The sequence below is a fragment of the Ovis aries genome, chromosome 8 (assembly GCF_016772045.2).
Source record: "Ovis aries strain OAR_USU_Benz2616 breed Rambouillet chromosome 8, ARS-UI_Ramb_v3.0, whole genome shotgun sequence".
Lineage (NCBI taxonomy): Eukaryota > Metazoa > Chordata > Mammalia > Artiodactyla > Bovidae > Ovis > Ovis aries.
The window spans coordinates 845,429-917,517 of NC_056061.1; the positions used below are offsets into that span (position 1 = coordinate 845,429).

The 72,089-nt window shown below is 38.9% G+C and overlaps 1 pseudogene; it reads right to left on the reverse strand.

The window, feature by feature from the left end:
* Positions 1-23,890: 23,890 nt before the first annotated feature.
* Positions 23,891-43,818, reverse strand: LOC106990493 (low molecular weight phosphotyrosine protein phosphatase-like; annotated as a pseudogene).
* Between the last annotated feature and the right edge of the window lie 28,271 nt (positions 43,819-72,089).

The window sequence follows — 72,089 nt, forward strand, 5'->3', positions numbered from 1 at the left end:
GAGAAGGGTTGCAGGAGCAAGGCTGCTGTGTCTCTAGAGCTTGTTTTCTTCCATGTGATGTTGTCAAGTACCTCAAGACAGGATGTTTTCAAGAGCAGGACTCTGTATTTTTCACCTATGTTTCCCAGAGGTCCTGGAAAAGTTAGATAGCCAATAATTATTTGTTGTCAAAAAGTCTAGCTCAAATAGTTTGAGGATTTTATCTCATATTTATTAGAGATCCAGGAGAAGAAAACGGCAACCCACTCCAATACTCTTGCCTGGAGAATCCCAGGGACAGGGGAGCCTGGTGGGCTGCTGTCCATGGAGTTGCACAGAGTCGGACACGACTGAAGCAACTTAGCATGCATGCATGCATATCAGAGATTTTATGCCGAGATTTTAGATGATCCTCTCCAATTCTTTCCTGTTGCTTTTCCCAGTATTTTATCTTCTTTGTTCTGTGTTAAGTTAGGTTCACCTAAGCTGCTTAAACAAAAAAATTCCAAAATTCAGTGGCTGAAAGACTATGTTTTCTGCTTTCCCATTTTCTTTGGGGTAAGTGCTCCAGACTGGCAGCTGGCTCTTGCTCTGCGCAGGGATTTTGGGAGCCAGGTGAACAGTGGTGTTGCAGTGGCCAACAGTGGTGTTGCAGTGGCCAGCAGTGACATTCAGGATCTCCTAGCAAGAAAAAGGAGGAAGAGGAAAAAGTCTAAGCCAGTGATATGGAATCAAACTATAACCTTTGTTCCAGTCTGCTGACAAACTCTTGGGTCTAATCACAGAACCACACAAAGGGAATGGAGGCTGCCAGCAGCTCCCTCTCAGCTTGGGCAGCCATTTCACAATGGCAAGTTTTAGAGACAAGAAAGGAAGAACTCCATTATCCTTCTCAGTGGGCAGCTAGTAGTCTCTGCAACATCTTTTCCTTCCAGTAATTTGCCATGTTTTTCTTACAGACTTAGTCTCTAGGAAACATTTCAAGGAAAACCTGTCTTTTTTTCTCTAGGCACTGATTTGTATCTTTACAGTTTTGGTGATACTACTTGGGTGAAAGGTATTATATCCTGTTTCAGTTACTCTGACATTTGGGGAATCCATAGCTTATTTCTGAGTTCTTGACATTTGTTAGTTTTACAGTGAAACAACCTTAGATATATGTTGCCAAATTTTAAGAAAACCCTAACATCAGTACTCTAAATCAAAGAATACAAAGTGCTTAACATAATGGAAGATTGCCCTGAGATGAATTTGAAAGCTTTAAGGGTTCTCTGGGTTCATCAGCATAACCAGTCTTTGGTTTGATATATTCCCTGTTCAATTTGTTCTAATATAACTGTGAGGTACTACCTTATTGCTTTTTAGAATTTAGTAAGGAAGAGACTTTTCCAGTTTTGTAATTCTGAATTATAATCTATAAATGGATACTCTTTAATAAGCTTAATGGAAGCTAGAATGTATAACAAATCAACTCTGAGTGCTTGTACAATTGTACTCCAAGAAAATACTGGATATAAGAGAGAGAGAGAGGTCCAACACTGCTATATTTAAAATGGATAACCAAGAAGGACATACTGGGAACTCTGCTCAGTATTATGTAGCAGCCTGGATGGGAAAGGAGTTTGGGGAGAATGGATACATGTGTATGTGCGGCCAAACTCCTTCACTGTCCACATGAAATTATCACAACACTGTTAATCTGCTATGAATCATGAGAGAGAGTCATGTCCATCAGGCCCCTCTGTCTATGGCATTCTCCAGGCAAGAGTACTGGAGTAGATTTTCTTTCCCTTCTCCAAAGGGTTTTCCTGACCCAGAGATTGAAGCTGGGCCTCCTGCACTGCAGGAAAGTTCTTTACTGTCTGAGCCTGGAGGAAAGCCCATGACCTGCTATACTTTAATGTAAAATAAAAAGTTTAAAAAAAAAAGGGTGTTCTGAATTTTAAAAAATTCAAAGGACTTTTCTCTTCCTCTTTATGTTTTCTCTTTTACATTCCTTCCTCTTAACTTTTGAGGATACTGTAGTTCCATTTTTTTTTTTGGGAAAATGATTTCAAGGAGAGCTGGAATGAAAGATCACTTATGTTTTAATGGCTCTGCCTGTCAAAAACTGACTTTTTGTTAATAGGCAATCATGCTGTCTTTTCATACACAGGGGAGTACAAAACACACTTCATGATTAGTATACCTTTGAGTCCATCCGATTTACTGATTGCCAAAGTTAGAGATGCTGACAAGTGTAGACAGAGGTGCCGACTTTTTTCATAAACTTTTTCTTTGAACTATAACGGAAAGCTGTGATATCAGGGTACTAGGGCAAAAAGATTCTTACTTGCTTTTCTTTATAGCTCATTTTTTGACCCAGAACAATTATCTTTTCACTACAGAGTTATAGAAAAAATTACCATGGTAAATAAATCCTCTGTTAATTGCTTAAAGGTCATGACCTGAAAATCAGTGAATTTTAGGCCAGTGCTAGTTTGATACGATCTGTATCCTTGAGCCTAAGAAAGCCTTTACAGAAGCTTGTGTGGGTAGGAAAAGCCCTGCAGGGAAATGATAATAGTAATATGCTGTGCTTAATACTGTATGTCCACTATTGTTTATTCAAGGAAGGTTATAATCCTTATTGACCATTTTCTTTAAGCAAAAGAGTGATGAGACTGACACTTTGGGGAAACCATATAAAATTTCACCACATTTCCTTCGAATGGGGGGAGAAAAGTTTAATAGTTCAAATCTTTAGTTCTTAGGGTTTTCACTTTGAAATTTATTTTTCATTATTTTCATTCCATTAACCCTAGCTGAAATAATTTTTTTCCTCTCCAAACTCTGTATTCAAGACTTTAAAAATATGAACAATGGTGGACTGACAGAGCAACTCTGCTCCCTACTACTTGTGTCTTTATCCTAGAGAAATGTGCAGTGGGATTCTGTGGACTTGATGAGAGAGAAAGGCCAACAGGCAGCTGAGCTATTCTCCCCTCATGGAGGTGCCAAGGAAGGAAGACAAAGGAAGAGCTCTTCACTCAACCTTCGAGGAGAGGGCGCCCTCCTGCCCTTTCGCTGTTTTGGTTCTGTGATAATTTAGTCTCTGGGGTCCCGGGGAATGCGCTTTGCTTTCAGCCTCACATGGGGAGCCACACAGGCTGCCAGCCCACTTGGGGGTTTTGCACAGCGTCATTGCATGTTGGATGCGATAGATGGTGTCCAAAGGCAGAAATGAGCTGATGCATTTTATTATAAGATGTTGCTTTAGAAAGTGTTTATTCCTCATGTTTCTCTGTCAAGACAGTACAGTGTGTGAAAAAGCGGAAAGTTTCAGGGGAAATGGAGAGGATCAACACCTGCCGAATCAGATACTAGGACTGCGTAATCCTGGGAACATTTTCCATGGGGTTTTTCACAGGGTGAGTTCGTGTTCTTGGAAGGGCTAATGGAGAGGGCTCTGTGGTGGTATAATCTGTATGTTTTTATTTTTAGAATTCAAAATGTATTTTATGACTTAAAACTCATATGAATAAAATGCATTATTATGTCATCTTCCTAATCTGGAGAAGATTAAGATTAATCTCCAGATTAAAAAGATGACATAATGAGATTCTTTTTCAAAATATTTATTTATAAAGGGGGAATTGGGCGTCGAGGTATGGATGAGGTAACATTTTTAGCTGTGATGGTTCAAATTGGTTGGTTCCAGCACCTTTCTTGATTGTTCAAAGAAAATGGAAATGGGCTGTGACTTTTCCTTTAAAAGTAAGGTTTCTTTAGTTCTTCAAAACTGTGATGGGAAAAGGCCTGCATTTTGTTTCTGATTGGTGGTGTGACTACCGAGATTAAAGATTCTTTGGTGGGGCAGGAGACAGCGTTGTCGCTGAGATAGATGGAGGGCAGAACTTGCGGGAGAGAAGGGTGCCCCTGGGGACATCACGAAGGGGACCACACCTGGGGAAGGTCCAAGCAAGCTGGAGCTGTCAGGGAGCTTGGCTGGCCAGCTCAGGCGTTAGTGAGGTTTCCATGGACCCTGTGGTTTCCAGCTGGCTTTGGGGCACAGGGACTGTCCCAAGTTGTCAGGTACCAGATGGTAGGATGATGAGTGCTCGTATATAGTGGACCTGAGTGTGAGAGCCTACCAGAAGAGTGTGGGAGTCTGGACTTAAGAGGAGATCCAACCAGTCCATCCTAAAGAAAATTAACCCTGAACATTCATTAGAAGGACTGATGCTGGAACTGAAGCTCCAATACTTTGGCCACCTGATGCGAAGAGCCAATTCATTGAAAAAGACCCCATTCCTGGGAAAGATTGAGGGCAGGAGGAGAAGAGGGTGACCGAGGTTGAGATGTTTGGATGGCATCACCTACACAATGAGTTTCAGCAAACTCCAGGAGACAGTGAAGGACAGGGAAGCCTGGCGTGCTGCATCCATGGGGTCACGAAGAGTCAGAGATGACTGAGCAACTGAAAAACAGCAAGAAAAGGGAGCTTCCTGGCCAGGGCCTCAAATCTCAGGCAAGACAGAGTTAAAACCACCACAGCAAAGCCCCCTAAAACCCCAATGCTATAAGAGAAGATGGACTTCACGTAGCAAAATGGTTTAAATATTTGTGTTAATTAAAAAACAAATAGGTTACATCCAATGTCTAGGTTCTGCCTATGCATACACTGGACTCTTACTAGCACCATATAAATGACCAGGTAAAAATGCCTGGGTGTAGGTGGCAAGAACAAAAAAGAATACCTCAGTTTCACATCTTTGCTTCCTTCTGTCTTTGGGCTTATTTTTATTTTAATTTTCCAGTTTGGAATGGAAGGGAAGGTGGAAGGCTATGTCATGGGAGTGTGTGTGTGTGTGTGTGTGTGTGTGTGTGTGAGGGTAGGTAACTTTGAAATCATCGTATTGCTGCTGAGTTAGAGCCAGAGAGACTCTGTTCTCCTCCAGAACATCCTTTCTCTGATGTGGCTGAGGCGCTGAATTAGCCCTCTAGTTTAGTATGAGGGAGAAATCCCTGAAAACCTAAGGAGTGACCTGCAAGCAAATAGGCTGCATATTTACAATCAGTTGGAAGATAAAATGGGTTTTTCTCCTCTGTTTCGGGGGTCCTGCTTGGGGCTTTAGTTGAGTCTGTTCTTGGACATGTGCACTGGCTCTGGGTGAGACTCAGAGGACAACTGTGTGGTCTGGGGGTGGCAGGAAGAAAGAAAGTGAAATCGCCCAGTCATGTCCAGCTCTTTGTGACCCCATGGTCTGTAGCCTACCAGGATCCTCCATCCATGTGATTTTCCAGGCAAGAGTACTGGAGTGGGTTGCTATTTCCTTCTCCAGGGGATCTTCCCAACCCTGGGATTGAACCCAGGTTTCCTGCATTTCAGGCAGACATTTTACCGCCTGAGCCATCAGGAAAGGCCTGGGGGTAGATAGTTGATTTCCAACAAAGGTTCCGCATGCTCAATCAGACCCATGTACTGCAATTAATAAGAAGGGAGAGCCCAGACAATTACCTCCCAATTGAAGGCAACCATACTTTCTTGGACTGTCACAAAACAGAAAGCAATCTAATGGGGAAGACTTGAACTAGTGTAGTCCTGACTGGTCTTCACCAGCCGGTTAAATCTGATTCTGTAAAGAAAATATGTTCCTGTAAGGGTCCTACAGGGCCTTACCTCTTGAACTCAGGCCCAAACAAGCTGCCTTGCCTGAGGCCAATCCTTGCACTTGGTTAAAGATTCCCCAGGGTCTGTATGAAAGAAAGACTTATTGGACAACTCCAGGTTGACTTCATTCTACTTCTCGAAATGGATTCTCAATTTAGTTCAGGGACTAGATGGTCATTACTCTGAGGTATTTGGTTGGACCTCAGTCATTGACTGAATTATTGTAGGAAATGGCCTTGAGTAGAGCTTCATTCCAAGGGGTATACATAACTTTCAGTAATGACAATTACATTTGTATGTTCCATCCCTTCGAATCTTGAAATTGAAACCAATTTGTAAACAAATAGTAAAAGCAGCATGTTTGGCTTTTTCTCAAACTTACATATGGGGCTTTATTGACTGCCTGAGACTACATTCAGGATCTTTAAAAATTATTTGTTATTCGTACAGATGGACTCTAATAAGTACAATTTATTGTCTAGATACAGAAAACAAAGAAAAATTAGAACAAACTAATGCCCTCTGGAAATGTTTCACAGGAACCACTGAAATCTTTGCCAGAAATTCAGAGTGATGCTAATTGGCATACTTATCCATCTGTGACTTTGAAATAGAACTTCAGCAGTGGAATTCCAGAGAAGTTATTGGAGGATTTTCCTGATTTAAAACTGGAGCAAGGGGAGAAGAATATAAAGAGCAGACATTTCATCGATAGGGAAGCTGGAAGAGAGTTCTGCCCTATGGGGATTCAGTGATAAACTAGATCTGGGTGGAAGACAGGGACTACAAGTGATGTACCCAAACAGTACCACACACTTCCTGTGCACAATTTTATATCCCCTAAGCCTCACTTCACAGTCTAAATGTGACTGTGGTAGCCAGTTCTGGATTGGTTTTGAGCAAATCATGCAAATAGAACGGGGAAAAGTGGAAACAGTGCCAGATTTTATTTTCTTGGGCTCCAAAATCACTGAGGATGGTGACTGCAGCCTTGAAATTAAAAGATGCTTCAGATGAGTTCAGTTCAGTTGCTCAGTCATGTCCGCCTCTTTGTGATCCCATGGACTGCAGCACAACAGGCCTCCCTGTCCATCACCAACTCTCGGAGTTTACTCAAACTCATGTCCATTGAGTTGGTGATGCCATCCAACCATCTCATCCTCTGTCGTCCCCTTCTCCTCCCGCCTTCAATCTTTCCTAGCATCAGTGTCTTTTCCAATGAGTCAGTTCTTTGCATCAGGTGGCCAAAGTATTGGAGTTTCAGCTTCAGCATCAGTCCTTCCAAAGAATAATCAGGACTGATTTTCTTTAGGATGGACTGGTTTGATCTCCTGGCAGTCCATGAGACTCTCAAGAGTCTTCTCCAACCACCACAGTTCAAAAGGATCAATTCTTTAGCACTCAGCTTTCTTTATAGTCCAATTCTCACATCCATACATGACTACTGGAGAAACCATAGCTTTGGCTAGATGGACGTTTGTTGCTTTTCTGGAAGAAAAGCTACGACAAAGCTAGATAGCATATTAAAAAGCAGAGACATCATTTTGCCAACAAAGGTCCATATAGTCAAATCTATATTTTTTTCTTTTTTCAGTAGTCATGTATAAATGGGAGAGTTGGACTGTAAAGAAGGCTGAGCACCAGAGAATTGGTGCTTTTGAACTGTGGTGCTGGAGAAGACTCTTGTGAATCCCTCGGACTGGAAGGAGATCAAACCGGTCACAAGGGAAGCCTGAATTTCTCCAGAGAGATGAAGAAACTTTCTCAGAGAGAAATTTGCTTACCTTCTAGGATTTTAAAGCTCTTTCTTTTCTTTGCTGAGGGGGCAGAAACCAGATATAAGCTATATGTCTCCTAATTTCAAGGATCCTCTCCTACAATTAAAAGCCTTCTGCTTGCACAGGTGAACATCTGGTCCCCACCATGTTGCTCTGTGGGCAGCAGAAGCAAGATGCTGCTCTGGCTGCTCTTCTTGCTGCTAGTGATAAATGGTCTGTTCTCTGACCCAGAGATCTGCCGTATCTGTCAGTACACACACACACACACACACACACACACACACACACACACACACACACACATACACACACACAGAGGTAACTATGGCAGGCTAACTTGTAAGCCTGTAAGTAGGCTAAAATATCTGAACTTTTGCAGTTTTGGACTCAATATACCTCTCAAAATGGAAGGTGAAATCTACTTTATATGAGGCCATAGGGGCATACGTGTTGGATGCCTGCCCAGCACCCATTCCTCCCCTTCACAACAGTATTTTATTTTGGGGATCTACCCACCCCTATTGCATAGCAGCTGCACAGTGTTCTTCAGTGTGTGTGTTCGGGAATTGACTCCATCTCAGGCCCCAGAGTGAATCCTCACAGACCTAAGCAAATCTGCCTCATATGACACAGCTGTCATGATGATTGGCTCAGTAACTAGTCCTTGACTTCAGTTCATGTTATTTACCTGAATACTGTTGTTGCTGAAGATTGATTGGGCTGAGCAGAGTGGAGTAAGTGAGATAAAGGACATCTATTCTAAGGTAGGATGAAGAGAAAATCTCTTTCTCCCAATGGTATGGGATACAGAAGCGCAGCCTGGAGCTGCTGTAACCATTTGTAAACATTGGGAAGAATTAGGCTAAGCTGTTGATAGAAGATTGTGAAAGAAGTAGAGCAAAATGGAGCCTGTGCCTTGATTAAACCATGCCTGAATTCCCTTTCAGTTTTCAAGTTATGTATTAATACGTAAAATCTTTTATTGTTTATGTCAGTTGGAACTGAATTTTCTAATACGTGTAATAAAAATATACCTTACTGTTAAAGGGGGTAAGAGAGGAAGGGAGAGAGGAGGTCAATACTCAGTCCATCTCTCAGTAGATGTATATTAATCTACCTGTCTAAAATTTCTACCTTCAGAGCTATTCCTTTGGGTTAAACTCTTGAATTAGTCTAGTACCATATAACAAAAATTTCTGCTATGATAGAAATATTCTGTATTTGGGCTGCCCAATATAGTAGACATTTGGGAAACATTGCTAGTGACATTGAGGAAGTGAATCTTAAATTTCACTTAATTTCAATTAATTCAAATTTAAATGTAAATAGCAGCATGCAGTTAGTAGCTATCATATTGATCAGGGAAAATATAGATTCCAATGTTGAAAGGCAAAGTACCTAGAAAAAGAATAAGTTGGCCTCATCATTTAAAATAATTTATTAAATAACATTCAAAAATAACATATTAAATAACTTATTAAAAGCTTCTTCTTGGTTTGGTGTATTTGATAATTTGACTTGTAGTTTTTTGAAATTGGATTATATTGGAGAGGCCAAGAATAGGGAAACACTTTTACATTTCCTCCCAATCAGAAAACTCACCCTTCAAGGATCCACTATTTGTCGAAATTACTTAAAAAAAAAAAAAAAAGAAAGAAATAGGTGCCAATTTTTCCTGATATGGGCAGTGTATTTTCTTAGAGTTTAGTTTCACACCAATGGGAATATAAACAAGAGTGGTATAAATAAATATATCAGGAATTCCTTACAAACGAGGTAAATGATGTGTTCCAGATGTGTGGATTTTGAAAACAGATCATATTGCATCAATGAATCTAATCAAGAAATAAAAGGAGAGTCTTATCAATTTCTTTCCATCTTTCTCACTTCCTTTCCTTTCCCCCCTTCTTTTCCTTCCCTATCTGTTTTAGTCTCCTGGGGCTGCCATTAAAAATACCGCAGATGGGAGGTGGGATCCGAGATTCAAGTGTTCTCTGGCGTGGCTTCTCCTGAGGTGGCTTTCCTTGCCTTGCAGGGCGCCACCATCTCGCTGCGTCCTCACATGGCCTTTTCTATCAATGATGAGTACATCCTGGTGTCTCTTCCTCTTCTTATGAGGATACCATTTCCACTGGATTAGGGTCCCATCCTTTTCACACTTTTAACTTTAATTTCCTCTGTAAAGGCTCAATCTCTAAATATTAGAGGTTAGTGCTCCAGCATATGAATTTCTGTTAAACAAAATTCTGTACTTAAGCCTATCTTTCTTTCTTCCATAGATGTTTCTTAAGGACCTACATTATGAAGGGCACTGAGGTCACACGAAGAACAAGGAAGCTATAGTCTTTGTCCTAACAAAACCCTAGTTTCTCTGTGTGGAAGAGAGATACAATCTAACAAGCAACCTAGCTAAAAATGTCCTATAAGTTCTTAGTTCAGTTCAGTCGCTCAGTCGTGTCCGACTCTTTGTGACCCCATGAACCGCAGGATGCCAGGCCTCCCTGCCCATCACCAACTCCCTGAGTCCACCCAAACCCATGTCCATTGAGTCAGTGATGTCATGCAACCATCTCATCTTCTGTCATCCCCTTCTCCTCCTGCCCTCGATCTTTCCCAGCATCAGGGTCTTTTCAAATGAGTCAGCTCTTCGCATCAGGTGGCCAAAGTATTGGAGTTTCAGCTTCAACATCAGTCCCTCCAATGAACACCCAGGAGTGATCTCCTTTAGGATGGACTGGTTGGATCTCCTTGCAGTCCAAAGGACTCTCAAGAGTCTTCCCTGACACCACAGTTCAAAAGCATTAATTCTTCAGTGCTCAGGTTTCTTTATAGTCCAAGTCTCACATCCATACATGACCACTGGAAAAACCATAGCCTTGACTAGACTTTGTGGACAAAGTAATGTCTCTGCTTTTTAATATGCTGTCTAGGTTGATTTTTAAGAGAGAAACATATGCTGAAAGCACATAAGAGGGGCATTTAAACCTGTCAGGTGGACATGAGGGGAGGCTTTTGGGAGTAAGTGAACCAAGATGATATCTGAAGAAAGAGTAGGAATAAGCCCAAGAGCATTGGATGAGGAAGCCAGAGGGAACAGAAGGGTGAAGACACGGAGATGGGGTACAGCTCAGTGAGAACAGAGCATGGCCACAAGCAGAGGAGATAGAATGTGTAGAATGTATCGGTTGCTTAGATGGATTAGGGAGGTATAAGGGGATGGGGGATGGCCAGGAAAGCCTTTACTCACCGTAATTCCAGAGAAGGGAGGGAGGGAGGAAGAGAGAGTCCATGCCAGTCACGTCACGTCATTTGAAGGATTCTATGTTAGTAACTTTGGAGAAGGCAATGGCACCCCACTCCAGCACTCTTGCCTGGAAAATCCCATGGGCGGAGGAGCCTGGTAGGCTGCAGTCCATGGGGTCGCTACGAGTCACACTTGACTTTCACTTTTCACTTTCATGCATTGGAGAAGGAAATGGCAATCCACTCCAGCGTTCTTGCCTGGAGAATCCCAGGGATGGGGGAGCCTGGTGGGCTGCCATCTCTGGGGTCATCCGGAGTCAGATACGACTGAAGTGACTTAGCAGCAGCAGCAGCGTGTTAGTAACTTGGTGCTGTTTCTCCTTCATGCCTCTCTTCTATTTTCAGAGACTAGAATTTTGGAAAGTATATTTTCCACATTTCCTGTCAGCAAGGTTCCTATTTAAACTGTATTGATGAGAAGCATGTATATGAGACTTGGGAGTTAGGGAGAAGCCAATGCAGAATTTCAAGAAGTTCTGTGTCCTGGGAGTGACCTGTTTCTTTGCTGTAGGCAGCTGAGATCATCAGTGCTGTCTCTCTGCAACTCCTACACAGCCCGTGATTCCCCACAGCTTTTAATGTCTCTAATTCCCCGAATTAAATCTCTTCCTGCTCAAAATACCTAGAAAATTCTTGTCTTTTTTTTTTTTTTTAATTCTTGTCTTCTTGATCATACTCTTGACTTATGATATAGCCATTGGGCTGAGCAACGCATATCAGATGCTAGAACTTAGTTCTAACAGTACTCTGAGACACATTCAGAACCAGCTCCATTATTCCTCATACCCAAATTTGGCTCAGTTAAACCCAAAGAGTCAAACATCCTTGTCAAACATTATCACAGAGTTTCCTTCCCGCTTACTTAGCCATCATCAAATTGAATCCAATTTCCCTTTCTTTTTCTTTCTCTTAAACCTGTGCGTGTATCTTCTGGAATGCTCCATCTCTGTTTATCAGTCTCACTGCATCTTCAGCATCTCTGAATGCTCTTTCTACCTCCTCACTAAATTAACAATCTGGCTGTCCTTGAGGACACTGATTTCCCTGGAGCGATGAATCTCAGGGCCAGGAAGTAGAGCAATGTTTTCCAATGACCCAAGGCTGTTTCCAGATAATTTCCCCTAGTTCATTTGGAGTGATTACAATTGTTGATACCAGGCCCCATCTTCTTACTCCAGGTCTACAATTATAGTCACTTGGCTGCATGAACCGTTCAGCTCTTCCCTCTCTTTAATATTTTGCTTGTGATGTTTCTACCCAGGGTTGTTTGAAGTTCATCACATATAAAACATTTAGAAAAATGGCACAGAGTAAGTTCTCAATGAATATTATCATCGTCATCATCCTCTTGTTTTCCTGCTTGCACCAGAACAAGTAAATACTGCTGGAAAAAATCACACAGCTGGGTTTATTGATTTCTCTTTGAATTCATGATTTCATCCCTGAAGTTGGCCCTCAACCCTGCCCAGTAATCAGTATTGTTCTTTATTAAACTTACTTTCCCATTCAAGGAGATGACATTAACACTTTCTTCTTTTTTTCCTATTCCACCCCACACCCCTTCACTCAAATTCTCAGCTGATGATCTCAGCTCACACTTAATTATAATACAGACCCTTAAAGATAATACAGATGAATTTGAAAACTTTCTCATCTTCCTTCCACCACATCATTTCTTTTTAATGCTTCTGCCCCTCTCCTCTTTTTCCTTCCTATTTTCATTGGGGAAGTAGCCCTTCTTTAATCATAGCCAGTCCTTCTGCATGTTCTTTGCATCTTTTCCCCACCCTCTTTTATGATCCTGCTTCTCCTGTTATCTGCTCTCCTACTGCCACCAACTTAAAACAAATTAATAACAGAAAACTCCTTACACATATCCTCTTTCTGTTCCTGTTTGTGGGAAGACTTCTAAAGTAGTGTTCTGCAGGCTCTGTCCCTACTTTCTGACCTCCCAATCATGCTGAGTCCTTTGCAGTCTGCACTTGATCCCTACCTCTGCAGAGATCTAGAGTGCTTCTGATGAGGTCAGTATCTCCATGCAGCCCAATTCAAGTGGCCCTGCTTGGTCCTCATGATTATCAGCCTCACAATAGCATTCAGACCAGTTGAATTGTTCAAGGACTCCCCTTCTTGAAGAATTTCTCTGTTTTGCCTTAAGTGACTCCATAGCTCCTTGGTTTCATTCAAAGTTCTACTCTTTTCCTTCCAACCTGGGGCATATTTCTGAACTATTCTTTCAAGACTTATTTTTACATGATCTCTTAAGTTTGTGAACACTAGTGTAAAGTGGAGAATAGGAGTGAGACTGAGGAGCCATATGTCTGCATATAGATCCTGGCTCTACCATTACCTAGCATATGACCTCGGGCAGATTAACTTTTCTGTATCTCAGCTTATCCATTCATATCATTAAGATGAAAGTGTTTTAGTTATGTGATTATTGTGAGGGTTGTAGTAACAGTGTGAAACTTGTACTAAGTACTCAGTAAATGTTAGTTGTTGTTATTATATGCTGAAAACTCTCAGATTTGTATCTCTAATTGAGACCTTTCACCTAAAGCTTAGATTCATATTCAGCTACCTATTTAAGAACTCCACATGGACATCTATTTGGATCTCCAGATTAACTTGTTGGAGAGAGAATTCAAGGCTAGTTGGACCCCCAGATTAACAATGAATTGTCCCGAACAGACTTCAGAATTCCTGATTAACCACCAGACCTGTCCCTCAGTGTTAGCTCTCCCACTCAATGGCATTATATTCATTATTCAGTAAAAATTATTTTTGAATGATTAATATCTGAAATTAGGAAATTGAGCTATAGGTAGAGAAAATTAAAACCATTGTAGTGTTTCTTGGATTAGATAAAGATACCATCAACTAAACGCACCTTGTTGAACTTTCATGATACAAAAATCCACTCTGTGTGTGTATGCGCATGTTGTCGTGTGTGTGTGTGTGTGTGTGTGTGTGTGTGTGTGTGGTGTTTTTGCTAGCTTAAAGTTAGGAGGAAAGTAACATGCATCCTAGAAATAGAAGATCTGTTTCCATGACTTATATTCTACAGGAATATTTTTACTTAACCTGGACAGTTAAAACACAGTACCCACAGAATCACACATATCTTTTAAGCATGTATGAAACAGCCATAAACTATCAAAGTAATCTATAAGTATCTGTCATATTGTCAGGATTACATTTGACACTTGTTCCATCTCTAGTATTTTTTTCAGGAATTTTATAACATTTTCCCTTAAGTGGTGATTGACTTTCTGCAAAATTCAGTTTTGCCGTCCATGCTTTCTTTTTTATTATATGGGCTTTAAAAAATTAAATTAATTTATTTATTTTTAATTGAAGAATAATCACTTCCTAACTCTGTGGTGGCCCTTGCCACACATCAATGTGAATTAGCCACAGGCACTCATGGATCTCCCTCTATCCTGAATCCCCCTCCCACCTCCCTCCTCACCCCATCCCTCTGAGTCGTTCCAGAGCACCAGTTCTGAGTGCCCTGCTTCATGCATCAAACCTGCGCTGGTCATCTGTTTTACATGTGGTAATATGCAGGTTTCAATGCTGTTCTCTCGATCATCCTACCCTCACCTTCTACCGCATAGTCCAACAGTCTGTTCTTTACCTCTATGTCTGTTTTGCTGCCTTGCATATAGGATCGTCTTTACTGTCTTTTAAAATTCCATGTATATGTGTTAATATATGGTATTGGTGTTTCTCTTTCTGACTTACTTCACTCTTTATAATAGGTTTCAGTTTCATCCACTTCATTAGAACTGACTCAAATGCATTCTTTTTTATAGTTGAGTAATATTCCACTGGGTATAGACACCACACTTCCTATCCATCTATCTACCAAAGGACATTTAGGCTGCTTCCATGTCCTAGCTATTGTAAACAGTGCTGCAATGAACATTGGGGTACATGTGTCTCTTTCAATTCCGGTTTTCTTGGTGTGTATGCCTAGCAGTGGGATTTTACAGATCTTCTTCACTTACTTTCATAATGACTACAGATACAGATACAAAATTCTTTATGTATTTTGTATATTATCAAAGGAAAGAAGTTTTGTGTTCACAAAGAAAATAAATACCTTGGATTTTTATGGTCTTATAGAGTCTATGATTTTTTAGTGATCATTATAGACACCATGCAATATTATTTGCTAATAACATAGCAATCTGGAATAATTATATTCTAGATATTGAACTAAATGATTTTTATGCATTTTGCCATTGAAGCATCAGAATAATTCTACCAATTAGGAGTATTATTAACTACAATGCCAAATGCAGAAAATCAAGCTAATTGATTTGCTTTCATTAAGGTCATAAAGCTAGTAAAGTACACAGCCAGCATACAAGCCCATATCCTCCTATCTCCAAATCAGTGCTCTTTACCTTTAACTTATTTAAGTCTTTACATAGTGATGAAAAAGAAATAGTTTATGCAGTAGTGTGCCCTATTTATATATTGCCTTTTTTCCAACTGATGAGTTCTTAATTTTTTTGAGATTTTCACATGAGCAACTTTATTAATTTTTTTTCTTTTACACGTTGGACAGAAAACTTCATTACCTCATTCTCCATTATTTACCCAACTGTAAGATTCAACTTCCAAGTTCCAGCTAAGGGTTTATAAATCAGTTTTTGTTGTATTCACCATCTCTCTTAGTACTATGGTTTCATTGTACGATGATCATTTTGAAGTCTGCATTTATTGCAAAGGTAAGACTTTCCATATATTAGTTCCTTTAAAAATTTAGCTCAATTCCCAGATCATGTCCTTGGGCTGCCAAAATGGCTCTGTGGCAACACTGAAAACTGATGATAAATAGGGAATGTTTAGATTGAGACTTGTGAAACTGGACTGAAGCACTTATCTTAAGATCCAATTTTTGGTGATGTATGCATTATGATTCCTGGCAAGGGAAAAGCAGTTTCTAGTGGATGGAAACCTTTCTCTGAAGTAGACTCTCACAGAAACTCCCTAGGGAGCAATGAAAAGAAAACGCTGAATTCTCGGACTTTGTTAGGAAGAATATAAGCAGTGTCTTCCATAGCAGCTTCACCAGTCATGCAGAAAATGTCTTCATAAGGCTGTTTCCACAATGTTGGCTTTCAGTGGACGGTTAGGGAATCATTTTTACATTGTAGTGTGGAGGATATTCCCATAGGGACCTGACATGATGAAGGCCAGGAAAGTAACTTTCTTATGATGAGACTGAGTCAGAAATAGGACTGAGGTTATCGAGCCAGGGTGATTTGCTAGAATACTTAGATTTTTTCCCCGGTCAGTCTTAATTAGCTAATCAACATCCCATATCATTCTGTAGAAGCTCTTAACCAAATTAACATATTCAGTTTAAAAATCAAACAATTGATGAAATCCAAGAAAGGAGAAAACCTGGGTAAGGAATTAATAAAGACAGCAGGAAAACTGATGCCCGTAACACACCAGCCTGAAGAGTGGGTAGAGGATAACTAAGAATTTGGCTCTAAGTTTCCTAGAGAGCAAAGAAAAAGTGAAAGATAATTAGAAGTGTCAGTGTCCGTAATGAAGAAACCAACTTATGGGTAACACTGATATCTATGAGAAACATTGATGCTTGTAATACTGAGAATTGAGACAGTTTTCTCCCAGAAGTACTCATAAACAGCCTAAAATTCCTAATGACATCATATTGAGGCACTTACATATTGTAGTGTTTGAATATATCCTTTGAAGTAAAGTGAATACATAATTCAGTCTCATCTTTCAGTGAAAGCATTTCTGTTGCCAGAGTTGGGAGTGGGCACAAATAATTTGGCCCAGATATTCAGCTCTGAGATAATATGGTGTGTTTCAAGGGAAAAGCTAGACCAACTAGTTACAACATATGTGAATGGACTACATATTCTTAAGATCATAAGTATTCGCTAATTAAAAATGATCTTTTATATTACAAAAGTAGTATGTGGATATTATAGAAATCAAATACAGATAATTAAGGGTAAGAAAAGTAAGAAGCCTTTTTATCCCTCACCAGAAAAGATGCTCAGTGTTTTGCAAGAAAGTCATATTATGCATAATGTTTTGTAAATTGCCTTTTCCAGATAAGTTTTTAGTTAAAATATTTACTTTTTCAAATCAAAAAGTTTTACATCTTTTAAAAACCAGTCCATATTCCATATTTAATTCCCCAACTTTCCTCCAAATATTCTTTATATAACTGGTTTGTTGAAACAATAATTCAATTCAGATTCATACATCGACTCTTTTTATGTTATTTAAAGTTTGTTAATCTAGAACAGTGCTTTTTATCATGACACTGAACTGCTGAGGAGACTGTGCTAGTTCTCCTACATAATATTTTATCTTCCAGATTTATCTGGCTGCTGTTCTCTTATAGAAAACTTTCTATATTTCCTAATGAATTGAAATGAATTCCAGTTAAATAATTTTGGCTGGAATACACCGTGAGTAACATTACTTCTTGTTGTTGTTCTACATGGATAAGACATGCCCTTCTTGTTTTTGATCTGCCTGGGTGGTTCAGTGGTAAAGAATCTGCCCGCCAGTGCAGGAGATGTGGATCCCTGGGTAGTGAAGATTTCCCTGGAGAAGAAAACGGCAACCCATTCCAGTATTCTTGCTTGGGAAAGCCCATGGAGACAGAGAGCCTGGAGGGCTACAGTCCATGGGCTTGCAGAGTCGGTCATGACTTAGAGACTAGAACAACAACAATATTGTGTCCTTCGTGGTGCATCCAATCAGGAAACATGTTTTATATGGTTGCCCTACTCTTGGCAGTGCTCAGACTGAGCTGTAGGTTAGGGTGATGAAAGCCTGATTCCCTCTGCACAGGTGTGTTTTCTCACTCAATTGTGTAAATAATCAGTAAGGTGTTACTTTATCGTTATATAAAATACAGTTCTCCATCAACCATTTAATTTATCTAATGGTTTTAATGAAAATGGTATTTCTTAAATGAATTAGTATATTTTCTATCATTTGTTCCTTTTTTACTGATATTCCTCCAGACCACGGAAGAATGGGCCCAGTCGGTCTACTTAGGTGCCCTGAAGTACAGTTTCTATAGGAAAATCAGGATATCAACTTAACTCTTTCATTTTTTTTGAAAGGCAATTTTATTTAATTTTTAGAAATGAAACAAAGAAGGATATTTTTAATGATAAAAGGTACAATTCACAAAGAATATAGGCATCATAAGCCATTAGACGCCTAACAACAAAGGTGCACAAAGCAAAAATCAGAAGAAATATAAGGGAAAGGAAAACATACATAAGCCTAGTGAGACATATTAACATTTCTCTAAGAATATTTTATCAGGTACAGAAAAAATAACAATAGGAGCATCTTGAATGGTGTCATTAATAACTTGAATATAATGCATTCATATTATATCAATTATACTTATCATATCCTACACAGATATATTTAAAATTTTGTATCTCATATGTTGCTATTAGATGGTGGAGTGTTCTGACAAAACATGGTCCACTGGAGAAGGGAATGGCAAAGCATTTCAGTGTTCTTGCCTTGAAAACCCCATGAACAGCATGAAAAAGCAAAAAGATAGGATACTGAAAGATGAACTCTCCAGGTCTGTACGTGCCCAAAATACTACTGGAGATCAGTGGAGAAATAACTCCAGAAAGAATGAAGAGATGGAGCTAAAGGAAAAACAGCACCCAGTTGTGGATGTGATGGGTGATAGAGGTAAAGTCTGATGCTGTAAAGAATAATACTGCATAGGAACCAGGAATATTAGGTCCATGAATCAAGGCAAATTAGAAGTGATTAAACAGGAGATGGCAAGAGTGAACACTGACACTTTAGAATCAGTGAACTAAAGTGGACTGGAATGGATGAATTTAACTCAGATGACCATTATATCTAATACTATGGGCAAGAATCCCTTAGAAGAAATGGAGTGGCTCTCATAGTCAACAAAAGAGTCTGAAATGCAGTACTTGGGGGTAATCTAAAAAAAGACAGAATGATCTCTGTTCATTTCCAAGGCAAACCATTCAATGTTACAGTAATCCAAGCCTATTCCCCAACCAGTAATGCTGAAGAAGCTGAAATTGAATGGTTCTATGAAGACCTACAATATCTTCTAGCACTAACACCCCCAAAAGATGTCTTTTTTCATTATAGGGGACTGGAATGCAAAAGAAGGAAGTCAAGAGATACCTGAAGTAACAGGCAAACAGGAATACAAAATGAGGCAGGTCAAAGGCTTAAAGAGATTTGCCAAGAGAACACATTGGTCATAACAAACACCCTCTTCTAACAACACAGAAGATTCTACATATGGGCATCACTAGCTCATCAATACAGAAATCGGATTGATTATATTCTTTGCTGCCAAAGATGGAGAAGCTCTACAGAGTCAGCAAAAGCAAGACTGGGAACTGACTGTGGCTCAGACCATGAACTCCTTATTGCCAAATTCAGATTTAAACTGAAGAAAGTAGGGAAAATCATTAGACCATTCAAGTATGAGTTAAATCAAATCCCTTATGATTATACAGTGGAAGTGAAAATAGAATCAAGGGATTAGATCTGATAGACAGAGTGCCTGAAGAATTATGGACGGAAGTTCGTGACATTTTACAGGAGGCAGTGATCAAAACCATCCACAATAAAAAGAAATGCAGAAACCAAAATGGTTGCTGGGGAGGCCATACAAATAGCTGAGAAAAGAAGATAAGCTAAAGGCAAAGGAGAAAAGGAAAGATATTACCCATCTGAAAGCAGAGTTCCAAAGAATAGCAAGGAGAGATAAGATAGCCTTCCTCGGTGATCAATTCAAATAAATAGAGGAAAACAATAGAATGGGAATGACTAGAGATCTCTTCAAGAAAATTAAAGATATCAAGGGAACATTTCATGCAAAGATGGGCACAATAAACAACAGAAAGAGGTGGCAAGAATACAGAGAAGAACTATACAAAAAAGATCTTCATGACCCAGATAACCATTGTCCTGTGATCACTCACCTAGAGCCAGACATCCTGGTATAAGAAATCAAGTGGGACTTAGGAAGCATCACTACTTCCTAGCTAGTGGAGGTGATGGAATTCCAGTTGAGCTATTTCAAATCCTAAAAGATGATGCTGTGAAAGTGCTGCACTCAATATGTCAGCAAATTCAGTAAACTCAGCAGTGGTCACAGGACTGGAAAAGATCAGTTTTCATTCCAATCCCAAACAAAGGCAATGCTAAAGAATGCTCAAACTACCGCACAATTGCACTCATCTCACATGCTAGTAAAGTAATGCTCAAAATTCTCCAAGCCAGGCTTCAGCAATACATGAACCGTGAACTCCCTGATGTTCAAGCTGGTTTTAGAAAAGGCAGAGGAATCAGAGATCAAATTGCCAACATCTGCTGGATCATGGAAAAAGCAAGAGAGTTCCAGAAAAACATCTATTTCTGCTTTATTGACTATGCCAAAGCCTTTGACTGTGTGGATCACAATAAACTGTGGAAAATTCTGAAAGAGATGGGAATATCAGACCACTTGACCTGCCTCTTGAGAAATCTGTATGCAGGTCAGGAAGCAACAGTTAGAACTGGATATGAAACAACAGACTGGTTCCAAATATGAAAAGGAGTACGTCAAGGCTGTATATTGTCACCCTGCTTATTTAAATTATATAAGGAGTATATCATGTGAAATGCCAAGCTGGATGAAGAACAAGCTGTAATCAAGATTGCTGGGAGAAATGTCAATCACCTCAGATATGCAGATGACACCACCCTTATGGCAGAAAGCAAAGAATAACTAAAGAGCCTCTTGACAAAAGTGAAAGAGGAGAGTGAAAAAGTTGGCTTAAAGCTCAATGTTCAGAAACCTAAGATCATGGCATCTGATCCTATCACTTCATGGCAAATAGATGGGGAAACAACAGAAACAGTGTCAGACTTTATTTTTCTGGCTCCAAAATCACTGAAGATGGTGACTGTAGCCATGAAATTAAAAGATGCTTACTCCTCAGAAGAAAAGCTATGACAAACCTAGACAGCTTATTAAAAAAGCAGAGGCATTAGTTTGCCAGCCAACGTCCTTCTAGTCAGTGCTATGGTGTTTCCAGTAGTCATATATCGATGTGAGAGTTTGACTATAAAGAAAGCTGAGAGCTGAAGAATTGATGCTTTTGAACTATGGTGTTGGAGAAGACTCTTGAGAATCCCTTGGACTTCAAGGAGATCCAACCTGTCAATCCTAAAGCAAATCAGTCCTGAATATTCATTGGAAGGACTGATGCTGATGCTGAAGCTGAAGCTCCAATATTTTGGCCACCTGATATAAAGAACTGACTCATTGGAAAAAATCCTGATGCCGGGACAGGTTGATGGTGGGAGGAGAAGGGGACGACATAGGATGAGATGGTTGGATGGCATCACAGACTCAATGGACATGAGTTTGAATAGGCTTCAGGAGTTGGTGATGGACAGGGAAGCCTGGCGTGCTGCAGTCCATGGGGTCACAAAGAGTCAGACACGTCTATGTGACTGAACTGAATGAGGATATTTAGAAAACTGGCAAAAAGATAAACATGAATAAATCTCACTCGGTGGGTATGGGATTTGATTTTACCGTGGTTGTGCCCCTCCTACCGTCTTGCTGTGGCTTCTTCTTTGTCTTTGGACATGGTGTATTTTTTTTTTTTTTTTTGATAGGTTCCAGCATCCTCCTGTCAATGGTTGTTCAGCAGCTAGTTGCGACTTTGGTGCTCTCACAGGATGAGATGAGTGCACGTTTTTCTACTCCGCCATCTGAAACTGGAAAAAAGACTTTCACTTTAATTACTGATTTTCAAACTATGAAGTGAAGTCGTTCAGTCATGTCCAACTCTTTGTGACTCCATGGACTGTAGCCTACCAGGTTCCTCCATCCATGGGATTTTCCACGCAAGAGCACTGGAGTGGGTTGCCATTTCCTTCTCCAGGAGATCTTCCCGACCCAGGGATTGAACCTGGATCTCCCACATTGTAGACAGATGCTTTGCCATTAACTAAACAGACACCTCAGAGAATGAAAAATGCTTTTTCTGGTGTCTTTATCTGAGCATAATTTTTCTGGATTTTCAGGAGATCTATGATTTACTAGAATTATTATCCTTTCCATTGTTCAAAGTTCACAGCATTAGCCAGTAGGAGCCCCTTCAAATTACCTCTCATAACCCCACTAACATTTGACAGCTTCTAGCTTTCTATCATCACACACATCACCTGTACTATCTATCATCAGTACCATCCCTGCCCCAGTCTTAGAATCAACTATTTCTTTAAGTAAGAATAGTATTAAGGACTAAGACATGACATGAGCACTAAAATGGTAATATTTGCTTCTAGAGACTAAAAATATTTTTCTCAAATGGTTTTTAATAAACACTGGCAGCTGAAATTTCGAGGATGTGCTCACTGGATATACTCTGGTATAGTTAGAATGCTTGTTAAGGACAAATGTTTATTAACAACCAGCCCAAAAGTAGAATAAAGTCCTTTTATGAAAAGTAAGAAAAGTTTTTTTGTTGCCATTGTTATAACGAAGTCTTCTAAGTGATTCTTTACTTTTGAAAAAATTCACTATTGAGATTTCATGATTCCCAATTCTATGAAGAGATTGAAATACTGGCAGAATGTCACAGAATGTAAAAGGCATAAGTAAATAAAATGAGAAGGCTATACATTCTTATAAGGGACAATCAAATCAGTATTCTTTAAAGAGAGTATCACTCTGTATTGGCAACATATTTCTTAAGATACAGCTTGATTTGGTAGTGAATATTTCAAATAAGCTTGTATTTGTATTTCCTGTGTGATTTTGTAATGGAAACATTAAACTAAAAAAGGGACCTTAAGACTTCAGAAACTCCAGATTTTTAAAGGTAGACATATTTTGAATGAATCTGGCTAAGTCTAATTTTGGTCTGGAAAAATAGCTGTAAAGACAAAGCCAACTTATCCTAGAATTTGTCTGAGAATCAATATTTAAGACATATATGTGAAAGAAAACAAGCTAGAAATTTGTTTATGAACATAAAGGAACAGAAAAGCGTAAGATATCACTTTGAAGTTATTAAACAAGTACTGAATAGTTAGGACATTAATGTATAATTTTTTTTTTAGTTTTTTATTTTTTTAATTTTAAAATCTTTAATTCTTACATGCGTTCCCAAACATGAACTCCCCTCCCACCTCCCTCCCCATAACATGTCTGTGGGTCATCCCCATGCACCAGCCCCAAGAATGCTGTATCTGAAGTGCTTTACTTTCTATGTTCTAGTTTCAGTTAAACATTTTTTCTCAATTCTTTAATTTTTATGAACATAGTTATCAAATTGTCAATTCACTTAACCTTTCAAATCTTCAGGATAAGAATCCCATGGAACAATTCCACAGGGAGTCAGACACATTTGCCCAGTCTTCTTGCCACGACCTCCCCAGCGTTTCTGCCTCTGCTACCCACAGTGGGAAACTCGTCTGCTCATCCTTCAGGCCCAAGTGGGTTTATGACTCAGCGTCTCCCACCAGGGATCCTCATGATACTAAGTCCTGGAAGCTGTTCCTCTCAACTCTCTCTGCTTCTGAACAACTGTCACTCAGACTGATCTGTGACTCAGAGTCCTTCCAGGATTTTGGGTCACCAACTGTGAACAGGGTTGAAGAGAGAGTCAAGAAGAGCTGTCTTCATGTAGCTCTCCACATGGGGTCCTGTCTTGGGGGTGCCGGCCCCAGGGAGGAGAAGTTACACTCTACTGAAGATGGAGGGGAGGCAAGGCTGCTGTGGCTCCAGGATCACCAGCTTGTTCCATGAACAGATTACAAGCAACACCCTTACTTATGCACTTACTCATCAAGCCGCTGCCTGGCGCTGAGCAGATGGGCAAACATCACACATCGTCCAAAAGGACAGTGGAGGCCATGCTTTCTGATTCATCTTCACCCCATACACTGCCTAATCAAAAATGCTTATTTATTATTCTGCCAAATACAACTGATTTTTATCTATAATTATTTTTTAAAAGTAAGAAACAGTGAGTCAACTGAAGAAAGGGCCATGACCTTGAGCTAGGGAACTGTGACACTGAGCTGAGTAAAGGGGCCTGTGGGGATAAGCTGGGCCTCGCAGGACTGAACCCGGTCAGTGAACCTTCTCCAGAAATGTTCTGCAGCACTGCCCACATTGCTCATTGATGGTCTCAAAGTCAGAGTTGTTGGTCTAATAATGATCTTCAATAATGAGTTGTTTCTGTGGATCATAGCTCCCAAATAGTTCAATTTTCACTTTGCAGTTTTTAACTTGATAACTCTTTCTGTTCAAACCTCTTCAATTGATTTCATTTATACAGTCAAAAGTGGCAATCTTTTTAGGTAATCTGCTGGGCAATATGACTCATGGGATTACCATGATTTTTCATGGAAGCCTGTCCCCTGATAATCAGGAGGGTTTCCTAGTTCATACATGGTTGTCAATGCATGGCCTGTCCTCCAACTATCTGAAATGGTTTGATCAGTTATAGGTTTCAAAGGGAGAGGGTGGGATGATTTGGGAGAATGGCACTGAAACATGTATACTATCTTGTAAGAAACGAATTGCCAGTCTATGTCCGATGCAGGATACAGGATGCTTGGGGCTGGTGCAAGGGGATGACCCAGAGAGATGTTATGGGTAGGGAGGTGGGAGGGGGTTCATATTTGGGAACGCATGTACACCCGTGGTGGATTCATGTCAACGTATGGCAAAACCAATACATTATTGTAAAGTAAAATAAAGTAAAAATAAAAATTTAATAAGAAAAAGACATACCAAAAACTGGAAAAAAAATAAATAAAAATAAAAACTGCTTCTGCAATGGGTGATAGAAAGATGTTACCCAGACACACAAAGAGCACCAATTTGATCATCTGCTAGCACACCCTCCCTCACTCCAAGAAGTAATAATTAAGATGCCTGAATGAATGACTTCCTTGCCTTTGCATAACAGTGAAATTAAAGGCAGCAAGTGTTCAGTTCCCAGCCAATTTAGTTATTATGTTTTTCAGAGTTTAACAAAGTCTAAGAATAGGAGAATTGTGCCTAAGTTCATTTTCTTATGTGGTATTTTTGTTAAGACATAGTTTTAAAGTTTGTGAAAAATCTTATAATTTGAGGGCCTTAGTTATCAAATGGCCATATCTATAAGTTTGGCCAACAGATAGAGAATGCAACTCTTTCAATTCAGAAATTTCAGCCACAATCATCATTGAATAATGTCTCCAGGACTTTTAACTTATCTTTGTATAAAGAAGCAGAATATAAAAATGTTTACATTTAATGAACACCTTTTTTGGATTCTGTTTGAAATGAATCCTTTCACTTTGCTAGAGCTTTAAATTTCTTAGACTTAAAGTGTATAGCTATTTTCTAGTCCTCTATTGTCAGGGTGCATTGGAGAAGGAAATGGCAACCCACTCCAGTGTTCTTGCCTGGAGAATCCCAGGGACGGGAGAGCCTGGTGGGCTGCCGTCTATGGGGTCGCACAGAGTCGGACACGACTGAAGTGACTTAGCAGCAGCAGCATTGTCAGGGTAGGTTTTATATCATCTTTTTTGCTTTTTATTTCTTTTGTGCTTTTGCATCTGTTTTGTGGCTTGTGATTGATGGGTAAATATTTCTTAGAAATTTGGGGAATAGAACCATGCAAATTATTTGGAATAGATATTAATTACTGTTCAAAGAAACTCATACTCCACTTCAGACTTCTGAGGTCTGCCCACCTTCAACCATGTTATTTCAGACATGTGAGTTTAAATTCAAGACAGAATAAAGATAAGTAAAAGAAATAATTTATGGAGGTAAGAAATACTTTTTACTTAGTATCTATATTGTCCATCTGATAGAAGGGCGTGCGTTAGAATACTTAACTATTAAATAAGAAATAACTTGCCCTTTGCATCAAATTGAACAACTACAGGTTCAAGTTGGATATTTTTTGCTAAATCTTATTCTCTTTGATTAAGGTCTCTTAACCACAGGCATGTGTATATCTTTATTCACACTATATCTATATGTCCGTTATCTGTTACTATGGGCTGAAGATTAAAAACCATGTTATTAAACTTCTTCAACCCTAGAATTCCCTGACTTCTGAGTCTAGGAAGGAAATTAGGGGCCTCCACTGTCCCAGGAAAGTGTTCACCTACTTTTAAAACTATTTTGCTACTCTCTGATACATGGGTGTCTTCATTTCAGCTTTTATGAAGCCCTTGGACTCAACTTTCTCCATGTTTTCTTTTGAAGCCGTTGTCATGATTTACAAACCACATGTTCATGCTCCAGGCAAGGTTGATGCATTATCTTCATACCTTACATAGAAGCCTTGGTGTCAGTCACACCACAAAACCTCACAAGGATGAGGTCAGTTTGTTCTGAGTGGCACAGTGTTAGGAGAAACTTTTCATTATGTTCCCTATGGTTCTTTAAACAACTGAAACCTAGTTCATCCATAGCTAGTTCCTATGATTTAAAATGCTGAGGGTTTAACAAAAAAATTTACTGAATAGAACTGTAAGTTTAACAACCTCTTACTTTTACTTTGAGAATATTTACATTCCAGATGAGAAATTATATTATTAGAAAAGTTTTATTTTAAAAACATAAACTGCATAGAAACATATTAATGAAAATAAATAGATTTTTCTCCATGAATTTAATGCTTTCTAAAAGTTTAAGGATTTAGATTTCTCTATGCATTATAATATTTTTAAACTCAGATTTTCATAGCTAATGAAAAATAGAATTCAAATCACAGAATCTAAATCTCAGAGTATTAGATATTGCAATGTTTTGCTTTGGCAATTTTGCAATTATCACAATGTTATATAATAATAAAAGTCTTAGAAAATCTGGAAAAAATGTATCTAAGGTGAGGTTAATAGGATGAGCTGAATTTTCACAATGTGATGAAGAATTGATAGAAATGCAAGTAAGGACATTAAAATCATAAGAAAGATTCATACAGTAATGCGTGACCTTAAATCTAACATTTGCAGATGTGTTTTATACATTTTGGAAGAATTTTTAAAGAATATTCCAAACCAACCCAAAAGTCAACACTTTGTAAAGGATAATACAGTAATGTAAACATGTGATGGTCATCAACAATGAGTTTATTAGAAGGTATTTGAAAAAATGCAAATTTGCAAAAAAAATTGGCTTCCAAAATTATATCTTTAATTTAATTGGCTTTAAATATTAAATTATATAAATGTATAAATTTATGTATAAATTATATACATATATTAATTAATTTAATAAAGACAGTAAATTCTATGTCCCAGGTACTGTAACAGGCATCGGGATATAAATTAGCATAATTGATGTATGTTGGAAATGAATTTGTACAGCAATTAAAAGTAATTTTGGCTGTAGGTAAGGAAAACCTGACTATTAGTACTTTAAATGAATAATTTTCACTTCCTGAGGATTTTTGGAATTAGGAGGCTGCTGACTTTGGGTCAATGGCACCAAATTATTTAACTATTCTTATGGTCATTTCTCATGCTTGTGAGTTTAAGACATTGACATTGTGACTATTTTAAAAGGAGCTGTGCTAATGATATGTTTTCTTTCAATCAGGAAGACAAACACTTTCTTAGATGTCACCTAGAAAAATTCCATTTATTTATTATTGGTCAAAACTTGTCACATGCCCACTTTTAGCTTCAAAGTGAAGTGAAGTGAAGTCACTCAGTCATGTCCGACTCTTTGCGACCCCGTGGACTGTAGCCCAACAGGCTTCTCTGTCCATGGGATTCTCTAGGCAAGAATACTGGAGTGGGTTACCATTTCCTTCTCCGGGGGATCTTCCTGACCCAGGGATCGAACCTGGGTCTCCCACATCGGAGGCAGACACTTTAACCTCTGAGCCACCAGGGAAGCTGGTTTAGCTTCAAAGGGAACTATAACTGAATATTTAGTTTTTTCAACTTCTGTGATGGAGATGAATGGAATATCAAATTGGGTTAATTTGTCAATAAGGTCTACTGTAAGCCCTTTCCCACTTGAAAAGTAATGACATATATAGTAAGGAATCCAGCTACATTTTTCAGTACCTAGAGAGTGATATGACTGATAAACTCTCTATACTCTAGCAATTGTGGTATAGCAGGAAGAAGGGCTCTACCAGGAAGTTAGAATAAACTTGTGAAGATAAAGTGAAGTTACTGCAGTAGAATTTCTGTGTATTTTTAAAGAGGGTAATTTTAACATGGAATAGAATAATAATTATTTTTTTTGTCTTTGACTTTGTGGGAGTTAAATACATATATTAAAAAAATTTTTTTTTCACTTTTTCCAAAGTGTTTTCTATTCAAATAAACAGGAATTAGGTATCGTGTGTGTTATTTGCTGTCAGGTCTAACTCTTTGTGACCCTGTGGACTGAAGCCCACCAGGCTCCTCTGTCCATGGAATTTCCAGGAAGGAATACTGGAGTGGGTAGCCATTCCCTTCCCCAAGGGATCTTCCTGACCCAGAGATTGAATCCGGGTCTTTTGCATTGTAGGCGGATTCTTTACTGTTTGAACCACAAGGGAAGCCTCCCCTCTGCCCCCATCACAATTTTTAGATACTGTAAAAATTCAGTTGTTGTTGAGGAGGAAACTGAGGCACACTGACCCTCTACTCCAGGCCTCTATGACAGTCTGAGGTCTAGCCTAAATCCTCCTGCTCTTCGGCTCCAGTGGAATGTGCTGCATGCAGGCAGCCTTCTGCAGGGGAGGGTCTCAGAAGCCCATCTGGGGGCCTGTGTCAGGAGTTAGATATTGTTTTGTCATAACTATAAACAGAAAGTTTTACAATGGAAGTTTGTATTAGACAAGCTATTATTTAGAGAAGAATAATAAATTCTTGGTGAAGAAATTCAACGAGTTGAAGGCAATGGAAAGTGATCCAAAGCAGGCAGAAACAGGAATATAGACACTTGAAAAAGGAAACTGCACTGTGTGAGTTTTACAGTTATGAATTTTCTGCCTGTGGGCATTCTCCTTAAGAGTGACATGGAATGGCTGAAATTCAAGCACAAAGTTGCAGCCTTATTGGCCCAAGAAGTCAAAGAATGGAGTTCCATATTGCCAAGGTAGAAGTTGAGTGAGGGGAAGCTTTCTGGAAAGGGAGATAATTGTGGTGGAGGCCCCCATATCTGCAGACAAAACTCTGTGATCAGCCCTTGAACTGCACGTACATAAGGGAATGAACTAGACCTGTCAGAATGGAAAACAGTAGAGATTTCAGTTGCTTATCAAAGGAGTCAGAGTTTGAAATTCAAGTCCAAAAAAGTTAACTGACTACTAGAGTAAAAATCAACACTAAGAAAAAACTGACAGAATACAGGCTATCAAGATGCATAATTCGTGATGGTCAATGTGAATTTAAATGTAAGGAATCAGGAAGATATGGCCCATAGACAAGATAGAAAGCAGCAAAGAGAAAACAACCCCAAGATGACTCAGATGTTTGAATTAATGAAAAAGTTTTTCTTTTTAAACTATTGTAAATATTTTCATGGGTTGGAACAAAAATATGTCATAATAAATGAACAGATGGGGAATCTCAGCAGAAAAATGGAAACTATAAAAGAAGACCAAATAAAAACTGTAAAACTGACAATGAAATATTTGAAATGAAAAATCTGAACTGGATGGGCTTAATACCAGATTGGAAATCAGAGAATGTGGAGAGAATGCAAAAGAACAGGGGGAAAACTAAGGGAAAAAAATCCAGCTCCCAAAATGTATTGCTTAAATCATAAGATTTGAGAGTTGACATTACTCTTTGATCCATGAATTGCAGAATAGATGGGTTAGCAGGCCTGAAAACATTAATCTCATTGTATATCTCTTGTATATCAGATCCCTTGGATGACCTGATACATTGTCAATGAGCAGTAATGTTTTGAAAGGAATCTTTCTCTGAGTATTAGTGCTCAATAATGAGCTTAAAGCATTTTGTTCAGCAAACCATGTTGTAAACAGATGCGCTATCATCAAGGCTTTGTCGTTGCATTTATAGGGAAGAATTGTTAAGGACTTAGAATTTTCAGACTGTCAAATGAGCACTGGCTTCAACTTAAAGTCACCAGCTGCATTAGCTTCTAACAAGAGAGTCAACCTGTTCTTTGAAACTTTAAAGCCAGTCATTGATTTCTGCTTCCTAGCAGTGAAAGTCCCAGATGGCACCTTCTTCCAATAGAAGGCCATTTTGTTTACATTGAAAATCTCTTGTCTAATAAAGCCACCTTCATGGATTATTTTAGCTAGTTCTTCTGGACCACATGCTGCAGCTTCCACATTAGCTGCTTCCCTTTGCACTTTTAGTTATAGAGATGGCTAGTTTCCTTAAACCCCTCAGACCAGCCTCTGCTAGCTTCAAACTTTTCTTTTGCGGCTTCCTCACTTCTCTCAGCCTTTGTAGAATTGAAGCGAGTCAGGGCCTTGCTCTGGATTCAGCTTTGGCTTAAGGGAGTTACTGTGTCTGGTTTGATCTTCTATTCAGATCACTAAAGCTTCCCTTATATTAGCTTTCAGCCTATCTTGGCCTTTCAATATACCTTCCTCACTAAGCTTAATCATTTCTAGCTTTTGATTTAAAGCAAGAGATGGAATTCTTTCTTTCACTTAAACACTTAAAGGCCATTGTAAGGTTATTAATTGGCCTAATTTCAATATGGTGGTGTTTTGGGGAATGGGGAGGTTTAAAGAGAGGGAGAGAGATGGAGAAAAGGCCAGTCATTGGAGCAGTTAGAACACACACATTTATCAGTTAAATTTGTCATTTTATATAGGTACAATTTGTGGTATTCCAAAACAATCACAATGGTAACATCAAAGATCATTGATCACGGATTACCATAATGTATATAATAATAAAGAAAAGGTATGAAAAATTGTGAGAATTACCAAAAGGTAATGCAGAGACATGAAGTGAGCAAATGCTGTTGAAAGATGGTGCCAATACACTTGCTAGGTGCAGGGTTGCCACAAAACTTCAATTTATAAAAAATGCAATATCTGTGAAGCACAGTAAACAAACCCAATAAGGAGTGCTTATAGTCTAAAATGCATGTAATTGTAGGACCAGAATGAAAAAAGAATAGTGAGGGAATGGGCCACAAAAAGTATGTGAAGACGTCATGTCTAAAAATTTTCCCAAACTGGTAACAAACATAAACTTAAAATACAAGACTCTTAGCAAATCCCAAGAGGACAAATAAAAATAAAGCCACACTTAGGAACATTGTAGTCAAACTGCTGAGATCCAAATATACAGAAAAGATCTTGAAAGCCACTTGAAAAATTGATGTAACTATTGATGGTGGTATATACATAACCGTTCCTCATCAGAAACAATGGAGGCCCACAGACAATGAAGTAGCATATTTAAATGCTGAAAATAGCAGAAAATGTTGTGCCAGTCCAGTGATATAACCAGTGGCAGCGGGGGGGGGGGGGGAATATAATTTTTTTAGTGAAGGAAAAATTAAGAAATTTTCAGGCTTAAAATAAAATTGAATTAGTCACATCAGTCCTGCATTACAGGCAATGTTAAGGCAAGTTATTCAGTCTGAAGAGAAATGACTAGAAACTTGAATCTACAGAAGGAAAGGAATGGCACAAGAAGGGGTAAACATGTAGCTAAACAAAATAAAAATCTTCTTTTAATTTCTTTTTCTCAAGTATTTAAAAAGAAATTTAATTGCTTTTAAATTTTGTAGATATTTCTCATTGTTTAAATGTTTAAAAAATTGAAGCTAATCAGGCTTTGATCTCAGCAGTATAAATTATAAAATCATAGAGAAATTAAAAATAGTTTCATTAATTTTAGAAATATGGGATTCTTTGTAACAAAAATTCATATTTTAATAAATAAGAGGAGATAACAACCTGTATTTACAGCTTATTCTGTCCTGAGTTACTGCTTCACTGCATATCTAATCAGTATTTATCTTATTGAATATGAATGCCATTCAAAGAATTTTTGAAATACTGAAAACCCTTACACAAAACTTATTCATCTCTGATACTTACAAAGCACATATTTGATATTCAGAATTTTAGTGTTTTTCTTTTTTTGGAGATTTTGGGTTAATCGTATTTTAAAATAAGACTTTTTTCAGAGTTTTTGTTATATATATATTTTCCAGTTTATTAGTATTTTTATTTATTTTAAAAAATAAATTTATTTATTTTAATTGAAGGCTATTTACTTTACAATATTGTATTGGCTTTGCCATACATCAACATGAATCCACCACAGTGTACACGTGTTCCCCATCCTGAACCCCCCTCCCAAGCACAAGAAGGGCTTGAGCATCCTGTATCCTGCATCAAACCTGGACTGGTGATTCATTTCACATATGATATTATACATGTTTCAATGCCATTCTCCCAAATCATCCTACCCTCTTCCTCTCCCTCAGAGTCCAAAAGACTGTTCTATACATCTGTGTCTCTTTTGCTATCTTGCATACAGGGTTATCGTTACCATATTTCTAAATTCCATATATATGTGTTAGTATACTGTATTGGTGTTTTTCTTTCTGGCTTACTACACTCTGAATAATTGGCTCCAGTTTCATCCACCTCATTAGAACTGATTCAAATGTATTCTTTTTAATGGCTGAGTAATACTCCATTGTGTATATGTACCACAGCTTTCGTATCCATTCATCTGCTGATGGACATCTAGGTTGCTTCCATGTCGTGGCTATTATAAACAGCGCTGCGATGAACACTGGGGTACATGTGTCTCTTTCCATCTTGTTTTCCTCAGTGTGTATGCTCAGCAGTGGGATTGCTGGGTCGTATGGCAGTTCTAATTCCAGTCTTTTAAGGAATCTCCACACTGTTCTCCATAGTGGCTGTACTAGTTTGCATTCCCACCAACAGTGTAAGAGGGTCCCATTTTCTGCACACTCTCTCCAGCATTTATTGCTTGTAGACTTTTGGACTGTAGTCATTCTGACTGGCATGAAATGGTACCTCATTGTGGTTTTGATTTGCATTTCTCTGATAATGAGTGATGTTGAGCATCTTTTCATGTGTTTGTTAGCCATCTGTATGTCTTCTTTGGAGAAATGTCTGTTTAGTTCTTTGGCCCATTTTTTGATTGGGTCGTTTATTTTTGTGGAATTGAGCTGCAGGAGTTCCTTGTATATTTTTGAGATTAGTTGTTTGTCCGTTGCTTCATTTGCTATTATTTTCTCCCATTCCAAAGGCTGTCTTTTCACCATGCTTATAGTTTCTTTTGTTGTGCAGAAGCTTTTAATTTTAATTAGATCCCATTTGTTTATTTTTGCTTTTATTTCCAGAATTCTGGGAGGTGGGTCATAGAGGATCCTGCTGTGATTTATGTGAGAGAGTGTTTTGCCTATGTTCTCCTCTAGGAGTTTTATAGTTTCTGGTCTTAGGTTTAGATCTTTAATCCATTTTGAGTGTATTTTTGTGTATGGTGTTAGAAAGTGTTATAGTTTCATTCGTTTACAAGTGGTTGGCCAGTTTTCCCAGTGCCTCTTGTTAAAGAGGTTGTCTTTTTTCCATTGTATATTCTTGCCTCCTTTGCCAAAGATAAGGTGTCCATAGGTGCGTGGATTTATCTCTGGGCTTTCTATTTTGCTCCATTGATCTATATTTCTGTCTCTGTGCCAGTACCATACTGTCTTGATTACTGTAGCTTTGTAGTAGAGCCTGTCAGGCAAGTTGATCCCTCCAGTTCCATTCTTCTTTCTCAAGGTTGCTTTGGCTATTAGAGGTTTTTTGTATTTCCATACAGATTGTGAAATCATTTGTTCTAGCTCTGTGAAAAATACTGTGAAAAAAATATATAAATATATATAAATATATATATATGTATATATGTATATATATATATATATAAATTGTGAAAGCACAGTAACACATTTACAGGAGACTTGGAAAATATAGAAGAAGGCTACATATAGCTCCACTATATATTACAATTGTTTAAGTAGATATATTAAGATTTTTAGCTGTAGTTTCAATATCAAACCCTTAAAAATTAGTAGAACGAATATAAAGAGAAGTGGAAGAATATAGTATATAGTAGACTTGCGACAACACTATGAACCAATTCAACATAATTAAGATTTATATAATTCTCACACAACGGTAGGATACAAATTCTATTCAAGTTTCCATAGACTAGGAGACACTGGAACCTTTCCAGGGACAGAAAACATGAAACTTAGTTTCTTCTAATTTCTTAAAAGACATATAACTATTTAAGGGAAAAATTATAGCAGAGAATGATGAAGTTTAAAATGAATGTACATGTAACGTAAATGACAACAATAACACAAAGTTTGAGTGGGAGAGTGTAAATAGAAGTATGTTATTTTTACATTTGATGTGAAATAGTATGACTTTAACCCTCTGTAGATCATGAAAATATAAGGATGAATGTTTTAATCCTTACAGATTCACAACAGATAATGCAGAGATAGTTTCTTAGCCAATTAAAATTTTAAAATGGAATACTAAAAATACTCTAATCATTTAAATGAAGGCATAAAAATAAGAGCAAAGAATAAAAAACAGAGTACCAATAAAATTCCTAGAAGTAGATCTAAATGCAACTGTATCAATAACTACATTACATATCAATAACTAACATTCCAATATAAAGATGTTGTAAGACTAGATAAAACTCAAAACTCAATCATACACTCTCTATGAGAGACACATTTTAGATATAAAGATTAGATAAGCTGAACTTTTTAACTATCCTCTTTTATTACCTTTTCCTATTTGGATGGATGAAGATAAACCATTAAAATATTAACTGTAAGAATCAGTTCAATTCAGTCACTCAGTCATGTTTAACTCTTTGCGTCCCCATAGACTGCAGCATGCCAGGCTTCCCTGTCCGTCACCAACTCCCAGAGTCCACCCAAACTCATGTCCATTGCATCGGTGATGCCATCCAACCATCTCATCCTCTGTCGTCCCCTTCTCCTTCTGCCTTCAATCTTTCCCAGCATCAGGGTCTTCAATGAGTCAGTTCCTCGCATCAAGTGGCCAAAGTATTGGAGCTTCAGCTTCAGCATCAGTCCTTCCACTGAATATTCAGGACTGATTTCCTTTAGAATGGACTGCTTGGCTCTCCTTGCATTCCAAGGAACTCTCAAGAGTCATCTCCAACACAAAAGCATCAACTCTTTGGCGCTCAACTTTCTTTATAGTCCAATTCTCACATCCATACATGACATCTGGAAAAACCTTAGCTTTGACTAGATGGACCTTTCTTAGCAAAGTAATGTCTCTGCCTTTTACTATGCTGTCTAGGTTGATCATAGCTTTTCTTCCAAGGAGCAAGTGTGTCTTAATTTCATGGCTGTAGTCACCCTCTGCAATGATTTTGGAGAACAAGAAAATAAAGTCTGTCACTGTTTCCATTGTTTCTCTATCTATTTGCCATGAAGTGATGGCACTGGATGCTATGTTCTTAGTTTTCTGAATGTTGAGTTTTAAGCTAGTTGTTTTGCTCTCCTCTTTCACTTTCATCAAGAACTCTTTATTTCCTCTTCAGTTTCTGCCATAAGGATTGTGTCATCTGCAAATCTGAGGTTATTGATATAAGAATAGTATTAGACTCAAGGGATTTCAAGTCAAGGAGTATCAGAGATAGAGAGGAACAAGTCATAATGATAAGAAAGCGAAAAGTGAAAGTGAAGTCACTCAGTTGTGTCTGACTCTTTGTGACCCCATGGACTGTAGCCCACTAGGTTCCTCTGTGTATGGGATTCTCCAGGCAAGAGTACTGGAGTGGGTTGCGATTTCCTTCTCCAGGGGATTTTCCAGACCCAGAGATCAAATCCGGGTCTCCCACATTGCAGGCAGATGTGTTACCATCTGAGCCACCAGGGAAGCCTAGGAATGATAAGGAAAGTGTAATGATAAGAAGGAAGCATAATGATACCAGGGAAGCATAATGATAAGAGGGTCCATTCAACAGGAGGACTTAATATTTGTAACTGTGTGCATGCCTAAGAGTTTCAGAAAATGTAAATCAATAACTGAGAGAAGAAAGAGGATAGTAGGAAAATTTACAATCATGTATGGAGCCTTTTTTTAACATCAATCTTTCAGTTATATATAGAACAAATAGGCAAAAAGTCAGAATACAGAAGACTTGAGCAACACTTTCAATCATTTGAGTCCACTATCATTTATAGAACATTAACTCCAAAATATGAAGGATATATATTTTTTCAAGTGCATATATATCGATCAAAAGTGCTCATCAGAACAAATTATCCCTTACTATAAACAAGTCTCAGTATATTTTAGAAGATTAAAATATTACAGAGTATGTCCTTGATGACCATGGCATTACATTAGAAATCAGTAACAATGAGAAGTCTAGAAAACTGCAAAATATTTTAAAATGAAACAATATACTTCTAATAACCCATGGGTCAATGAAGAAATGACAAGGGATTTGGGGACAATTTTTAAACTAAATGAAAAGGAAAAGATAATACATAAAAACTTGTTGGACTGCATCAGAAGCAGTGTTTTGAAGAAAATTTATGACTTTGGATACTTATATCAAAATATAAAGTTTAAAATGAAAGATATAAAAAGTTGATGCAATAGAAAACAGATAAAAATAAAGAAATCAATAAAGAAAATGTTGGTTCTTTGAAAAGATTAGCAAAATTTAATCAACTCCTAGCAAGATTGAGCAAAATAAATAAGTAAAGAAATATATAAGAAAGAGAGGAAAAGACAGAGAGAGTGAGATTTCTAAGGTATTAATACCAAGAATTAAAGAAAGGGTATCCCTACAGACTCTGTAGACTTTAAACAGATAAAAAGACAATACTACAAATAACGTTACACTAGGAAATTTAACGGCATAGATAAAATTGACAAATTCCTTGAGAAAATGTAAAAGATCAAAATTGACACAATGAATTATAAGAAGGTGATTACAAGTGAGTGAGTATAAGAAGAAATAGCTCTGTATATACTAAAGAATTTGAATTTGCTATTACACATCTTCCTATTAAGAAAACTTCATACCTAGATGGATTCATTGGTGAATTCTATCAACTGCAAAATAAATAAATAATCCCAATCAAAATCTCTTTCAGAAAATAGGGGAGGAGGAATCACTTGCCTACTGGTTTTATGTAGTCGTAACAAACTTGACACCAAAATATGGAAAACAAAAACAAAAAATGGAAAAGAAAATTGCTATCCAACGTTCTTCAAAGAACATAGTTGTAAAATCATTTACATACTATTCAGTTCACTTCAGTTCAGTTCAGTCGCTCAGTTGTGTCCAACTCTTTACAACCCCATGAATTGCAGCACGACAGGCCTCCCTGTCCATCACCAACTCCCAGAGTTCACTCACACTCACCTCCATCAAGTCAGTGATGCCATCCACCCATCTCATCCTCTGTCGTCCCCTTCTCCTCCTGCCCCCAATCCCTCCCAGCATCAGAGTCTTTTCCAATGAGTCAACTCTTCACATGAGGTGGCCAAAGTACTGGAGTTTCAGCTTTAGCATCATTCCTTCCAAAGAAATCCCAGGGCTGATCTCCTTCAGAATGGATTGGTTGGATCTGCTTGCAGTCTAAGGGACTCTCAAGAGTCTTCTCCAACACCACAGTTCAACAGCATCAATTCTTTGGCGCTCAGCTTTCTTCACAGTCCAACTCTCACATCCATACATGGCCACTGGAAAAACCATAGCCTTGACTAGACAGATCTTTGTTGGCAAAGTAATGTCTCTGCTTTTTAATATGCTATCTAGGTTGCTCATAACTTTCCTTCCAAGGAGTAAGCATCTTTTAATTTCATGGCTGCAATCACCATCTGCAGTGAATTTGGAGCCCAAAAATAAAGTCTGACGCTGTTTCCACTGTTTCCCCATCTATTTCCCATGAAGTGATGGGACCAGATGCCATGATCTTCGTTTTCTGAATGTTGAGCTTTAAGCCAACTTTTTCACTCTCCTCTTTCACTTTCATCAAGAGGGTTTTTAGCTCCTCTTCACTTTCTGCCATAAGGGTGGTGTCATCTGCATATCTGAGGTTATTGATATTTCTCCGGCAATCTTGATTCCAGCTTGTACTTCTTCCAGCCCAGCGTTTCTCATGATGTACTCTGCATATACGTTAAATAAGCAGGGTGACAATATACAGCCTTGATGTACTCCTTTTCCCATTTGGAACCAGTCTGTTGTTCCATGTCCAGTTCTAACTGTTGCTTCCTGACCTGCATACAGATTTCTCAAGAGGCAGGTCAGGTGGTCTGGTATTCACATCTCTTTCAGATTTTTCCACAGTTTCTTGTGATCCACACAGTCAAAGGCTTTGGCATAGTCAAGAAAGCAGAAATAGATGTTTTTCTGGAAATCTTTCTTTTTCCATGATGCAGCGGATGTTGGCAATTTGATCTCTGGTTCCTCTGCCTTTTCTAAAACCAGCTTGAACATCTGGAAGTTCATGGTTCATATATTGCTGAAGTCTGGCTTGGAGAATTTTGAGCATTACTTTACTAGCGTGTGAGATGAGTGCAATTGTGTGGTAGTTTGAGCATTCTTTTGCATTGCCTTTCTTTGGGATTGGAATGAAAACCGACCTTTTCCAGTCCTGTGGCCACTGCTGAGTTTTCCAAATTTGCTGACATATTGAGTGCAGCACTTTCACAGCATCATCTTTCAGGATTTGAAACAGCTCAACTGGAATTCCATCACCTCCACTAGCTTTGTTTGTAGTGATGCTTTCTAAGGCCCACTTGACTTTACATTCCAGGATGTGTGGCTCTAGGTGAGTGATCACACCATCGTGATTATTTGGGTCATGAAGATCTTTTTTGTACAGTTCTTCTGTGTATTTTTGCCACCTCTTCTTAATATCTTCTTCTGTTAAGTCCATATCATTTCTGTCCTTTATCTAGCCCATCTTTGTATGAAATGTTTCCTTAGTATCTCTAATTTTCTTGAAGAGATCTCTAGTCTTTCCCATTCTGTTGTTTTCCTCTATTTCTCTGCATTGATAGCTGAGGAAGGCTATACATACTATTACCAAACCAAATTCAATAACATATAAAAAGAATAATACATCATGACAAGTGAGGTTTATATATGTTAGATTTAACATTTGAAAACCAATCTAATTAATCACACTAACAGAATGAAGGAGAAGCACCATATAATTATCTCACCAAAAACACTTCCAAAATTCAGTACCCATTCATTATAAAAACATTGAGCAATTACAAGAAGATAACTTCCTCAGTCCAAGGAAGAACATCTATAAGTCAGAAACTACAGCTAATTATATTAGATGGTGCACAATTTTGTAATTTTCCCCTGGGATGTGTAACAAATCAAGAATGCTTTACTCACCACTTTGACAACGTTCATCATTTTAGTTCTAGAGTGTACACCACTTCAACAATGTCCTAGAGGTTCCAGTTAATACAAGAAGGCAAAAGAAAGAAACAAAAAGCATAAAGATCATAATGGAAGGTGTAAAATAATTTTTATTCTCAGAAGACATCAGCATCTATGTAGATGTTCCTAAGAAATCTATAAGAAGTATTTGAATTCCTATATATTCCAAAATAAATAATTAATGAATTTAGAGATTTCATAGGCATGAGATTAATTTGAAAAAAATCAAAGATATATTTATCCAATACATAAATAGGAAACAGTTAAAACATTATATTTAATTATAAAACAAAATATTCTGGAATAAATTTGATAAAATATATGAATGTCTTCTGTACTGAAATCCACAAAATAATGCTGAAAGAAATGGAGTAGCAAAATATACTATATTCATTAACTGGAAGGCTGAATTTTATTAATTTGTTAGTTTTTTCCAATTTATTTGTCAATTCAGTGAAATCCCAATCATAATATCAACAGAAAATTTTGTATATATTATTCAGTTCATTATAAAATTTATATGAAAATATGAAGTCTTGGAATATTCAAAATAATTTTTTAACAGAATGAAGTTGGATGATTTCCTCATTTCAAGGATTACAATAGAACTGTTATGACTCTTTGTGACCCCGTGGACTGCAGCCCACCAGGCTCCTCAGTCCATGAGATTCTCCAGGCAAGAATACTGGAGTGGATTGCCATTTCCTTCTCCAGGGGATCTTCCCAACCCAGGGATCGAACCGGGGTCTCCCGCATTGGAGGCAGATGCTTTAACCTCTGAGCCACCAGGGAAGCCCTGTTATTCAAGAGAGTGTGATATTGGCATAATAATAAACAAAGAGATCAATGAAACCAAATAGCAAGTCTGAAAATAGACATATATATATATAATCAGTTGATTTTTGATGAAACTGCTAAATCAATTCTTGGAAGGAATGGATGATATATCTAAATGTGAAAGCTAAATCCCTGACATTTTTAGAGAAAATATAACCTGTGGTTGGAAAATATTTCTTAGAAAGCAATACAGAATAATAAAAGTAATTTTTTTCATCAAAATTAACAGCATTTTCCCCATCAAAATACACAAAGTAAATTAAAAAATAAGATAGACTAGGAGAAAGTATGTACAAACCACCTATCTGACAAAGAACTTATATTCAGAATATATAAAAAAATAATATAATACATATAATAAAATAGTAAATACAATCAATCTAGTAAAAATAGCAAAATTTTGGGCACAGAATTCATCAAAGATTTCTCAAATAGCCAATAAGCACATTTTATAATGTGTTTAATACCCATAGTCATCATGGAAATGCAAACTAAAACCACAATAACATAGTACTACACAATCATGAGAAGGAAATGGCAACCCACTCCAGTGTTCTTGCCTGGAGAGTCCCAGGGACGAGGGAGCCTGGTGGGCTTCCGTCTATGGGGTTACACAGAGTCGGATACGACTGAAGTGACTCAGCAGCAGCAGCAGCAGCAGCAGCAGCAGCAGCACACAATCATGAAACTGACCCATTTCGACCGGATGAAGTCATGCGACAAATACTGGCCAATGAGTTGGGAGCTAAAGTGACCTGTGTCACTTCTGGGCTGGCCCATTTAATTGCCAATGTAAAGCTCATAGGTCTCTCTTTTCCCCTCTGGTATGATAATTTGCAACCCTTGAGATGGTTACATGCATGATGGTTCGTTTTAGGTATCAGTTTGGCCCATGGAGTATCCAGCTATTTGATCAAACATCATTTCTAGGTGTGTCTGTGACGGTGTATTTGGATGAGATGAACTTCTCTAGAAACAAAGATTGCCCTCCCCGTTATAGATGAACTCATCCAATCTCCTGAAGGCAAGTATGTAATACAGGTCTCAGTAAGAAAGAAGACTCCTTCCCTGTCTGAAGATAGTCAGGACATTACTCTTTGCCTCCTTTCAGACTTGTATCAGAATTTACATATTAGCCCTCCTAGGTCTCCAGCTTGCCAACCACAACACTTGGACCCTTCAGTCTCCACAATTAATTGAGCCAATTTCTTACTATATTATATATACACACACACATATATATAAATATATAATGTGGGCTCAGTTGTTCAATCATTCAGTTGTGTCCCTCTTTGTGATCCCATGGGATGTAGCCCACTAGGCTCCTCTATCCATGGGATTTCCCAGGCAAGAATACAGGAATAGGTTGCCATTTCTTCCTTCAGGGGATCTTGCCAACACAGGGGTCAAACCTGGGTCTCCTGTGTCTCTGGCATTGGCAGGCAGATTCTCTAACCACTGAGATACACGGGAAACACTTTCTTCCTATGGAGAATTTGGACTAATGCAGATTTTTGAACTAGGACATGGGACTTGGCTGTAACAAATATCAAAAATATGGAAGCAGCTTTGGAACTGAGTATGGTAGGAGGGGTTTTGAGGTTCATGCTAGGAATAGGGACATTAAGGGTGATTGTGGTGAGAGCTCAGAAAGAAAAGAGAACTGTAGAAAGTGCTTCCATCTTAGAGAATGCATGAATAACCATGAATAGAATGTTGATAGAAATATTGACATAGAAGGCTGTTCTGATAAGGTCTCAGACAGAAATAAGGATCATGCTACTGTAACCTGAAGGAAAGATGATACTGATGATACTTGTTATAGAGTGGCAAAGAATTTAGCTGGATTGTGTTCATGTTCTAGAGTTTTATGGAAGGTAGAACTTGCAAGTGATGAAATAGCTCAGGTTATTTCTAAGCAAAATGTGCTTGGTTGCTCTTTACTGCTTATAGTAAAATGTGAGAAGAGAGAGATGAACTGAAGAAGGAATTGTTAGGCAAAAATGAAAGATTTTGAAGATTCCTTGTCCATGTTGCAAAAAATGCTTAGTAGAGAATGCTAAAGGTTTGACTGGGGCAGAAAATTGTCATTTTTTAAGTGGGGCACAAGGGGCAGAATATCATAGATTAAATATTTATGTACCTTCACAATTAGTCCCCCCAAATTACCAGTTTTAAAGGTTACACTCCGTTTATAGTTATAAAACATTTGATATAGTCCCTGTATTGTATTAATACAATATAACCATGTAGCTTATTTTCTAACTATTAAACCCAATAGTTTATAGCTCTTAATCCCCTACCCCTATATCGCCCCTTCTAGTTTTTATTGAAGGAGACAGAAATGGAACGAAAGAAAGGAGGTTTATTTGAATTCTTAGATCTTACAGAACAAGACCATAGAGTTATTTGACTGTGAATACATGCTGTTCTTCAAAACTGGGGAAGATTGGAGCCTTAGGGGTGTGACCCCTGCCTGGCAAAGTCTTGGGGACATGACCTCACCTAGCAGCACCTTGGACATATGACCCCAGGCAGAGCCTCGGCAGTGTGAGCCCTGCTCAGCAGGGGAAGAGTTGTGTAGAGTTGGATCTGTTGCCTCAGGCCTTTCAGGCCTTAAGATCTTATGGAATTTGCCTTGTTAGGTTTTCAACCTTCTTGGAACTTGCCACCTCATTCTTCTTCTGATTCTCCCTTTCGGAATGGAATGTCTGTCCTCTCTGTCCCACCATTGTATTTTGGAAACATAACTGGTTCTTCAGTTTCACAGCTGGAGAGAAATTCTGCCTCAGGTTAAATTGTGCCTCAGTTCAGTTCAGTCGCTCAGTCATGTCCGCCTCTTTGCAACCCCATGAATCGCAGCACTCCAGGCCTCCCTGTCCATCACCAACTCCCAGAGTTCACTCACACTCACATCCATCAAGTCAGTGATGCCATCCAGCCATCTCATCCTCTGTCGTCCCCTTCTCCTCCTGCCCCCAGTCCCTCCCAGCATCAGAGTCTTTTCCAATGAGTCAACTCTTTGCATGAGGTGGCCAAAGTATTGGAGTTTCAGCTTTAGCATCATTCCTTCCAAAGAAATCCCAGGGTTGATCTCCTTCAGAATGGACTGGTTGGATCTGCTTGCAGTCCAAGGGACTCTCAAGAGTCTTCTCCAGCACCACAGTTCAAAAGCATCAATTCTTCGGCGCTCAGCTTTCTTCACAGTCCAACTCTCACATCCATACATGACCACTGGAAAAACCGTAGCCTTGACTAGATGGACCTTTGTTGGCAAAGTAATGTCTCTGCTTTTTAATATGCTATCTAGGTTGGTCATAACTTTTCTTCCAAGGAGTAAGCATCTTTTAATTTCATGGCTGTAGTCACCATCTGTAGTGATTTTGGAGCCCTCCCCCCCAAAAATAAATTGTGCCTCAAGTCTCACACATATCTGATTTAGATGGTATCTAGATGAGATTTTGGACTTAAGAGTTGATGTCGAAATGAGTTAAGACCTGGGGGTTTGGATATGGAATGAATGTATTTGCATGTAAAAAGATTTGAATTTTGGGGGCCCAAGGGGTAGAATATCATAGATTAAGCTTTATGTCCCCTGTGCAATTCATACATTGAAGCCATAATCCCCACTATGATGATATTTGGAGGTGGAGCCTTTCGAATATGAGTAGGGATCGTCTGTGAAGGGGTTAGTAAGAAGAAGAGAGAGCAGTGCTTTCTCTCTTTCTCTACCCTGTGAGGACACAGCGAGAACATGGCCATCTGCATAACATTTTCCTGTACTATTAGTGTTATCCTGATACACTGTTAACAGGTTGTATAAGGATGCCTATTGTCAGTTGGTGTACAGCACCTTTGAAATGTTGACTGGTGTGTTCTCATGCCCATCAGTTGTAACCTGTGATGAAAGGCCTGAAAGTGAAAGTGAAGTCGCTCAGTCGTGTCTGACTCTTTGTGACCCCATGGACTGTAGCCCGTTAGACTCCTCCGTCCATGGGATTTTCCAGGCAAAAGTGCTGGAGTGGATTGGCATTTCCATCTCCAGGGGATCTTCCTGACCAGGAATCGAACCTGGGTCTCCCGCCTTGCAGGCAGATGCTTTACCATCTGAGCCACCAGGGAAGCCCATAGAAAGGCCTGGGAGATAGCAAATATTGATTTCGGCCCTGGCCAGGGACTACTCCCTGGGACTACACACTTTTTATTGTGAAAATAGGTCATCATACCTGTTATAATTTCTGATAAAATTACTTGAGTAACACAGTGCTGTGCTTAGTCGCTCTGTTGTGTCCTCTCTTTGTGACCCCATGGGCTGTACATCCTGTCAGGCTCCTCTGTCCATGGGATTCTCCAGACAAGAATACTGGAGTGGGTTACCATGGCCCCCTCCAGGGGATCTTCCCAACCCAGGGATCAAACCCAGGTCTCCCACATTGCATCTGGATTCTTTACCATCTGAGCCACCAAGGAAGCATTTCAGTAACACTGGTACTTCTCAAACAAATCACAAAATCCAAGGATGTCAATATTTTAGATCAGGCTGATTCTTACACAGTCAGCCCTTCACATCCATGAATGGCAGATCCATGAATAGGGTTTGCTGACTGTAAGAAACTGGAGCCTTGGCAGATTTTGGTTCCCACAGGGTTCCAGATGCCTTCTGGACACTGAGGGATGACTGAATTTTTTTAAACTAAACTCTTTATTTTGTTTTGGAGTATAGCCGATTAACAATGTTGTGATAATTTCTCGTGGACAGAAAAAGGACTCAATCGTACATGTATATGCATGTATTTTCCCTCAAACTCCTTTCCCATCCAGGCAGACACATAACATTGAGCAGAGTACCCTGTGCTGTATAGTAGGTCCTTGTTGCTTATCCATTTTACACATAGCAGTGTGTACACGTCCATCCCAAGCTCCCTAACTATCCCTCCCTCTCGTCCTTTCCCTCACCCAGCAATCATCAGTTTGTTCTCTAAGTCTGTGAGGCTGTTTCTGTTTTGTAAATAAGTTCATTTGCATCATGTCTTTTTAATATTTTCTAATATTACTATTTTTCTCTGAATTGTGTAGATCTACCATACATACTTTCATTTTTTATTCTTTCTTTTGCTCTACATAATATGATAAATTGGGAAATGAGTACAGCAAAGCTGTATACTGTCACCCTGCTTATTTAACTTATATGCAGAGTACATCATGCGAAATGCCAGGCTGGATGAAGCACAAGCTGGAATCAAGACTGCCGGGAGAACTTCAATAACCTCAGATATGCAGATGACACCACCCTTATGGCAGAAAGGGAAGAGGAACTAAAGAGCCTCTTGATGAAGGTAAAAGAGGAGAGAGAAGCAGCTGACTTAAAACTCAACATTCAAAAAACTATGATCATGGCATCCAGTCCCATCACTTCATGGCAAGTAGATGGGGAAACAATGGAAACAGTGACAGACTTTATTTTTGTGGGCTCCAAAATCACTGCAGATGGTGGCTGCAGCCATGAAATTAAGACCCTTGCCTCTTGGAAGAAAAGCTATGACCAACGTAGATAGTATACTAAAAAACAGAGACATTACTTTGTCGACAAAAGTCCATCTAGTCAAAGCTATGGTTTTTTCAGGTGTCATGTATGGATGTGAGAGTTGGACTATAAAGAAAGTTAAGCACTGAACTGATCCTTTGAACTGTGATGTTGGAGAAGACTCTTGAGAGTCCCTTGGACTTCAAGGATATCCAACCAGTCAATCCTAAAGGAAATCAGTCCTGAATATTCATTGGAAGGACAGATGCTAAAGCTGTAACTCCAATACTTTGGCCACCTGATGTGAAAAACTGACTAATTGGAAAAGACCCTGATGCTGGGAAAGATTGAAGGCAGGAGAAGGGGATGACAGAGGATGAAACATTTGGATGTCATCACCAACTTGATGGACAAGTTTGAGCAAGCTTCAGGAGTTGGTTATAGATAGGGAAGCCCGGCGTGCTGCAGTCCATGGGGTCACAAAGAGTTGGACATGACTGAGCAACTGAACTGAACTGAATATAATAAATGATATCCTAAAAATAGAGTGACCATATCTAAGTCTTTATTTTATTCACAAAAGTTAAAGTAAATAAGTCTTTTGACAATTTGTTAGTCTGCCTATTTAGTTTGAAAATTAGAACTGATTGTTTTTGAATTTTAGCCTTATATGTATGCTTCAGATGTTGTTTGTCTGAAATATTGTTTAAAGTAGTTTAATTATTTGTAGCAGCTGAGATTTCCACTTTGATTTGCCAGAAATTTGGAACATTTTTGGAGTGAATCCAAAGCTCCTATCATTAAAAAATCTTCCCAAGGGAAAACCCTTTTCATATTTATCATATGACTTAATGTGATACAACATAATTAAACACAATTCCATTTTCTCTTATTTATTCTACCATGTCATAGTATGTCACATTAAACTGATTTCTCTTGGAAGGAATCCAACTTTGGAAGTTTTTTTGGAATCAACCAATAATTATTTTGCAGCAGCACAAGGCTACGTCTGTCCTAAGACTTCCGAATTTTGAAAAGCCATCTTTTATATTTCTAAACATGGTAGACAGAATTCTGTCATAGGGAAGCTGGGGTCATCCCCACAGGAGCTTGTGATGTACTGTGTGATATCTGGAATGGAAAAGAGATAGTGCAGGTTGCTTGAGAGGCAAACCATTACTCACAATATTCAGTTCAAAATCGCTGACGTTTCATGCTGTGTAGTGTAGATATGCGAAACTTAATTTCAAGCAGATTAAACAAACATTGAAGTGCAAATAAAAGAGCTCCCCTTTTAAATTATTTCAAACCCTATTTCTCAAGCTTGATAATCGCTACATTTCTTGCTATGTTTTATGGGAACTGATTCATATTTTGAAAAAGGTTGAGAGCCAGAAAATGACTTTTTGAATACAAAATATTGTCACATTTTTGCTAAAGGAAGCCCTGTGTAAGCACAAGCTGTTTCATTTTATCAGTCTTCCTACCAGTGTTATTGGTGAGCATGTCCACAAGACACCCCTAATTGTAACATGAATGCTTGCGGCCTGGGTAGGGTGCATTGCTAACATGCTTCTGGATGGGAAAGGGAAACTGAATCCATGAGAACTTATCCCAACTTCCCATTTCTTAAGCAAGGTCTATTATTTCTAAATGACTGGTTTCTACTTAAATCCAGCATTCCACTCAGAGCATATCATGACATCTCTGATTTATCGATCCATTTATTTCTGAGTTTATATATAGTGACTTTTGTCCAAGTCTCTAGACACTGAATAAACTTCAGAAAGAGATGGTTGTTAAAAACTACTCTTTGAACAACAGACATAATATAAAATGATCTAAAAAGAACTTCATGTCATTAGTTCACCACAGTCCTCTAAAGATCAATTATGTGGTTTCATTTTTGTGGAATTACTTATGAGTATAAATGCATCCATTTTAATCTATGTCTGTATGTGATGAAAAATTACCAGTCTATTGCTGTGGACATGAGCTGGGGAATTAATCTTTTTCCTACCACAAACTAAGTGTGTGCCCTGGACAAGTTAATGAATGTCTCTGAGCTTAGGTTCCCATTCTGAGTTGTTGAAAGTATATGGGGCTGTATCAACATCAATGTCTTGTTTTCCTCTCTCCCTTACCCTTGTCAAATGCTACGTGCTTTTCCATTTCTCTGTTTTGGATATCACTGATTCCTCCCTCTGGAATGCCTTCTCCTCTTGCCAGAAATTCATGATTTCTTTTAGAGCATCAGTAAGAAAGGAAATGCTCCAATGATAAAGTACAAATTATACACGGACCATTGGAAGACAAGAGTAAGTTAACTAGACATTTAGGCCCTGAACTCGTGTCACTTAAATATCAAATGCTTACTGAGTAATTGCCATGTGCCATGCTCTGAGCTGAAGATGCAACTGGAAAACCAAACACCAATCCTCATGTTTTCCAGGAAGTGTGGACAACAGGGAGTGAGTCGATAGAAGTATATACGGTTCCTCTGTAGCGTTTCAAAGGATGATATAGACAATATTTTCTGAAGCGATGAAAGAGGAAGAACCTTCCGACAGTCAAAAACAAAACATTCAGTGAAGTCCACTTTGCCATTATAGAGATAAGTGATGAGTTATTATTTGTGTCTCTATCTTCACCAGGCAGAATGACATTTTACTCTGAATTAAAGTGCTTCTTACTGCATCTAAGCTGAGTAGACCATCTAATCCAACATAACAACTGAAAATTGCTTACATTTTTATGAAAGAGATAAATGTGCAGAATTTTAAAAACAGATTATGTTTTGAAGTTTACAAGAAAACACAGAAGACTCCTACCAGACCCTACTTATATCATTTCTCTCTTAGAGAACACTTTCATCTCTTAAAATAGCTTATTCTGGTATTTTCCTACATATTTAAAAATAACAACTCATGCTGTTATTTATACATTTATCATTTTAAGTATTATATTGATGAATTAAAGAAATGGTTTTTTTAGTAACACCACATTGTTTCACCTGCCAAATAGTTATACCCAAATTATTGATTAAATCAATATCCAGCATTTACAGTCTTATGACATTATAACAACATATTATGACTAAGGAAAGTGATGGTTCTAAAGACATTTGCTTTCTTTAAATTGATTAATTTTTTTACTGAAGGATAATTGCTTTACAGAATTTTGTTGTGGACATTTGCTTTTTTTATACAATTTTTTTCCCCCTGGAGTTAATTATTACTTTGTTTTATAGTTCGTATTTATTTTGCTTAGTTTTCTATGTATCTATTTCTTCCTATATATTTAGGAAAGTTTCAGCTAAAGTGACAGAAAAAATAATAGCAGTGGCCTGAATAAGTTGAAGTTTCTTTATCCTTAGAAAACAAGAGTAACAGAGTCTGTGGGTGAGCAGCTAAGAGCTGTCACGGCAGCTCCGTGGTCATCAGTGGGTAAATCTTCTCCTTTTTTCTTATTATTCTCCCATCTTCAATATGTGGCTTGTACCTTACGATTCAAGACAGCTATCAAGTTCTATCTAGTTGCCCACCTTATATTCAGAAGTGGAGAGAAAGAAAAAAAAAAGCATACATCCTTCCTCCTTTCTTCTTTTCTTTTGTGATTTTATGACTATCTTTAGTGTTGGATTCAGATTCTTTTTTCCTTTTTGTGTGCATATCTATGATAGATATTTTGATTTGTGGTTACCATGAGGCTTTTGCATAGCAGTCTATATATATATATGTGCTGAAGTTGCTGATCTAATTTCAAACGCATTTTAGATACCCTGTATTATCCTCCTTTCATGATTAATGTTTTTGATATTACATTTTGCACCTAATTGTTTTGTGTATCCCTTAACTACTTATTGTGGGTACAAATAAGTTGGCTACTTTTGCTTTTTAATATGCCTACTAGCTTTGTGTAGGAGAAGGCAATGGCACCCCACTCCAGTGCTCTTGCTTGGAAAATCCTATGGACGGAGGAGCCCAGTAGGCTGCAGTCCATGGGGTTGCTAAGAGTCGGATACAACTAAGTGACTTCACTTTCACTTTTCACTTTCATGCATTGGAGAAGGAAATGGAAACCCACTTCAGTGTTCTTGCCTGGAGAATCTCAGGGACGGGGGAGCCTGGTGGGCTGCCGTCTATGGGGTCGCAGAGTCGGACACGACTGAAGTGACTTGCAGCAGCAGCAGCTTTGTGTATGAAAGATGTCCTACCTTTATTGTATGTTTGCCTTGACCAGTGAACTTTCCCATTTGTAATTTTCTTTTTTCTAGTTGTGGCCTTTTCTTTTTCTCCTAGAGAAATTCCTTTAGCATTTGTTGTAAAGCTGGTTTGGTGGTGCTGAATTCTTTTGACTTTAACTTGTCTGTAAAACTTTTGCTTTATCTTTCAAATCTGAATGAGAGCCTCACTGAGTAGAGTATTCTTTGTTGTAAGTTTTTCTTTTTCGTCACTATTGTGCCACTTTCTTCTGGTCTGCAGAATTTCTGCTGAAAAGTCACCTGACAGTCTTACGGAAGTTCCTTTATATGTTATTTGTTGCTTTTTCCTGTTGCTTTTAATATTCTCTCTCTGTCTTTAATTTTTGTCACTTTGATTACAACGTGCCATGGTGAATTCCTCTGTGGGTTAATTCTGTGTGGTACTCTGTGCTTTCTGGACTTGGGTGACTATTTCCTTTGTTAGATTAGGGAAGTTGTCTGCAGTTATCTCTTTAAATATTTTCTCAGGCCCTTTCTCTCTCTCTTCCCCTTCAGGGAGCCTAAATGAGAATGCTAGCCCATCTGATGTCCCAGAGGTCTCCTAAACTATCCTCATTTATTTTCATTCTTTTTTCTTTTTTTCTGCTCTGCGGTGGTGATTTAACCTACTCTATCTTTTAGTTCACTGAACCATTCTTCTGCCTCATTTAGTCTACTGATTTCATATAGTGTATTTTTCATTTAAGTTATTGTATTCTCAACTCTGGTCGTTCTTTATGTTTTCTATCTTTTCGTTAAAAGCTTCTAATTTCTTGCTCTGTGCATCCATTCTTCTCTCAAGTTCCTTGATCATCTTTAAGATCATTACTCTGAACTCTTTCATAGGTAGATTGCCTATCTCTACATCTCTCAGTTCTGCCAGGGTTCTGTCTTGTTTCATCTGAAACATACTTCTCTGTCACCTCATTTTGTCTATATTGCTATTTGTATTTTTAGGTATGCAGTAAGTTATTTATGTTTCTTGACCTTGGAGAAGTGTCCCTCTGTAAGAGACATCGTATGCATCCCAGCAGGGCACTTCTGTCTTGTCACCAAGAGTCAAGGGTCAGTTGCCCCAGGGTAGTGTCTGGGCTGCATTTGCAGACTCACTCTGCAGTCTTCAGAACTGTAATCTTCTTGCTTCTGGTATTTGCCCCCCGGTGGGTGAGGCTAGTCTAGAGATTTATTCCTGGTGGGCGGGGCCAGTGCCTGCCCACTGGAGGGTGGAGCTGTCCTGGGCACTGTGATGGGCAGGTCATGTTAGGCATGTGGGCTCAGGAAGCCTTTAGGTAGCCTGTCTAGTAATGAGTGAGGATGAGTCCCCACCCAGTTAGTTGCTTGACCTGAGGTGTGCCAGTGCTAAATCCTACACCCTGTTCAGTGGGACCAGGTCTTGGTGATAATGACCCAAGCAAGTTGCCAGCCTCCAGGAGAGTTCATGCACATCAATACTCCTGATATATTCACCACCAGTCCCTATGTCCCCAGGGTGAGCCACCACTGCTCCCCCTTCCCCTGCAAGACTAGCAGGTAAGTCTGGCCCAGGCTCCTATCAGATTACTGCTTCTGTCTTTGGTCTGGTGCGTGTGAGGTTTTCTGTACACCTTTCCAGAGTGAAGTCTCTATTTCCCTCAGTCCCTTGGAGCTCCTGTAATTGAGCCGGGCTGGCCTTCAAAGCCAAATATTCTGGGGGCTCACATTTCCAGTGCTCGATGGCTAGGATGAGGGTGCTGACACTGAGTTCAGAACTCTCATTCCTGTGGGAGAGACTCTGTAATGTAATCATTCTTGAGTTTATGGGCTGCCCATTCAGGGGGATGTGAGATTTGATTATATTGCAGACACACCCCTCCTACCATCTTGTATTTCCTTCTTCACGCCGTTAGCTGTAGATCTTTCATGGTGGGTTTTAGACTTCTTCAACAATGGTTGTTTTGCAGATTGCTATGATTTTGCTGTGTTCATGAGAGCAGGTGAGCTTGGGGTCCTTTTTCTATGCCATCTTGGCTGCTTTCTCCGAGCATATCTCCTTTTTTTCCTTTTTTTTTTTTTTTTTTTTTGAGGATAATTTCCAGGAGTTTCAGCATTACTTCCACTTACATTCTTTTGGCCAGAGCTTTGTCTTCTAATTTCCCCTAGATGCAAAGAAAGCTAGGAAACAGCCTTCTTATTCCAAGAGGATATGTGAGTAAGGATAGGAGAAAGAAAATTGTAGGACACTTAGAAGTCTCTGCCCCATGTCCCAAGCAGGCCAATAAAACTGTAGAATCTTCCAACATTATATTTCACAGACTTGAACACATTAGATAACCTGTCAGTGTTAATCTCTAAAGAATTGTCTCTGCTGCTGCTAAGTCGCTTCAGTAGTATCTGACTCTGTGTGACCCCATAGACGGCAGCCCACTAGGCTCCCCGTCCCTGAGATTCTCCAGGCAAGAATACTGGAGTGGGTTTCCATTTCCTTCTCCAATGCATGAAAGTGAAAAGTGAAAGTGAAGTCGATCAGTCGTGTCCGACTCCTAGCGACCCCATGGACTGCAGCCTACCAGGCTCCTCCATCCATGGGGTTTTCCAGGCAAGAGCACTGGAGTGGGGTGCCATTGCCTTCTCTGAAAGAATTGCCTCTGGGGGGATTTCAATTCCTTCATTCCACATTGGCCTGATTACTTTCCAGGTCTGGTAGCAGCCTGGAACTTTCCCCTAGAATTTTCTCTGCTAACATCCCATCTGAGAGCTCCTGCTTCCTAGAATATATTCTTCCTTCTGTTTTCTTGTTTATTTTGGCAAATTATTTTTCTGGGAATGTGTATGTAAAAGGTACTTTTTTTGAGATTTCGCACATAGGGCCATGTCATTATTCTAACTCCAAATTTGATTAAGAGTTCACTCTATGCAATATTCTAAGTTGAAAAATATTGTTAGTCAAAGTTTTGAAGAGAAAGAGAAGGAAATAAAATTAAGCTCATGAATTTTTGGAAGTTGGAGGAAACTGCTTGGTTTTAGAAGGCCGTTGATGCTGGAGAGGGTGTGGAGAAAAGGGAACCCTCCTACACTGTTGGTGGGAATGCAAACTAGTACAGCCACTATGGAGAACAGTGTGGAGATTCCTTAAAAAATTGCAAATAGAACTACCTTATGACCCAGCAATCCCACTGCTGGGGAAACAGACCGAGGAAACCAGAATGGAAAGAGACACATGTACCCCAATGTTCATCGCAGCACTGTTTATAATAGCCAGGACATGGAAACAACCTAGATGTCCATCAGCAGATGAATGGATAAGAAAGCTGTGGTACATATACACAATGGAGTATTACTCAGCCGTTGAAAAGAATTCATTTGAATCAGTTCTGATGAGATGGATGAAACTGGAGCCGATTATACAGAGTGAAGTAAGCCAGAAAGAAAAACACCAATACAGTATACTAACACATATATATGGAATTTAGAAAGATGGCAATGACGACCCTGTATGCAAGACAGCGAAAAAGACACAGATATGTATAACGGACTTTTGGACTCAGAGGGAGAGGGAGAGGGTGGGATGATTTGGGAGAATGGCATTCTAACATGTATACTATCATGTAAGAATTGAATCGCCAGTCTATGTCTGACGCAGGATGCAGCATGCTTGGGGCTGGTGCAGGGGATGACCCAGAGAGATGTTATGGGGAGGGAGGTGGGAGGGGGGTTCATGTTTGGGAATGCATGTAAGAATTAAAGATTTTAAAATTTAAAAAAAATAAAAAAATAAATTAATTAATTAAAGAAAAAAAAATAGAAGGCCATTGAATTTTCCCAATGAAACAAACAGAAAATCTATACTGGGAAAACTAAAATGCAATGAACAACATCTACAAAAAACTAGGCTTCAAAGTATTCCAGAAAATAACAAAATATAAGCAAATGAAAACAAACTACTAAGAGCTCCGTGTGGTATCAGAGGCAGTTCAAGAGGAAGGGGAAGGAAGACAGTAAGAGTTTGATGATACAGAGACCTGGAGAACATCACTTCCACAATCAGACACTCATTTTCTTTAGCTGAGTATGAGAGGGCTATGGAAATCCTGTTGCTGCTGGAGCAGTTTGGTGGCACAACCTCAGAGAGAGTTTTTACCAGTGACTTTGCAACACAATAATTTGGCTATACATTCCTAGTTCTGTAAGACAAAAGAGATGCAAAAACATCTTAAACTATTATACTTCTCATAAAGTATTTATGTCATGTCCTTTAGAATAGTTTTTGTTGTTGTTGTTACTATTGGAGAAGGCAATGGCACCCCACTCCAGTGCTCTTGCCTGGAAAATCCCATGGACGAAGGAGCCTGGTAGGCTGCAGTCCATGGGATCGCTAAGAGTCGGACACGACTGAGTGAGTTCACTTTCACTTTTCATTTTCATGCATTGGAGAAGGAAATGGAAACCCACTCCAGTGTTCTTGCCTGGAGAATCCCAGGGACGGGGGAGCCTGGTGGGCTGCCGTCTATGGGGTCGCACAGACTCGGACACGACTGCAGTGACTCAGCAGCGGCAGCAGCAGTGTCATTATGGAAGAGAAGGACGTCTGCAGGGGCTGGCAGGAATAAGTGAGCGTGAGAGCTTTCATTACTCAGGCATGTCCCGGTCTCTGCGACCTCAGGAACTGCGGCCCACCACGCTCCTCTATCTGAGGAATTCATAGGAGTAAGTGAAATAACCTGTATGTTGAATTTTAATTGAAAGTACTAATGATATATTATTGATATAGTATATCATGATGTATTTTGTCTGAAAAATTACTACATATTTTCCAACTTGTCAACTGAAAAAAATCTAAACACAATGAGCAACTCAGTGTCTCTGTATCTGCCTAAGACCCAGAGTACGTTCTTTAAATACCATTTCTCCTGAAAGAAACCAGGAACCTTGGAGAAATGGCTTATTCCAAGTCTGGATCAGGAAATTTAAAAGAAGGGCCTGGAATTTTTTGTTATACTAGGAAGCAAGGAAGCTGGAAAAACTGAGGACTTGGGGCCAATTTAAAAATGCTTACATGGCCAAAGATGCAATGATTTGAGCATCAATAAGACTGATAATCTCAATGGATTGAAACACATGAACACATCAAATATACTTACGTTCATAAGTTCAAACGGGCCTCCCCAATTCATTGGTTATTATTGGAAGATACCAGAAAAGTGAAAATTGGTAAAAAGAGAACAATCAAGAATTTATTTTGCCTTTCTGATAGGAATATGTCAGGTAACTTAACAGTTATAGAGGACTTTTTAATGTAACTATTCTAGATAGTAAGTTAAGAACAAGCAAAAACAAGAAAAAATAGAACAAAAGTTGTGTTTTGCAGTCACCAACGAATGAATAGATGCAGGCAGTGCTCACCAATGGCCGCTAACATCTTTATGTAGTTCCTGATTGAAATACGCAACACAACTTATATAGTATTCCAGATCAAAAAAGACTTGAGCCTAAATCTGTTCAAACCTCATAATCTCATGACCAATTTACCGGAATTTCTCCCTGGTGGCTCAGAGGGTAAAGCGTCTGCCTACAATGCGGGAGACCTGGGTTCAATCCTTGGATCGGAAAGATCCTCTGGAGAAGGAAATGGCAATCCACTCCAGTATTCTTGCCTGGAGAATTCCATGGATGGAGGAGCCTGATGGGCTACAGTCCAAGGGGTTGCAAAGAGTCAGACGCAACTGAGTGACTTCATTTTACTTCACGAGAGAGAATGTTTTCACGATAACTGACATCATAGAGAAGCAATCAGCAAAATCCAGGTGATGAGAAACTTTGAAGGAAAAATTATTCAGTCCCCTCAACAAAATATTTGTAAGATCTCTTTTATCCAAAAATTTTGCAACATCTATTTTGTCCAAAAGAGGGATAGAGATAAACTCATTGAATAAAAGCAATCAGAAATATGTTAACAATGGAAAGATATGGATTTCACCTATATCCAGACTCAAAAACTACTAAAAACAAAACAAAACAAAAAGAACATTTAGAGGATAATCATAGAAATGTCAACATTGGCTTGTTGGTTATTAAAGAGTTTTGTGTAATTATTTGGGGTGGAATAATAGTATTGCGATTATGTATAAAAATGGGTTGTTTTATTTTTAGATATGCACTAATATATTTACAAATGATGTGTTGCCTAGATTTTGTTCAACATATTCAGAGAGAAGGGAGAGCTAAATGGGTAAAAAAAAAAAAGACAAACAATATTTGCAATGAATAAATAATTGTTGAATGGGCGATAAGTACATTGAGATGCCTTATAGTATACTCTTTGCATTATATATACTTGAAATTTTCACAGTCAGATTCTAAAGCAAAATTGGTGACTATTTTCTATTGTTTTCCAATTTACAACAACGCCTTGATGAAGTTTCACCCTATTGTTGCCATCAGTACTTTGTATATGACCTTTTAAGTTTCTCTCTAGAAGCTTACCTGTGGTATCTTTAAAAAAGACTATGATGTTCCTTGGTCTGGGTCTTTGTTCATCCATTGTTCTGAACATTTATTGAAACTTCAATCTAAAAACTCATTTTTCAGTTCTGGGAAATTTTTCTTTCTATTATTTTTTGATAATTTAGTTTTACTTTTTATCTATTTCTATGTCAGTTATTAATCATGACAGATTTCTATCTTGACCTGCATATATTTTTCATTTACCTGCTATTAATCTCTAGTTCTTTAATTTAACTTTTTAGAAAACTTTTAATTTTGATTTTCAATCCTTGGATATTTCTCTTTGCTTATCAGTATTGTAATTTTAAAGGGTTTTTGTTTTTATTTGGTACCTTTATTGTCTTCTTCTTGTTGTCCTCTACAAATGCAATAATTAATTCTATGTTTTAGAGGTTGTTTTAGAAGTTTTCTTCTGCTTTGCATAGTGCCCATTTTATTTGAGTATTTTCTTTTGGGGTAAGGGGTAGGCTTTCCTCAAATACTGTATCTGGCAATCTCTGCCATTCACACCTGGGAATGAGAAACTAAAATTCATGGGATTCAAAAGACCAAGAATGTTGCTATTTCATTGTGGGGTCATTGGATGTCAATCTTAGTAGCATTTTCTTTTGAATCCACCAGTTTCTTCCTGGAATGTATCACCTTAGCTCATGCATTCCAGAAGTCAAGGATGGTTGGTGAGCGAGGAAGCTAGGCATCTCCCGGTCCTGAATGGTGACTTCCATTAAATCCCTCTGAGTGTAGCAGATGTGCTTCCTTCAGGCCTTGATATTTTCAAATACGTAGTCCCTATTTTGCATGCTCTCCAGAGAATGATCATCCTGTCTCCTGGGCTAGGGGTGATGGTCTAGATCTTTGAGTGCATATCTGAAACTTTCAGCTAAGCCCGCCTTACCTGACTTGAGATGCAACCAAATCTTCCAATTCCTGAGATTTTTGGCTCCACCAGTTTTCTTTTCAGATGTGCTAGAATCCTCGAATTCCTGAGCCTTCTAAATCAGGAATAGTAAGTAATTTTCAACATGCACACGCGACGTTTAACTCCAAAACTGTGTTGGTGTAGATTCTGTTTGGGTAAGGTTCATGGTGTGATGGTTTAGGACCTTCACTTGCCAAGTAAAGGTTTTGAGGCGAAGTTTTCAAAGAAAGTCTTAGAGAGTGAACAGTGATTTTACGGTATCAATTGGAAAGTAGAGTAGTTTGATGTTCATCTCTTTTCAATTCCTTTTTACCTGGGCAAAAGTTTCTTGGAGTAGTAAAGTGATGTTGAAGAATACAGCCCAAGAAGAGTGCCATATGATTAAACACAGTATACTGAAAGGGTGTGGGTGTTTTCATTTCTCACTAATAATAGTAAGATGGAAACTATTGAAAATAGCCATTCTAGAAATCTGGAAGAGAAAATACTTATCAATGCTTCTATTATGGACTTCCCTTGTTGTTCAGCTAGTAAAGAATCCACCTGCAATGCAGGAGACCCTGGTTCAATTCCAGGGTCAAGAAGATCCATAGGAGAAGGGATAGGCTGCCAACTTCAGTATTCTTGGGATTCCCTGGTGCCTCAGCTGGTAAAGAACTTGCCTGCAGTGTGGGAGACCTGGGTTCGATCCCTGGGTTGGGAAGATCCCCTGGAGTAAGGGAACGGCTTTTCCAGTATTCTATCCTGGAGAATTCTATGAACTGTAGAGTCTATTGGGTCACAAAGAGTCAGACACGACTGAGTGGCTTTCACATTCAACAGTCACTTTCAGTGCTTTTTTTAGGCAAAATTGTTTTGGTTATAGTGCAGTTCAGTTCAGTTCAGTTCAGTGGCTCAGTCATGTCCGACTCTTTGCAACCCAATAGACTGCAGTATGACAGGCTTCCATGTGCATCACAAACTCCCAAAGCTTGCTCAAACTCATCTCCATGAAGTCAATGATGCCATCCAAACAACTCATCCTCTATTGTCCCCTTCTCCTCCTGCCTTCAATCTCTACCAGCATCACGGTCTTTTCCAATGAGTCAGTTTTTCACAACAGGTGGCCAAAGTATTGGAGTTTCAGCTTCAGCATCAGTCCTTCCAATGAATATTCAGGACTGATTTCCTTTACAATGGACTGGTTTGATCTCCTTGAAGTCCAAGGGACTCTCAAAAGTCTTCTCCAACACCACACTTCAAAAGCATCAATTGTTCACTGCTTAGCTTTCTTTATAGTTCAACTCTCACATCCATTCATGACTACTGGAAAAACCACAGCTTTGACTAGATCGACCTTTGTAGACAAAATAATGCCTCTGCTTTTTAATATGCTGTCTATGTTGGCCATAGCTTTTCTCGAAAGGAGCAAGCGTCTTTTAATTTCATGGCTACAGTCACCATCTGCAGTGATTTTGGAGCCCAAGAAAATAAAGTCTGTCACTGTTTCCATTGTTTCCCCATCTATTTGCCACAGAGTGATGGGACTGGATGCCATGATCTTAGTTTTCTGAATGTTGAGTTTTAAGCCAACTTTTTCACTCTCCTCTTTCACTTTCATCAGGAGGCTCTTCAGTTCCTCTTCGTGTTCTGCCACATGGGTGGTCATCTTCATATCTGAGGTTACTGATATTTCTCCTGGCAATCTTGATTCCAGCTTGTGCTTCATCCAGCCTGGCATTTCGCATGATGTACTCTGCATATAAGTTAAAAAAACAGGGTGATACAGCCTTGATGTACTCCTTTCTGAATTGGGAGCCAGTCCATTGTTCCATGTCTAGTTCCAACTGTAGCTTCTTGACCTGCATGTAGATTTCTCAGGAGGCAGGTCAGGTGGTCTGGTATACCCATCTCTTTCAGAATTTTCTGCAGTTTGTTGTAGTGAAGAAGAATTAAAGAGCCTCTTGATGAAAGTGAAAGAGGATAGTAGAAAAGTTGGCTTAAAGCTCAACATTCAGAAAACTAAGATCAGGTATCCAGTCCCATCACTTCATGGGAAATATATGGGGAAACAGTGGAAACAGTGGCTCACTTTATTTTGGGGGGCTCCAAAATCACTGCAGATGGTGATTGCAACCATGAAATTAAAAGACGCTTACTTCTTGGAAGGACAGTTATGACCAACCTAGACAGCATATTAAAAAGCACAGATACTACTTGACCAACAAAGGTCCATCTAGTCAAGGCTATGGTTTTTCCAGTAGTCAAGTATGGATGTGAGAGTTGTACTAGAAAGAAAGCTGAGTGCCGAAGAATTGATGCTTTTGAAGTGTGATGTTGGAGAAGACTTTTGAGAGTCCCCTGGAGTTCAAGGAGATCCAACCAGTCCATCCTAAAGAAGATCAGTCCCGAGTATTCATTGGAAGGACTGATGCTGAAGGTGAAGCTCCAATACTTTAGCCATCTGATGTGAAGAGCTGACTCATTTGAAAAGACCCTGCGTCTAGGAAAGATTGAAGGTGGGAGTAGAAGGGGTCAACAGAGGATGAGATGGCTGAATGGCATCACCGACTCAATAGACATGAGTTTGAGTAAACTTCAGGAGTTGGTGATGGACAGGGAAGCCTGGTGTGGTGCAGTCCATGGGGGTCTCAAAAAGTTGGACATGACTGAGCGACTGGACTGAACTGAACAGAGTCAAAGGCTTTTGTGCAATCAATAAAGCAGAAGTAGATGTCTTTTGGAACTCTGTTGCTTTTTCTATGATCCAAAGGATGTTGGCTATTTTAACTCTGTTTCCTCTGCCTTTTCTAAATTCAACTTGAACACCTGGAAGTTATTGGCTCATGTATTATTGAAGTCTGGATTAAATAATTTTGAGCATTACTTTGATAGTCTGTGAGATGAGTGCAATTGTGCAGTAGTTTGAACATTCTTTGGCATTGCCTTTCTTTGGGATTGTAATGAACACTGACCTAGTCCTGTGGCCGCTGCTGAGCTTTCTGAATTTGTTGGCATTTTGAGTGCAGCACTTTAATAGCATCATCTTTTAGGATTTGAAATAACTCAGCTGGAAGTCCATTACTACAAGATTCTCAAATCTCAGTGGCTTAATGTAAGTTAGTGATGCTGCATTCCCATATAGGTTGGCGGGAGGCTCTGCTTTAAATGGACTTTGGCTGATAGGCACTACACCATCTTTCAGTTTTCACTCTTAAACTCAAGGAGAAGGTGAGGAGAGGAACATAGCTTTGCACCTTCAGTTAGGTCATTTGGTAGGTCAGAGATGGAGGCATAACACTTTAGTCCATAGCCTACCAGCTGGAACTAGTTACATGGCTCTGCCTAATTACCAAGGAATTGAGAAATGTACTGGTTCCTGTACTCACAAAGTAGAGGTAAACAGTGGTCAGTTGATCACATTGCTTAAGAAATGGTTAAAGTGTAACCATACTGATAGAATAGCACTTTAAATATTTTTACATTTTTTGAAGTACTGGGTTGTGTTTTTTATTGATATCCAACTCTCATGGATTGCTGTTCATATTAAAACCCCAGTCTCTGCTTTTACAGGCAGCATTCTAAGAAGTCTTTATTTTCCTGTTCCATCGATGAAGACATAAGGGTAATAACCCAGAGTTATTTATTCATTTTTAATAATACTGTCCTTCCTAGGCTTGGGAATTAGATATTTTGCAATATCTGGAAAGGTAGGACATGGAAAGAATGTTGAAATTTATACCACAAAGTATCTAAAGTTGGTTTGGTCTCAAAGGAACCTCCTATCTCCAACTCTCACACTAAATATTCATCTCTTATGGCATTTCCTCCATTAGACCAGTAAATGTTTTTGCTTCCATCTGGACTCAATTCTGAGCTATGTCACTGATGACACTGTCCAGACTATAACGCAGATGGGATTAGAAAAAAAGGAATGTCTATAATCACACACTCAGGCACTCTTACACAACAGAAAACCTATAATCCAAGTAGTCTTATGTAATATGTTCCATGTGTTTGAGCACAGTGTGATATGGGTATTATTGAAGATTTACCTACTTGTTTTTGAAACAGTATGAACCTTGCATGCGTCTGTTAACAGTGTATATTTTTGAAATTACATGGTATTAGATTTTAGTCTGTTCTTCCAGACAAAAATTAAAACATTCCCCTTTTAGAGCAGAGCTAACAGCTAAAACTTTTGAGTACTTACTATATGCCAGAGAGAATAATTGTTTTATAATTCACTAAATTCGCAACACAGTCTGTGATATTGGTAATATTATTATGTACTCATCTAAGGTGGGAAGGCTGAGTCACCTGCCCTGGCCACGTAGTTGAAGTGGAGTTCTGGCTTAGGCATATGACTCCAGAAATGGGACTCTTAGCAATGGTCAAGGTTACTCCAGAGTCAAAACTTCCTCATGCACTTCTTTGCAGGTACATGTTCCACTGGAGTTTTATGAAAAGTGGGATTAGCATAGAGTATGGCATTTGATTGTAGAGAACCCTAAATGTTTAACAATATTTTCTAAAGCTCTGTAATTGCAAGATCCAATAGGAAGCCTAAGATTGATTTTCTTTTTATCTCTGACCCTAATTCGAGGTCAGTCAGTTCAGCCAGTTCAGTCACTCAGTCGTGTCTGACTCTGTGTGACCCCATGAACCACAGCACGCCAGGCCTCCATGTTCATCACCAACTCCCGGAGTTTACTCAATTTCATGTCCATTGAGTTGGTGATGCCACCCAACCATTTCATCCTCTATTGTCCCCTTCTCCTCCTGCCCTCAATCTTTCCCAGCATCAGGATCTATTCACATGAGTCAGCTTTTCGCATCAGGTGGCCAAAGTATTGGAGTTTCAGCTTCATCAGTCCTTCCAAAGAACACCCAGGACTGATCTCCTATAGGATGGACTGGTTAGATCTCCTTGCAGTCCAAGGGACTCTCAAGAGTCTTTTCCAACACCACAGTTCAAAAGCATCAATTCTTCAGCATTCAGCTTTCTTTAGAGTCTAACTCTCACATCCATACATGACTACCAGAAAACGGTAACCTTGACTAGATGGACCTTTGTTGACAAAGTAATATCTCTGTTTTTTAATATGCTGCCTAGGTTGGTCATTGCCGGGGTCCAGCCCCGGTGGATCCAGGGAATTCGAAGGGTGGACGGCATTGGTGAGGAAAGACATATTTATTTATTGATATAAGATTAGATTAAGAAACAATAGTGTAGTAGGAAAATTAAGTGGAGAAAGAGGGCTGAATAACTTGGATTATGCGGAAGACCAATAAAATTCCTGACAAGGAATTTGCACCATCTATGTTGGGCCACCGGTGATGCTCGCTTGAATATCTAAGGGTGCCTTGCCTTAGGCTCCCTTTTGCGCAGGTCTTAACAGCCAGGGCAAGTAAGTAGACTTGGCGAGCCTCTGTACCGCAGATGGGAATTCAGCCTGAAATTAAAGTAAAGAGGAGAGGGAGGGAAAGGGAGAAAAGGAGAGAGAGAGACAAGGGGGAAACCAGTCCAGTGACTGGTTCCGTCCTCTATAGTTCAGAAGGCCTTTTATACTTTTGATAAAACATGGAGATTAGTGGGTAACACAAAGTTATGCAGCATTAGCAGTCCAGACTCTTATCAAAACCAGGCTTTTCTCTCTGCATACTTAGCTGTATACACAAATCTTAGGTAATTTACATCAGCTTCCAGCCAAAAGGGCCAATTAACATTTTACAGCCTTTTTTCTGATAAGGGTTTGTCAACCAGAAGACTTATTTGTGTTGATCTTCCCAAAGTCTGATGCCATTCTCAGAAAGCACTAAATAAAGTTACATTCTTACATAGCAAGGACACAAGAGGAGTGCAGTGATATATAACAAAGAGAAAAGTAATTAACTCAAAAGTCTAGTGTTGCTAACATCAAAACTACTATATATCTTTTTCCATATCCCGTTTACATTGATTAACATCCTCCCAGGTGCCTAAAAGGTAAAGAATATGGAGGCCTGGCAGCAGTCATTGAGTCAACAGTGAAAACCCTCTACCAATATAATTTTTAACTCTTTAGAAAATGCTGTGTATCTTTAAGATGCTTTTAAGCTTTGTGCCTCTCACAGTTGGGGGGCTGTAAGCAATTCACAAGCTGTAAGAGGTCCAGGGGAACCTGTTAGGCAAGCTAGAGAGTTATCAGAGGGGGTTTAACTGAAACATCCCTTTCAAATGCAGAAGACTAAAGCCCTGAGTTGACTTTTTTTCCAGAGAATATCAGAAGATTGGAAAAGCAGGCAGATTCTTATTTTTTGGGGGGGTGGATGCTCAGGAAATTCCAGGGGGGAAACCTGAGGTCTGATTAGCCTTGCCATCAGAGCTCTGCCGCATGAACTTGTCACGGGTGGAATTCCTCACGCTGGCTCCTGGCAGGTCATAACTTTCCTTCCAAGTAGCAAGTGTCTTTTAATTTCAAGGCTGCAATCACCATCTGCAGTGATTGTGGAGCCCCCCAAAATAGAACCAGCCACTCTTTCCACTGTTTCCGCATCTATTTGCCATGAAGTGATATGCAGAGTACATCATGAGAAATGCTGGTCTGGAGGAAGCACAAGCTGGAATCAAGAGTGCTGGGAAAAATATCAACAACCTCAGACATGCAGATGACACCACCCTTATGGCAGAAAGTGAAGAGGAACTAAAAAGCTTCCTGATGAAAGTGAAAGAGGACAGTGAAAAATTGACTTAAAGCTCAACATTCAGAAAACAAAGATCATGGCATTTGGTCCCATCACTTCATGGGAAATAGATGGGGAAACAGTGGAAACAGTGTCAGACTTTATTTGTTTGGGCTCCAAAATCACTGCAGATGGTGATTGCAGCCATAAAATTAAAAGACACTTGCTACTTGAAAGGAAAGTTATGGCCAATCTAGATAGCATATTCAAAAGCAGAGACATTACTTTGCCAACAAAGGTCCGTCTAGTCAAGGGTATGGTTTTTCCAGTGGTCATGTATGGATGTGAGAGTTGAACTGTGAAGAGAACTGAGCGCCGAAAAATTGATACTTCTGAAGTGTGGTGTTGGAGAAGACTCTTGAGAGTCCCTTGGACTTCTAGGAGGTCCAACCAGACCATCCTAAAGGAGATCAGTCCTGGGTGTTCATTGAAAGGACTGATGCTAAAGCAGAAACTCCAATACTTTGGCCACCTCATACGAAGAGTTGACTCATTGGGAAAGACCCTGATGCTGGGAGGGATTGGGGGCAGGAGGAGAAGGGGACGACAGAGGATGAAATGGCTGGATGGCACCACTGACTCTATGGACAAGAGTTTGAGTAAAATCCAGAAGCTGGTGATGGACAGGGAGGCCTGGCGTGCTGCAGTTCATGGGATTGCAAAGAGTCGGACACAGATGAGCGACTGAACTGAACTGAACTGAACTGATGGGACTGAATGCCGTGATCTTAGTTTTCTGAGTGTTGAGCTTCAAGCTAACTTTTCCACTGTCCCTTTCACTTTCATCAAGAGGCTCTTTAGTTCTTCTTCACTTTCTGCCATAAGGGTGGTATCATCTGCATGTAGGAGGTTATTGGTATTTCTCCTGGCAATCTTGATTCCAGCTTGTGCTTCGTCCAGCTCAGCATTTCTCATGATGTACTCTGCATATAAGTTAAATAAGCAGGGTGACAATATATAGCTTTGACATACTCCTTTTCCTATTTGGACCAGTCTGTTGTTCCATGTCCAGTTCTAACTGTTGCTTCCTGACCTGCATACAGGTTTCTCAAGAGTCAGGTCAGGTGGTTTGGTATTCCCATCTCTTTCAGAATTTTCCACAGTTTATTGTGATCCACACAGTCAAAGGCTTTGGCATAGTCAATCAAGCAGAAATAGATGTTTTTCTGGAACTCTCGTTTTTTGGATGATTCAGCAGATATTGGCAATTTGATCTCTGGTTCCTCTGCCTTTTCTAAAACCAGCTTAAACATCTGGAATTTCATGGTTTATGTATTGCTAAAGCCTGGCTTGGAGAATTTTGAGCATCACTTTACTTGCCTGTGAGATGAGTGCAATTGTGTGGTAGTTTGAACATTCATTGACATCACTTTTCTTTGGGATTGGAACCAAAACTAACCTTTTCCAGTCCTGTGGCAACTGCTGAGTTTTCTAATTTTGCTGACATATTGAATGCAGCATGTTCACAGCATCTTTTATGAATTGAAATAGCTCAACTGGAATTCCATCACCTCTGCTAAGTTTGTTCGTAGTGATGCTTCCTAAGGCCCACTTGACTTCACATTCCAAGATATCTGGTTATAGGTGAGTGATCACACTATTGTGATATTCTGAGTCATGACTATCTTTTTCGTACAGTTCTTCTGTGTATTCTTGCCACCTCCCCTTTTATCTTCTACTTCTGTTAGGTCCATAATATTTATATCCTTTATTGAGCTCATCTTTGCATGAAATGTTTCCTTGGTATCTCTAGTTTTCTTGAAGAGATCTCTAGTCTTTCCCATTCTGTTGTTTTCCTCTATTTCTTTGCATTGATCACTGAGGAAGACTTTCTTATCTCTCCTTGCTATTTTTTGGAACTATGCATTCAAATGGTTATATCTTTCCTTTTCTCTTTTTTTGCTTTTCACTTCTCTTTTATTCACAGCAATTTGTAAGACCTCCTCAGACAGCCATTTTGCTTTTTTGCATTTCTTTTTCTTGGGGATGGTTTTGCCCCCTGTCTCCTGTACAATGTCACGGACCTCAGTCCATAGTTCATCAGGCACTCTGTCTATCAGATCTAGTCCCTTGAATCTATTTCTCACTTCCACTGTATAATCATAAAGGATTTGATTTAGGTCATACCTGAATGATCTAGTGGTTTTCCCCACTTTCTTCAATTTAAATCTGAATTTGGCAATGAAGAGTTCATGATCTTAGCCACAGTCAGCTCCCAGTCTTGTTTTTGCTGACTGTATAGAGCTTCTCCATCTTTGGCTGCCAAGGATATAATCAATCTGATTTTGGTGTTGACCATCTGGTGATGTCCATGTGTAGAGTCTTCTCTTGTGTTGTTGGAAGAGGGTGTTTGCTATGACCAGTGTGTTTTCTTGACAAAACTCTATTAGCCTTTGCCCTCCTTCATTCTGTACTCCAAAGCCAAATTTGCCCATTACTCCAGGTGTTTCTTGACTTCCTACTTTTGCATTCCAGTCCCCTATAATGAAAAGGACATCTTTTTTGGGTGTTAGTTCTAAAAGGTCTTGTAGGTCTTCATAGAACCGTTCAGCTTCAGCTTCTTCAGCATTACTGGTCGGGGCATAGACTTGGATTACCAAGATATTGAATGGTTTGCTTTGGAAACTAGCGGAGATCATTCTGTCATTTTTGAGATTGCATTCAAGTACTCCATTTTGGACTCTTTTGTTGATCATGATGGCTACTCCAATTCTTCTAAGGGATTTGTGCACATAGTAGTAGTATAATTGTTATGTGAGTTAAATTCAAGGTAAGACGTTTAAGAAAAGAAAAACAAAAACACATGTTTGGTTTGTAAAGTTAGAAGTTGTACAGAAAGATGGAGGTTTCATGTCCAAATGCTCTTAAGCAAGCAACCAAGCAAGAAACCCTTCTGACTCAGCCTGATTTTTAATTCTGACTCTGTTATTCTCTTTCTATATAGTCTTTGGTAAGTTACATTCATTCAGCTTTTGTTTCCCTGTCTGAAAACTAAAGTTATAACTGCCTTAAACGTCTCACTGAATTGCTGTTGTTGTTCAGTGACTCAGTTGTGTCTGAGTCCTTGTGACCCTGTGGACAGCAAAACGTCAGGCTCCCCTGTCCCTCACCATCTCCCAGAGTTTGCTCATACTCATGTCCCTTGTGTCGGTGATGCCATCTGATCACCTCATCCTCCATTGTCCCCTTCTCATCCTGCTTTCAATCTTCCCCAGACTTTCAAAGTCTTTTCTAATGAGTTGGCTTTTCCATCAGGTGGCCAAAGTATTGGAGCTTCAGCTTCAGCATCAGTTCTTCCAGTGAATATCAGGGTTCTTCAGTGAATATCAGTCAATCTTCAGGATTGACTAGTTTGATTTCCTTGCTGTCCAAGGGAATATTAAGAGTCTTCTCTAGCATCACAACTCAAAGGCATCAATTCTTCCATGCTCAGCCTTCTTTATGGCCCAACTCTCACATCCATGCATGACTGCTGGAAAACCCATAACTTTGACTATATGGACTTTTGTCAGAAAAGTGATGTCTCTGCTTCTTAATATGCTCTCTAGGTTGGTCATAACTTTTCTTCCAAGGGGCAAGCATCTTTTAATTTCATGGCTGAAGTCATCATCTGCAGTGATTTTTGAGCCCAAGAAAATAAAGTCTGTCACTGTTTCCATCCTTTCCCCATCTATTTGCCACAATAATGGGACCGGATGCCATGGTCTTAGTCTTTTGAATGTTGAATTTTAGTCAGCTTTTCCTCTCTCCTCCTTTACCTTCATCAAGAGGCTCTTTAGTTCTTCTTCCCTTTCTTTCATTAAGGTGGTGTTATCTGCATATTTGTAACTATTGATTGTTTCCCTGGCAAACTTGATTCCAGCTTGAGCTTTATCCAGCCTGGCATTTCACATGATGCACTCTGCATATAAGTTAAATAAGAAATAAGCAGGGTGACAGTATACAGCCTTGATGTACTCCTTTCCCAATTTGGAACAGTCTGTTGTTCCATATCCAATTCTAAATGTTGCTTCTTCACCTGGATACAGGTTTCTCAGGAGGCAGGTAAGATGGTCAGGTATTCCCATATGTCTAAGAATTTTCCACAGTTTCTTGTGATCCACACAGTCAAAGGCTTTAATATCATCAGTGAAGCAGAAGTAGATGTTTTTCTGGAATTCCCTTGGTTTTTCCAGCAGATTTAGCAATTTGATATCTCCTTCCTCTGTCTTTTCTAAATCCAGCACGTACAACTGGAAGTTCTTTGTTCACACACTGTTGAAGCCTAGCTTGAAGGATTTTGAACATTACCTTGCTAACTTGTGAAACAAGTATAGTTGTGAGGCAGTTTGAACATTCTTTGGCATTGCCCTTCTTTGGGATCGGAGTGAAAGCTGACCTTTTCCAGTCCTGTGGCCACTGCTGAGTTTTCCAAATTTACTGGTATATTGAGTGCAGCACTTTCACAGCATCATCTTTTAGGATTTTAAATAGCTCTGCTGAAATTCCATCACTTCCACCAGCTTTTTTCATAGTAATGCTTCCTAAGGCCTTGTTGACTTTACACTCCAGAATGTCTGGCTCTAGGTGAGTGATCACATCACCACTGAATTGTTGAGGTCACCAAATGCAGTGACAGTGGTCCTTCCAAGCCCACATGAAATCACTCATGGTTGGAGTTGGTGATGGACAGGGAGGCCTGGTGTGCTGCGATTCATGGGGTGGCAGAGTCGGACACGACTGAGCGACTGCACTGAACTGAACTGATAGCCAGTTAACAAACAATGTAGCGAGAGTTTCAGGTGAACAAGGAAGGGACTCAGCCAATAAATATATGTGTATCCATTCTCCTCCAAATTCCCCTCCCACCCAGGTTGCTACAAAATATTGAGCAGAGTTCCACGTACTATACAATAGATTCTTGTTGGTTATCCATTTCAAATATAGCAGCGTGTACATGTCCATCCTAAATTCCCTGACTATTCCTTCCCCTCAACCTTACCCTCATAACCATAAGTCATTCCCCAAATCTGTGAGACAGAAATATATGTTTTAAAGTCAGTAAAGAGTTTTTAAAAAGCTTAATATGGATTTCTTCAGTTTACGCTGAAGTTTTCTAGTTTATATCTTCAATATTTTTCATTTTGTCAAAATTTTAGCATTTTTATGTCTTTATCTTCAATTTATTAATTAGAATATTAATATTGATTTATGATTTATAGTAATTAACAGCTAAGATTTTATTAATTCCTAGTACATTTTTAATTTTATCCTTCTGTATTTGGAGATTTTAAAATAATTTATTTTTTAAAAATCCTTTTATCTTTTTTATGCATGATTGTCAAACATAAAATTTTACATGCCAATAAAGCAATTATTTAATTTTACTTCTTTTCTGTTGGGTTAAATACCTGATAATTTCATTTACATTTTCTTGCCTCTTCTTTCTACTTTGTGTTGATCTTTGACTGTATCTGCTGGGATACAGAAACTGTCTTAAAACTGCTACGGAAGCTTCCTAAGTTTAGGTCTTTCTGTAGCTTTCCGTTTGTCTTTTTCCCTGTGATGTTCTCCAAGATTACCAGAAGAAGCTATCACATAATATAATTTTTATAATGGTCATTATCATCACAGCAACTAAACACTGCAGTCACTTTTCAATGACTTGGTCTCCACCTATACTATCTTCCATAACACTGCTGATAATTTGTGTGATCATGAGGTTACTCCATGCCAGGGATTACTAATGTCCGCCATCCACTAAGGGGCTTCCCAGGTTGCAGTATGGTAAAGAACTTGTCTGCCAATGCAGGAGATGTGGGTTTGATCCCTAGGTGGAGAAGATCCCCTGGAAGAGGGTATGGTAATCCACTCCAGTATTCTTGCCTGGAGAATCCCATGTATAGAGGAGCCTGGCAGGCTACCATCCATAGGGTCTCAAAGACTCGGACACAACTGAGGCAACTTAGCACTCACTAACAAAGAAATAAGATTATCTATATGCCTACTAAACATGTAAGCAAAGCTACTCTAAAACTCAGTTTTGAGGTTTCATTTCTTTGGGCCTGTCCTGGTAACAATTACCATAAATTTTAGAATTCTAAAAGAGAATAGATGCTGCATGCAAAGAGAGTGATATTTGCAATGTATTATTCTGGATTCAGATCTAGTCCAGGATATTTTTCTTCTTTTTTTTTTTGTCTATAGGGGATATTACTAGGCCATTGGAAAAAATCTGAATAAGATCTACAGTTTAGAAAATAATATTGCATTGATGCTCATTTTTTCTTGTTTTCATAATCATTCTATGGATATGTAAGAGAATGTCCTTGGTCTTTATTTTGAGGAAACATACATTGGATTTTTAGGGTAAAAAGGTCATCAAGCATTAACTTATGCTTTTTAGATACTGAGAAAAGCAATAAAAGTTTTATACAGAGAGAGAGAGAGAACCAGTATATATGATGCTGAACACTGAGAAATCTGGGTGAAAGTTATAAGGGAAATCTTTATATTATTTTTGATATTTAAAGATATATTTATATAAAATAAGATTAAAAATTTAGAAAAGGAGAGGTTGATTGAAGAGAGTTTAATAAGGGACAAAGACAGGACAAGATAGGGATGGTAAAGCATCGGGGTTGGTAACAGGATGAAACTGTTACCTTGAAAGAACAAGTTGACTGAGCAGTTACCAGAACCCAGAATACCTGCAGCTGTTAGAGAGAGCAACCTAACAGGAGCTTCCAACCTGTGACCCAATAGGGAAGAGCTAAGGGAAATGAGTACCCTTGTCTTCTTCTCTTCTGAACCTCTATAGTGGTTCAGAACCTTCAAGAAGCAGACATCGACATGGAATTAGTCATGCAGTAGGTTTACCAGGGAAATGCCTGTGAGAGAAATCGAGAGGGAGCTGGAGGAGGCTGTGAGTCATTAGACCACCATCTAACACCTGTAGAGAGAGGGAAAGAAGGAAGATTTACCAGGAAAAGCCAGACTGGGATGCAGTTTTAATAAAGCTGTGAAAATGCCACTGGGAAGTCCTCAAGTCAAACCATCCATCAGAGGAATTCTAGGTCTTTTAGGCATGGCCCTCTAGGCATGCGGTACTAGGCACACCACCCTAGTAGCACATGAGAAGAGGGGTGATGGATTTTAGAATGCACCAGTTGGCCCTTCAGTTTAGGATCTGAGAGGCATATATTTTTTTTTTTTTTGCTATTATACTCGCCATTGCCCAAGCAATTGAGAGCTGGAGGGCCAAGGAGTCAGCTTATTATGATTTATAAAAGTCAAATTTTCTAAAGAAGATTAGGGAAAGTTGGAATAGGATGGAGCTGAGTGGATCTTCAGGGGTCCAACAGAATCCACTGAGGCAAAAAATAGAGAGATTTTCAGAGAGGTGTAGGGCCTGGAAGAGAACATGAATAGCTGATTTTTAGAGGTTAGGTATAACGAAGAGGTCAGATAAGGTGCAACCAAGCCTTTGCAATTGAGGTTTGCAAAGGATAGAAGGAGAATTGCCTAATCCTGGCAGTGATGAAGTCTAAGGGGAAGGAAAGGGGACAAATATTTCAAGTGTGGTATGGCTGGCATCCAGGGCATTGGCTACATATGAAAAATTTTAAAATAACACAAGAGCTAAGATTTGTGACACTGAGAACCCAAGTGAGGTCAGCTTCCTTGAGTGAGCCAGACAGCAAAGAAATGGAGTGTCCTCCCTGAGACAACCACGGAAAACCTGTGATAGAGGGTGGGCCAGGGAGACTTCAGACTTGAGCATATTCTAAATCTATTAGCATCTATTTTGCTAAGGGGGATGAGGTTAGAATATGATATCCTTGGGACACACCAAGAAAGAGTAGCAGTGAATTGATTAGAATCCAAGCTCTTCTCGTCTGTCTGAAATGCTGGGTTACTTCATCAGCACTGGTCGGCTTGTCTGGGGTTGATCTCAGAGCAATGCTGAGCCCTTTATTGCTCTAAAAAAGTCTGAAAGTAATTGACAAATTTGGCTGCAAAAATATTTATATCTTATGCTCTATCTTAATATAATGGTCTCACTTCCAGAGATAGACTGGAAGAAACTTTTCAGGACTTTTTCCCTGCTTTCCTTACAAGAAGTCTGAAGAAAAAGAAATATAAATAGGTACCAAAGTAAGTGGCAAAGTCAGTTGATAAAC